At 35.5% G+C, this 72,089-nt stretch overlaps 1 protein-coding gene across 1 annotated transcript; it reads left to right on the forward strand.

Moving 5' to 3' along the window:
• The first annotated feature begins 27,371 nt into the window (after positions 1 to 27,371).
• Positions 27,372 to 35,518, forward strand: LOC113758066 (nitrate reductase [NADH] 2-like). Its single transcript, XM_027301099.1, has 4 exons — positions 27,372 to 28,431; positions 29,257 to 29,397; positions 32,045 to 32,277; positions 34,090 to 35,518. Exons 1-4 carry the CDS (start codon positions 27,420 to 27,422, stop codon positions 35,422 to 35,424), a joined length of 2,721 nt encoding a protein of 906 aa, XP_027156900.1. The 5' UTR covers positions 27,372 to 27,419; the 3' UTR covers positions 35,425 to 35,518.
• The last annotated feature ends 36,571 nt before the right edge of the window (positions 35,519 to 72,089 follow it).

Below are 72,089 nucleotides of genomic sequence, written 5' to 3' on the forward strand. Positions count from 1 at the left end.
AAATTTAGGCCATAGCTAGCTCGAATTCAAGCAACAAATCCCAGCACCTCATTGACTCTCTAGCAGAGTAACACAACAGGACAGGTAACTTTGAAGAACTGGTAAGGCTCACTCAAGTCGAATAAGGGGATACATATTACACCGTTAGAAAACTGGAAGTGTCTAGTTTCAAATGCCGTAAATGGTACTCGATTTTGACGTCGGAGCAAAGAGTTATGGTTGTTTAAATTTCGCTGCCAGAGTACCTCTGTACACATTTTCCAGGTTTGAAGAATTTTCGAAAATGCAACTTTTGGCCAACCAAATCAAGTGATTTTTGGTGGAAACTTTCCACACAACCTATACAACATATCTACATCAAAATCAAGGCAATTTAACCACCAAAAAAATTGAACCAAGGCCTCTGCACAAACAGGGCAGAATCAGCCCTTCTTAGCTTTTGGTTTCCTTTGATTTTCTTTCCACTTTTTCAACTTATATCCACTAATCTAACACTTAATCAACATAAATAATATCCAAAATCATCATATCAGCCCAACAAGTCCATTGTGGGATTTCATAGAGCCCACTCACATGATTTTCAACCAACCAAAGTTACCCACATGAAGCTACAAGCTTCCAAGTCCAATCTAACTCTCAAAAATCAAGTTTCAAAGGTTGGATGATTTGCTACCTTCTTGGGTGTTGAAGACCATAATTTCAGCCACTAAAAAGCTCCAGGAAACCGTGGATAAGTTGCTCCTCTCCTAGTCCAAGATAGTCTCCAACTTGTTTTGAGTTTGTGTGGCAAATTTGAAGTGAAATGGATGGATGATTTGAGTGAGATGATGAAGAAATTTTTGCTCCTTCTTGCCTTGAGAATTTCGGCTGCTTTGAGAGAGAAAGAGAGAGATGGTGCTGATGCAAAGCTTCTTGGAGAAGCTTGGTAGGTATAAGTTTTAAGTGCACAAAAGTCAACTCTCCAATAGTACGCGTACACGCGCGTTTCGTGCCCGTTTTCTCTCGGGTTTGTTTCACTTGTGTACTAAACCTCTAATGCACTTCTTTTAACACTATTATTATTCACTCTTATTAGTCTAACAATAAGTTCTAAAATTCTCCAATTAGTCGCGCGCGCGAAAACGCGAACTTCCGACTTGTGCGTGATAAACCGAAATTTTTAAGAAATTCTTGTAACGATGATATAACTAACTAATATTAGGGTAACTAAGCATAAAAATACCTATTTTAGAAATAAAACATGAGTCCTCACATGAGTCTAGTATTAATTTTTCAAATCTCCAATTAATTTATATCAGCGCGTCTTTCGGACAACTATTGACGCGCGAGCGGTAAACGCTTAATTTTAACTTACTCATATCTAATCTCTCAATTAACTTTTCTTAATCTACTATTGATCATTCTTAATTCTCCAAGATAATTGCACTCTCAGATAGAATATCACCTCGAAACACGTGTACTTATTATTCCTCACTTAAACAAACCTTCGAAAAATTAAATTTGCTAACGGGACGTTTTAAAAATATAAGGAAGACATTGTTCCATACAAATGGACTCAAAATGGTTGAAATAAATTATTCGGAGAAAACGGGTGAATAAATATTTAAATAAGCCAATAACACTCGATACAAATAAGAAAATTTTCGAGTCCTCACATTTATTCTTTTTCTTCTTCTTCTAATTTTCACGATTTTCAACTAGAATTGGACCCTCTACTTTTAAAACCAGAAGATGGGCTGGGCTTAAAGACACAAAGAATAAATACAAAAGAATGGGCCAAACTCTCTCTCTCTCTCTCTCTCTTTAAAAGTGACAAAACTAGTAATTTATCCAAAATTAGAAAAAAAAAAAAGCCAAGATGAAAATAAAAATGAAAACCTCCAAAATGTTAGAGATCGCAGACTTTACTCTACGAATAGAAAAGATCAAGGTATAGGTAAATTGCACTCAAAAAATTGGTGTCTAAAAGAACTACTAATTGGTGGCATTTGAAAGTGTCCTTAATGCGTATCCTGATGCTAGACTACACCACGTTGTCAATAGAGCATCATTATTAGAAAAGTCATTAAGTGGACCTATAATGCTGCTGTCAACTGTCATAAATTCGTCCAAAAGAGTTGTAAAGTAAATCTAGCTAAGGTTATTTTTATTTGTGAACTTAGTGTGTTTTTCTTCAAATTGTTGAGAGTGACCATAAAGTCATGAGAGCTTTCTTCGTAAGAGACTAAAAATCAAGTCTAGTTAGACTAGCAGCACTTAGTGCAAGCTAAATTAAGTCTCAAATGTACAAAGTCTTAAGAGTAGATGCAAGCACTAAGGATGATTGTGTGAGGACTCGTAAAAACTATTATTTTATGCCTAATTTATGGCTTAATAAATTATTTAATTGGATTTTCGCTTCGAGGAATATTTTCTAGTCTTATTAGACCTAAATACATGGTAATATAACTTCGTTATATTTTTAAAATGATTCGTTTCAAAAATTAATTTCCTGGAGTACGTCTAGTAAAAATAGTGAATAGTACTTGGAGATTTTATCCGCGTAGTAGCACAATAAGCTTGGAATATTGAAGACTTGTACTATGGTCCTAAAATAGGTAATCTTATGAGTAAATACTCAAGTGATAGTTAGTAGCGCAATCGTTATAAGAATTTATTGGAAGTTTCGCGTTATAGCATTAAAATTGACGGTACGCGTTTTCACACGCGCGACGTTATTTGAGGGACTTTAGACCCTTATATCGGGACAATTAAGAGTGAATAACACTTACATGAATATAAATGCATTGGAGGTTCAGTGCACTAGTGAACCAAACGCGCGAGAAAATCGAACCTAATCGCGCCAAACGCGCCCCTAATGAGAGTTGACTTTTGGGTGAATTTACACCACTTATTTCACCTTCTCTTGGAAGCTAAAGGAAATCAGATTTCTCTCCATCTTCTCTCTCCTCATAGCCGACCAAACACCCTCCTCTCTCTAACTCCATTGCTTCAAAATTTCTGCTCACTAATCTCACTCAAAACCACCCCAAATCATCTCCAAATTCAACCAAACTTGCACCACACCTAGCTTGACACTTGAGGAGCATTTTGAGCTGCAAACAAGGGCTGGAAATCACGGTTTTTCTGGGGTAATAGAGGGCCGAAAATTCTGCTGAACATCAACCCAAAGTAAGTGATGATCCACTCTTGGAAACTTGAAGTTTGGAAGCTATCTTACCTTGTTAAGTTCATGCATGCATTTGGTTAGCTTGATATGGATGTAAAATGTGATAGTGGGCTCTTTGTATTCCCACACTTGGGTTGTTGTTGCTGATTTGAGGATCAATGTTGGATTTAATGGTAGTTTAATGGTTATAATGATGAATTTATGGAGTGTTATTGTTGGGAACTCAAGTAGAGGTCATGACCAGAAATTGCCGAATCTGCCCCTGTTTTGTTCGACCATGATAAGGCCCATTTTTGGTGATTTATTGGCATGATCCTGATGTGTATATGTTATATTATGTGTGTAGAAATTTTCGTTGGAAAACATTAACGATTGGATGGGCAAATGAATTTATTCATGAACTAGGCATGCTGGAAAATTATTTTCGGGTAAAACTGTCCAGTGGTCGTATTTTGGCCATAACTCTGTCCTCGGGTGTCGAAATCAAGTGCCGTCAGTGGCGTTTGAAACTAGACATTCCTAGCTTTAATTTGAGATAAAATGCACGTTCTGATTCTTTGTGAGTGATCCGAACCAAACGTTTTAAGTTAGCTGTCCTGTCTCTCGGATTTGCTGGAATGGCTTGTTGAGGCAGCAACTTGAGGCTCAATTTTGAGCTGGTTGCTTGCCGAATTTCAGAACATTTCCTTCTGTGAACTTTTAGTCCCGTGAATTTATTTTCTAACGCCATAAACCATGCCTCATTCCGAGTTAAATTGATTGAGTTGTGACTAAAACAAGAGGACTGCCCTGTTTTGGAAAAACGTAGTATTTGGACTGATTTGGGGCAAAACTTGGGAATGATTTTATTAATTGAAGTTCTTGTTGGAATGTATGCCCTAAAACAATGTATTTGTTTTTATCTTATACATTCCTTATTATATGTTTTGTATTTTAATAACTTCTTATTTATCTGTTAAATATTAGATACAACCGATAAAGTCCTTATAATATTACTAATGTGATGATAGTCACAAGAGTTGGTGACTATGAGATATCAATCACATTTATAGTAATATTATTAAAATGCCCTAGTTTTTGTACTAATGAAATAGGACATCTTTAGTACGATAAAACTAGTACACAGTTAGCCTCTAATTAATGTAATTAGTGGTTGTTCTCATCAACTATGGTATGAAGATACTTAGGCTAATGTGTAGATGATTTGAAAAGTACAAATGCATTGGATGATCCGTTTAGAGATCCCGTTAGGATATCTATCTAGTGCCAATGGTGTATCTCTAGTGAAAATTGTGTAAGTGATCCTACGACTTGAGATCACCATAGTATCTTGAGTGTGAATCGCTACATTTTGACTCTATTTACTTGTTACTCTTCGTGAGTACCTTAAAATGTAGAAGTTGGATGTAGTGTGAAGCACGTAAAGAAAATGGGTGATCAAGACAGGATTTACCACTCTGATAGAAGGAGTTGATATCCGGATGGCCACTAGTGAGAAATTAACCCTAAAGTCGACTATTAGGTAAATTGAAAAATGTCTTCAATTTAACCTAATTAAGGGTAAATTTCGGGAACTAGAAAATTTAATTAGTCATCAGGGAATTGGCACTTATTCCTTATTCCTGACTAATTGGATATCTTTGGTGAAAGGATAATAATTACACGGTAATTTTTCACGGAAAGGTTAGGTCAAATTCCCTTGACTAATTCCGAATAATTGGGCAATCACGATGTGTTGCTAGACACCGCTCGTGATTTATAATTATGGGTTAATTATTTATTATAAGTTATGATAAAATAAAGTAGTTTATTTTATCTAATTATTAAACCATAATTATTACCAATACATTCGGGACCTATTGGGTCACACGCAATAGAGATTTAATCCTGGATTGAAACTATGTGAATTATCGGGGTTTAATTTTAAAAGAAAATTAATCCCAGGCCTATTTGAGCAGATAAGAGTAAATGGTTATCTCTTATCTATCAGATGATGATAGATAGAGTCTTGAGTGAAGAGAAGTCTTAGGCTTTTGATTTTGAATCAGACAAGGAGACTTATCATCATATATTATCAGGTATCCCTCTCTCTTTCTCCGTTAATAGTTTTTTGGCTGAGATACGAGAGGGTGAAGGTAACAAATAGAAAGGGAGAATCTGTGAGTGTCACATATTTTTCGAATAAGAGTAAGAAGGCTAGCACTTTTTTTGCTCTTCAATACATAGTTCGTGAGACGACCAGGGTTGTTCTAGCGTGGATATCAGTAGAGGCAGGACGATTGGACTGCTCAAGGGCTGACCATCCTCAAACAACGCTGCAGGGAGACGCCGCTTGGATTAAGGTAATCCTAAAACCCTACTTTTTATACATCATACGTAAAATCTAGGGTGATTCCTGGATGGTTTTAGGGAAAATTTTTTTATTTTTCCGCTGCGTAGTATCCCTAAAACCCAACAGTGGTATCAGAGCCATCCCTAAGAATTTTACGTATGATTTTAGGCAATTTTGGATTCATGGATTAATACTACTGATTGGATTTAATTAATATGCGAAATTATGGAAAAAATTAACTTTCGTTTTTCAAGAAAAAAAAAAAGGGTTTTCATGAAAGCTTTTGAAAACCTGGTTTTTGAAAGTTTTGAAAGCCGCGGCCGCAGCGCAAGTTTTCACAAGCACCTGGTTTTTTTCCTTTTTCCCCTTCTTTCGTGGATTTGGGTCACCCATGGTCATAGTTGATCATCTGCAAAAGTTGCAGGATGATCATTGGACCAAAAGAAAAAAAAAAAAACCGACATAGCAAGTTTGCGTTTGCAAACCTGCGGTTGCTGCGATGTTGCGGCTGCAAGGGCTGCCGCCAGCTGCTGCTGCCATGTGAGGCCATGGTGGTTTTCCTTGGTGGCAGTGGGAGGTTGTACGCCTGGTAGGAGTTGCTGGGTAGAAGAGCTATGAGCTCTGTGGGTTAAAAGAGCAGCGGCCAACATCTGCAAGGAAAATTGCAGCATGGTGAAGCAACCGTGAAGTTGCGTCCTGTGACCACTTGGTGATGCCGCTGGGAGTTGCTGCCATTGATGGTCAATGGAGACCTCAGTGGTGGTGGCTAAAACAGTGGTGGCTTGTGGTGGTTGCCGGTGCTGCTGGAAAAAGAAGTGCAGCAACAAGACAGGAGCAGCGGAAGCATGGTGTTGCAGCCGAATGGTTGCTTCCAGTGAACACCCTGGTGGCTGCCGCTGGGAGTTGCTGCCGTTGATGGTCAGTGGAGACCTCAGCGGTGGTGGCTGAAGTGGAGGTGTCCAGTGGTAGCTGCTGGTGATAATGGAAAACGATTGCAGGAGAGGTTTAAGAAAAAAAAAATTTTTTTTTTCTTCCCTGAAACTTGAAGTTTTGAACTTTTGGCAATCTTCTGAATTAAATCCCATTTTAATTGTTAAAATCTATTATGGAATCATTTATTTCATATATTATTAGGTTGGGAATTAATTTAGAACTAATTTGATTAATTTGAATTATTTTCCCATTATTTCCTCAAATTAGTTGAGGATAAAGTTGACCTAATAAAATTTAATTTTACCAATATTTCTTGCGTATGCATGGACCCAAAATTTGTTTGGGACCTTAGGAATTAAATCCAATTAATCCATGAATTGAGATTGCTTATTTTACATGCTTTTCTTTTATTTAAAGTTGTTTAAATCGTGAAAATGCATGGTGGATGGTTGTGGATATAGTACGCAATATGATTGTGGTATTTTGGATGGTTGCAATCATTCTAAGATTGAATGGTTGTAATTAATTTTAAAATAGGGCCTGCGTGTCCTGCCTTTCTTATTTTCTAATTGTAAATTCTTTTCTCATCTAAATTCCCCCCGAATGTAACTCGGGGTTTCTTCTATACTATTTGTAATGTACAATAGATAGGAATAGATGATAGAAATTTATATTATTTATATAGAAATTGTAACTTTGAAAAGAAGAAAGGAGGCATACTACAACGAAGGGGTTCGTCGCGGTATTAAAGATTTTAGTCTCATGCTAATTTTCCTAATGGCCGGGGAAATTAGTCTAGGAATATCCACAACCATCCACGATTTAAATTCATGTTTATAAGTTTGATATGGTTATATGCATGTTTATTGATGAGACCAAATGAGCAATTTTTCCAAAATTTAATTATAAAATATTTTTGGAAAAAAGGAGACAAATCCCTCAACAATAATATTAAATCAATAAAATGCCTTCCATCATTATAGTCTAAAACTAGAGTAGTTATTAAGTGCTAGTTTGTTGGGATTCACCCAAGGCTGCCTTACTTACTATGTGTTTTTGCTATGCGAAATGTTCTCAAGAATGATGGGTTTGATTTAACTAAAATTATGATTTGTTGGGATTCACTCAAAATCATTAATTTTAGAGGCAAGTGTTGGGTTGATTCATAGAGATTTAAAGTCAAGAGTTGACACCCAACTGATCTAGGAATTACAATAAGTTGTAATTGGTAAAAGTACCTACCTTTCATAATTATTTTCGATTTGTTGGGACACACTCAAGGTCGAAATAAATTAAGATAGGATTCTAGCCACTATGGAATTTTAGAAATTCCCGAATCAATTTTGGAGGGTAATTGATTTGAAAAAAAAAATAGTGGAAATAAAATCATAATTTTGAAGTTTTTATGATTTTATTAAACAAAACATTTTTCTAACAAATTCTATCCTTCATTTTGTTGTAGAATGAGTAACAATTTGAGCCTTCGTACTATTCTTACTGATTGCAAACTCAACGACACAAACTTTCTTGATTGGCATCGTAATGTCCTTATCGTTCTCACTCATGAGAAAATTGAGTATGTACTTGATGGTCCTATGCCTCAAGAGCCTGAACCTACTGCACCTGCTGCTGTTAGAAATGCTTATAAAAAACATAAGGATGACAATAGGGAAGCTTCATGTATCATGATAGCTTCTATGACTCCTCAGCTTCAACAGCAGCACATGAACATGGGGGCGTATGATATTATACAACACCTGAGAGAGTTGTTTGAACAACAATCGAGGACGGTTAGATATGATACCTCTAAAGAATTGTTCAGGTGCAAGATGACGGAGGGAGCACCTGTTGCTCCGCATGTCTTAAAATTAATTGGGCTAATTGAAAAACTGGCCGAATTAGGTTTTAAGATGGATCAGGAGTTGAATGTTGATTTAGTGCTCCAATCTCTGCCAGATTCTTTCTCACAGTTTGTTATGAACTATCAGATGAATAATCTGCAGCACACTTTGTCTCAATTGTTGAATGTGCTGAAAACTGCTGAGAAAGAAATCAAAAAGGGAAAAGGCTCTACTGGTGTGCTTGTTGTTACTTCCTCTAAGAAGAGGAAGAGGCAAGAAAAGGGATTTAAGAAATCCAAGAACAAGCCCACCCAAAAGCCCAAAAAGGCAAAGGCGGACCAGTCCAAAGCAACCTGCTTCCATTGTAATCAAACTGGACATTGGAAAAGGAACTGCAAGTCATACTTGGAAAGCCTGAAGCAAAAGAAGCTTGCTGAAGCTTCATCATCAGGTACATATATGATTGAGATTAATGTGTCTACTTCCAAATCAGACTCTTGGGTATTAGATACCGGATGTGGTTCTCATATTTGCACATCTATGCAGGGTCTAAGGGACAGTAGAAAGCTGGGAAAAGGAGAAGTCACCCTACGTGTGGGCAATGGAGCAAAAGTTGTTGCTTTAGCTGTAGGGACTTATTATATCACTTTACCCAGTGGATTGATTTTAGAATTATTAAATTGTTATTGTGTTCCAGCACTTACTACAAACATCATTTCTATTTCCTGTTTGGATTTAAATGGGTTTCGGATAACCCAGGAGAATAAATGTTGTTCTTTTTCTAAAAATGGTGTGTTTTATGGTTCTGGAAGTTGGAATAACGGTTTATATATTCTAGACCTTGATCATCAAATTCTCAATGTGAGTGAAAAAAGAATGAGAACAGATAAACTAAATAAAACCTACCTCTGGCACTGTAGGCTTGGTCATGTAAATGAAAAACGCATCTCCAAGTTATACCAACATGGATACTTGGATTCATTTGATTATGAATCGTATGATACATGCGAAGCTTGTTTACTTGGCAAAATGACCAAAATGCCCTTTACTGGAAAAGGGGAACGAGCCAGTGATTTACTTGGGCTAATACATACTGATGTATGCGGTCCAATGTCGATCACTGCTAGAGGTGGTTTTTCATACTTCATCACCTTCACAGATGACCATTCGAGATATGGTTACGTGTATTTAATGAAATACAAATCTGAATCCTTTGAAAAGTTTAAGGAATTCAAGAATGAAGTAGAAAAACAAACCAATAAAAGTATTAAGACACTACGATCTGATCGTGGTGGAGAATACTTAAATGACGAGTTTGGAGTTTATTTAAAGGATAATGGAATAGTTCCACAATGGACTCCTCCAGGTACACCACAGTTAAATGGTGTATCTGAAAGGAGAAACCGAACCTTATTGGATATGGTTCGTTCTATGATGAGCCACTCAAGTGCCCCAAAATCGTTTTGGGGATTTGCATTAGATGCAGCCTCTTATACTCTTAATAGAGTACCTACTAAAGTTGTCGACTCCACACCATATGAGATATGGAAAGGAAAAAAACCAAATCTGTCTTACATGAAGGTTTGGGGCTGCCCAGCTTATGTGAAGAGGGCAGAGTCAGACAAGCTTGAAGCTAGATCTGACAAATGTTTGTTTGTAGGGTATCCAAGAGAGTCTATAGGATACTATTTCTACAATCCAATTGAGCAAAAGGTGTTTGTCTCAAAACATGCTATTTTTCTAGAGAAAGAATATATTCTAGAAAGAAGCAGTGGGAGTAGAATAGATCTTGAAGAAATTCAGGATCATCCAACAAACATTGAGCGACCTGATGAAGAACAGCTTCAACCACATAATGATGGGGCAGATATTGAAGCTGTTGATACACAAGGGCTTCGTAGGTCAGTAAGAACACGCTCAACTCCCAAGAGATACCAATTTCTTGTGAGTCATAGCAATGATGTTCTAGTCATTCAAGATGACGAACCTACTACCTACCAAGAGGCAATAAGCAATCCAGACTCCTCTAAATGGTTAGAAGCCATGAATTCCGAAATGAATTCCATGTATGACAATAAGGTGTGGACCTTAGTTGATCCACCTGAAGGGATAAAACCTGTAGGGTGTAAATGGATCTTCAAGAAGAAGACTGACATGGATGGTAATGTGGTTACCTATAAAGCTAGACTGGTAGCCAAAGGCTACAAGCAGAAAGAGGGAATCGATTATGATGAGACTTTCTCACCAGTAGCTATGCTTAAATCCATTCGGATATTGCTTGCCATAGCAGCATATCATGACTATGAGATTTGGCAGATGGATGTAAAGACCGCGTTCCTTAACGGGACATTGCATGAGGATGTGTATATGACACAACCTGAAGGCTTTACATCTACAAATCCTAGTCAAATATGTAAGCTACAAAAGTCCATTTATGGACTTAAGCAGGCATCTAGGAGTTGGAACATCCGATTCGATGAGATGATCAAAGAGTTTGGATTTCTCAAGAATCCGGATGAATCTTGTGTGTATAAGAAAGTTAGTGGGAGTTCAATTGTTTTCCTTATTTTATATGTAGATGACATATTAATAATGGGAAACAATATACCGATGTTACAATCGGTAAAGGGTTGGTTGTCGAAGAACTTTTCCATGAAAGATTTAGGAGAAGCGGCCTATATATTAGGCATTAAGATCTATAGGGATAGATCTAAAAGGCTACTGGGTCTTTCACAATCTACATACATAGAGAAAGTGCTAAAAAGGTTTAGCATGGATCAGTCTAAGAGGGGTAATTTACCTATGACTCATGGTATAAGCCTTTCTAAAAACATGTGTCCAAAGACACAAGTTGAGACTGATAAGATGCACAATGTTCCATATGCTTCAGCAATTGGATCAATTATGTATGCTATGTTATGTACAAGACCTGATGTCTCCTATGCTCTGAGTGTCACAAGCAGATTTCAAGCTAATCCAGGTGAGGGTCATTGGATAGCCGTTAAGAACATTCTTAAGTACTTAAGAAGGACCAAAGATTTGTTCTTAATATATGGAAAGGGTGAGTTAGAGCTCAAAGGCTATACTGATGCGAGTTTTCAATCAGATAAGGATGATTGTAAATCACAGTCAGGCTTCATTTTTACTCTTAATGGAGGTGCTGTCTGTTGGAAGAGTTCCAAACAAGACACCACAGCAGATTCTACAACAGAGGCTGAATACATTGCGGCCGCGGAAGCAGCTAAGGAAGCAGTTTGGATCAAAAAGTTCGTAACTGAACTTGGTGTGGTTTCAACCATTGTTGATCCGGTCACTTTGTACTGTGATAACAATGGAGCTATAGCTCAAGCCAAGGAACCTAGGTCTCATCAGCGATCCAAACATGTGCTTAGGAGATTTCACTTGATTAGAGAAATTGTTGCTAGGAATGATGTAAAGATAGAGAGAGTCTCCACAGAGGATAACATAGCTGATCCTCTTACTAAAGTTCTTCCTCAAAAGAAGCATGATAGTCATGTATTATCTTATGGGATGAAAAACATGGATAATGTGTTTTAGTGCAAGTGGGAGATTGTTGGAATGTATGCCCTAAAACAATGTATTTGTTTTTATCTTATACATTCCTTATTATATGTTTTGTATTTTAATAACTTCTTATTTATCTGTTAAATATTAGATACAACCGATAAAGTCCTTATAATATTACTAATGTGATGATAGTCACAAGAGTTGGTGACTATGAGATATCAATCACATTTATAGTAATATTATTAAAATGCCCTAGTTTTTGTACTAATGAAATAGGACATCTTTAGTACGATAAAACTAGTACACAGTTAGCCTCTAATTAATGTAATTAGTGGTTGTTCTCATCAACTATGGTATGAAGATACTTAGGCTAATGTGTAGATGATTTGAAAAGTACAAATGCATTGGATGATCCGTTTAGAGATCCCGTTAGGATATCTATCTAGTGCCAATGGTGTATCTCTAGTGAAAATTGTGTAAGTGATCCTACGACTTGAGATCACCATAGTATCTTGAGTGTGAATCGCTACATTTTGACTCTATTTACTTGTTACTCTTCGTGAGTACCTTAAAATGTAGAAGTTGGATGTAGTGTGAAGCACGTAAAGAAAATGGGTGATCAAGACAGGATTTACCACTCTGATAGAAGGAGTTGATATCCGGATGGCCACTAGTGAGAAATTAACCCTAAAGTCGACTATTAGGTAAATTGAAAAATGTCTTCAATTTAACCTAATTAAGGGTAAATTTCGGGAACTAGAAAATTTAATTAGTCATCAGGGAATTGGCACTTATTCCTTATTCCTGACTAATTGGATATCTTTGGTGAAAGGATAATAATTACACGGTAATTTTTCACGGAAAGGTTAGGTCAAATTCCCTTGACTAATTCCGAATAATTGGGCAATCACGATGTGTTGCTAGACACCGCTCGTGATTTATAATTATGGGTTAATTATTTATTATAAGTTATGATAAAATAAAGTAGTTTATTTTATCTAATTATTAAACCATAATTATTACCAATACATTCGGGACCTATTGGGTCACACGCAATAGAGATTTAATCCTGGATTGAAACTATGTGAATTATCGGGGTTTAATTTTAAAAGAAAATTAATCCCAGGCCTATTTGAGCAAATAAGAGTAAATGGTTATCTCTTATCTATCAGATGATGATAGATAGAGTCTTGAGTGAAGAGAAGTCTTAGGCTTTTGATTTTGAATCAGACAAGGAGACTTATCATCATATATTATCAGGTATCCCTCTCTCTCTCCGTTAAATAGTTTTTTGGCTGAGATACGAGAGGGTGAAGGTAACAAATAGAAAAAGGGAGAATCTGTGAGTGTCACATATTTTTCGAATAAGAGTAAGAAGGGCTAGCAACTTTTTCTTGCTCTTCAATACATAGTTCGTGAGACGACTCAGGGTTGCTCTAGCGTGGATATCAGTAGAGGCAGGACGATTGGACTGCTCAAGGGCTGACCATCCTCAAACAACGCTGCAGGGAGACGCTGCTTGGATTAAGGTAATCCTATAACCCTACTTTTTATACATCATACGTAAAATCTAGGGTGATTCCTGGATGGTTTTAGGGAAAATTTTTTATTTTTCCGCTGCGTAGTGTCCCTAAAACCCAACAGTTCTTGATGCTCATCACTTACCAAAGGTATCATGGATGTGTCTTAGACCTTTGTTTCACAAATAAACCATGTTCGGATAGTTTTCTTGGTTAAACGATTTGAAATTGTGAAATGAAAGTCACAAGGCAGATTGCCTTAGAATTTTTCCTGAACTTTGGTTGACTAATTAACTACCTTCCCGAGGGTATTTTTCCCTGAAATTTGATAGAGGAATACCTTGCATATAGGAGTAAAATACTGCCAATTTTGGCACGAATTCAAGTTCGTTTCGATACCGAATTAAATTGCTAGTGTTGGAGGTTCAAAACTGGAAATTCTTCTTCAGTCTTGAATCTTCCTCAACTTTGAGCTACCGTATCTCGGTACTCGAAACTCCGATTCTTGATCCGCTTGTTTTGTTATAAACCTCACTTGTAACACTAATTGAGCTGTAAATTTTAGAGGCCGGTTTACAACATGTGATTCGTGCCGAATTTCCAAAGTTGGCCGAAATCCAACTTAATTCTGCCTTGTACGCCGAACCTGTACCTTCAAGCTCATTTTTGAATACCTTCCACTTAGATTCATGGAAAAGTGTCTTTTAAGAACTTTTAGTACTTTCTAAGAGGTTTCCAACGGTACCAAGTTTTATAATTTTGGACCTACTGAGTGCAAGATCTGATATTTCTAAATTTGACGCGCAAAGCTGAAATTTGCTGATTTCTTAGAAAATGAAAATTTGAAAACTTGTTACTCCTTCTTGATGATAATTGATCGCTTTAAACTTGATTTCATGAAGGAAATCAGTTTTTCTTGTGTTAATAAAACCTCACTTTTGAACCTTTATTTTGAGTGGCTAAGGTTCTTGGTTTGAGGTATTGACTAGTCCAAATAAGCGTAACTCCTTTCTTGATTAATACGTGATTGTGAGTGAAAAATACTTGTTAATTGCTTCAGGTGCTCAAGCGAGTCTTGAAAAGAATCCCGGAGGGGACAACTAAAGATTTTCTCGCTCAATTACTTTTGAATTGGTGAGTGTCAAGTGCATGACTTGTCGTGTTTACTTGATTTACCTGCTTATATACGTGAATATCACTTGATGAGACGAGTGTGTACTTTATCGCACTCGTTCTCCTTTACTTGAACTTTACTTGTATTAACTTGGTTTTCAAAGTCGATTGAGTGAATCTCGTCGACTAAAATATACCCGTTTTCGTGTGCGTGTCGTGTTGCCATGCATGTCGTGTATGTCGTGCGTGTCTTGTTGTCGGGTGGAGTGAACCTCCTCGACTTATGGGGACGCCCAATTCTCTTAACCAATCTTACAACTCGAGCCGGCATGGGCTTGGTCGAGAAGTTTGATAAACCAAGAGAGTAACAAAACACAACTTGATCTTTTGAGATCTTGTTCGGCATACTCGTGGAGTATCGCCCTTTCCGTGCGTGTTCAAAAATCAAAACTTGATCTCTTGAGATCTCGTGTGGCATACTCGACGAGTATCGCCTTTTTCGTGCGTGTTTGGTTTCGGATCCGAGAGGGTGGAATGTTGGTCGGAGGAAGTAATAAGTGAAGTTTCTACGGATAAAATACCCACCAGGATAACGGAGTGTCATCACGAGGGGGTATCGGATCGAGCCGTGGCGAAGCAAGAGGAAAATAGCTCCTGAGAGCTCCTATATCCTTGAATTGTTTCTGTTTATTTTTCTCGCTCGAATTGTAAATTACTTGAATATTGGGATTGTTATTTGGACAACGTGCTTGCATGTGTGTTTTCTTGGCCTCACGAGCGTTTCGCTCACCCCGTAGATTTGTTTTCCTTAACAGGAATGGATGGAGTAAAACTCGTTGGAACCCTTTGGATGTACTTTTGTATTAGGGTTTCAATTGTAATTGACTAGACATTTTGGCTATTGTATATATTTGGGAATTGATGTATCTTTTGGATCCTGACGTAAGAATTGGATAACGGATGTATTTTGAACACGTGGTACAAGACTTGGATATTCGTTTATGGAAGCGATTTTTCCTTATTAGACTGGTATAAATTGTTATATATTGTTAAGTTTGAATTGATTTGTCTCGAGTCCTGGCGAGAGCTAGGCAGGCGTTCCGCGGATACCCTTGGGTTCGCCCTTGGGAGAAATGGGGGCGTCACAGATTGACACTGTAAATATATTTAAATCTCTTTTATTTACCTTCCTCTTTTCATTTACTTGTCATACAGCTAATAACACCTTATCCTTTCTATATTATATCATTGTGCTCAATTTGAATTGATTTTTTCATATTTGTTTGAATCGTTTTAAACCGGTAAAAACATGGTTAATTTTCATCGCTTTTTTTGGATTACTCTGGTATAAGAAAAAGAGAAGTAGAAGAAGAAAAGAGTATCACGATTTTAGATGCACTTTCAATCATAGCCATCCATGATATTGGGTTGAATTAATCTTGACCACATGTGGCCCCCCATCTACTATCCACGTGTCCGCCATTTTATAATATTAAAACCGCTTATTGTGCTTGGAAATTGGTAATTAGCAAAAATCAGTGAATTGGGCTCATTGTGCTTAGAAATTGAAATATTTGAGGTAATATTTGCTTTCGTCTAAATTTTAGGGATTAGAACCGCTCATGTTCTAAATATTTGGAAGAAAAACTGCAATTCTCCCAACAAAGAATTATATAATAATTTCGATCCTACCACAAGAAGGAAGAAAAGAAAGACGGTTACACGTGCCCATTTGTTTTCGCTACGCTAGTGCTCCTTTCAGGTCCAGACACATTACAGTAGGACGCAAATGCAGATGAAACAATAAACCCCATACCCCATTAAGTTGAATATGTTCAAGAATTCTACTAGCCTGCCAAGGCCCACAACCAACCAAGACAATAGTGGAGATTAGTTTTCATTTTAGGTCCTGTCGGCACTAAGTTGTCTGCAAAAGTAAAATTTTATACGAAAGTTTATGCAATTCAAGGGGTGAATGATAATGTTTGAATTTTATGATGGGTCTATCTTTTATATTTTATCTAGTGCCAACCTAAAAAAAAACTTTATTTTCTTCATTTCATACTTTCCATAATTCTTATAATTGAGTGGGACAAGCTCCAATTTGCTTCCCTACACTTGTACTACTTTATCATTGTATATCTTAAACTTCAATTTTGAGCATTTTGAATACCAAGTTTTTAAATTTGTCTCATTTAAATTCAATCAATAGCATTGGTAGCAAAATTGGCAAAATGGATAGCCAAGTACATTAATGAACAGTCGGTGAAAGTAGTAAAAAAAAGTAAAGAGATAGTAGTTATAATAAAACGATGCATTGTCATTTATTTGAACCATCCTTTTATCTTGTCAATTTTATTAACAATATTAGCGATTGGATTTAGGTGGGTCAAATACGAGAATTTAGAAAGCAAAGTGTTCAGAAGCTCGTAGAATTAGTCCTAATTGAAAACCTGTTTCTTTAAAACTTTGTCTTCTAAACAGTGTTGACTTGAACATCAGAAATTCTCCCTGAGATTCCCTTGGAAGCTTACAGTCAGATGACAGACAGGCATGCAAGTGGAGTTATTTGGTTTCAGTGACCTTTTCTTTTTGACATTAAGTAGGCCGTACGTGAATCTGTAATTGTTGCATAGGCCAGGCAGAATCATGCTCCACAATCTTCCACTTTTGGGCGGCAATATTTTTCTAGGCTCATGCATTTTCCCCGAAATTCAGAAATCGCATGAATTGAACGTGATGTACCTTCCAAACAAATTTGTACACATTTATATTGAAAAAAAAAACTCGAAATGGTAAGAACATGAGGGTTTTGAATTAAGGATCGAGTATTTAACTTTTGAATGTTTAAAAAGCAAAAAAAATTCTAGTATATTCTTTTGAGAGAAAGTATTAATAGTTGATCAAACTCAAAGTGCTTGAAGTCAGCATTTGGCAAACCATATGATTCGGAGTCTGTTTGGTACCCCTGTTTTGGGAGTGTTTGATAAAATACCATCTACAATAAACTATAAAATATTCACAAGTTAAAAAAAAGAAATAAAATATACTAAATATGATACCAGCAGCGGAGGTGGATAGTGGTGGTGGACGGTGGATGGTAGAGAAAGGCAAATGTTTCGAGAAAATAAGATATTCAGGACAAATACCAATATATTTTCTATAATAATTATTGTAAGTGATAGTAAAGTTTTAGACAAATAATCAAAAAAATATGCTAGCCTTTTCTTTTCTTTTTGTTTTTTAATTGATAATCGAGTAGTATTTTTGGGTCAATATTTGACATGCACCGCTATTTAGATAAGTAATAGAAACTTTATGTGCCTAAATAAAATTTAAAAAAGGCACAGCTAGACACCACAATACATCGTGGCCTAATCGCGTTAGCAAATAATTTGATGGACCAATAATTTTTTGAAACTTTATTTACCTAAATGAAAATTATAAAAGGCTCAGATATACACTATAATACCTTGTGACAAAATAGTATTGTTAAATAATGTGATGGACCAATTATTTTCTATCAATCAAGATCTAGAAAGTTTCTTTTGTCAAAAGAAAATTCACCTAGAAAATTCGAATTCACCCTTAGTAAGTTAGAAAAGTATTGGATCCGTTTGGTTAGCATAATTTGCAAAAAAAAAAAAAAAAAATCAAGTACATGCAACTTACATCATAAATACTATTTCTAACTACTTTATTATTTTGCATATATTACACTATAAAAAATATTGTCGTATTATTTCAAAATTTATTCCAAATAATTTCGTATCCAAATTGCTTCTCTCGTTATACCAATCAAAAACTTGTTTGTTTGTTTTTACTTTTAGAACAATATAAAGTCATATAACAGCAATTTGACTTTTCTTACTCATTTGTGGGCAGGAAATGTAGTAAAAAACTAGAAGCCCTTATGCGCACCGCAATAGCCAACGACGGAAAGCGCGAAGGGTCAAGTTATGATGAGGTTCCGTTAAAAGCCATGCCTTTTTGCCACAACAAAAGATGCAACTGAAATTTTGGCGTCTGCGCTCTGCACTTTATCGATGGCTAAGCGAAAAGGCAGAGTTCAGACGAAACGTAGCACATATTGTCCTCAGAAAATTAATCTTATTACCTCAATATTCTACATTTGTGATGAAAGTCTAACTTGGCACAATTGTGTGGTGGACACTGTACTAGTTTGCCAAGCGCTAGTTAGAAACTCTACTAGTTAGAAACGGCCCGAGTTCTCTCTCTCTATAAATATATATATATATATATATATATATATATATATATATATATAGGGAGATAAATTTCACTATCAAGCGCTAGTTAGATAACCACTAGTTTGCCGAGCGCTAGTGAGGTTTCTGATAATTTCACTATCCTCCTCTGAAATTTTAAAATATCACTTATCTCCCCTATAAGTTATTTAGGATTCAATATTTATCTCATGGATTGTTAAATGACTTTATTATCCTTATAACTTAACAAAAATTATGTTTTTATAGGGAGATAAACAATTGAGTCATTTGTACTAAATTAACCATGATTTGGAAAATAAAAAATTTAAAAATCTTGAATACTAAATTTTATAACGGTAATTGTTAACATTTTAAAATTCTTTTTCTGTATTTTAGTAGTTCTTGTAATTTCTTTCTCCTAAAAAGGATTAAAATTCATATTAAAATATTATTGTTTCATAAATTTTTTATAAGAATAACAAGTTGTATATGTAAATTTACAAAAATAGGGTAAAGTATTAAAATATGTTTACAATTAGATTTTATTAAGTTATAGATAAAATGCAACTGCACATAATCTATTCTTTCCTTTCTTTTTCAAAATATTTGGTGTTTTTTTTCTTTTGTTGGTATACATCCAAACAAGATGGTTAGAAAAAAATTTTCCCATTGATTTATTTGCTTTTCCATTAAAATCATACCCTTTCTATTAATCCAAGCATTGCTTGAGAGTTGTTATTTTTTTTAACTACAAATGATGGAAAATTCTTGTTAATCATGTGAAATAATGGACCTTATAATTTAAAGAAATAAATCAAAAAATATAACACATTTTTAGCATATTATATATATATATATATTATCATTAGCAATCTATTGTAATTTTTTTTCTTGAAAAGGCCATACTTTGTTTTGTTCAATTCTTGTTCAAAGTCTTTCAAATTCTAATACCAAGAGTTTAGGAATTTTATGTGTAAATCTTGACTCCAAATTAACAAGTTTTTCTCTCGAATTTGATTTTTACTATTTTATGCAGTTCTATGGAAAATAGTCATTATTACTAAACTTTATTGTGCTCATGCTAGAGTTTAGTCTTTATTTTCTATTTGTGACTAATATTTCATTTTGATTCTAAATCAACCAACTAGTAATACGTTGAGCGGTACTTTTAGTATAAAATATTCTTCTCACTCTTGAAATCGTTTTTTATTGTTGATTGTTTTGAATTGGACTAAATTGTTACAAGAACATTAGTTTTAAGAGAGGTTAATGATATTTTTAAAACGTTAGAGGAGGGCAGTGAAACTGTCAGAAATCTCAGGGGAGATTTCTGAAATTATCCCTATATATAGTTAGAAACTGTACTCGTCAGAAACGGCCCAAGGTCTACATATATTCCATTTTTGGAATGGTTGTCTTTTCCATTTTCAAGATGGACCCAATATATCAATGCACCATCTCAAGTACACAATGTTTATCGAATTTGAAATAGAATTAAAGGAAAAATGGCTCGATCCTTTTATTTTAATTTGTGGAACTGAAAGATTTATGAATCCAAATCTTGATGCACATAACTGGTCCAGCGGGAAATGTCCTACGTACGTAGGGTTCACTTATCTGTAAGATGGTGTATTGACAATTTGACACATCATAACAAACCATCTCCTTCAAATATGGAATATTCTTACTCTATATTTAGTTCCTTTTCCAAATACTAATAATTGCTTTCTTCAAAAGAAAATTATTATAGAGATTATTTGAAATAATTACTGTAACATTTTTTATAATGTGATGTTGTGAAATAAAAAAGTGATTAAAAAGATAAAAAAAATGTGTTAAAAATTATGTTTGTGATGCAAGTAAATAAATTTTGATCAAATAATATCTATTCAAACACACTCACAGCATTAATTACTTCCTTTCAAGAACTTTATATCTAAGAAAAGAGAAAGAACGATTGCGTTATCCTTTTCTACACCAAATGCTTGACTTTACTTAGTATGTCTTTTCACATTTCAGGAAACAATTACGTGTCCTAAAAGTGTTTCCTAGACAATGTCAATCACAAACTAAAACATAATCAAACAACACATAGATTGATTAATTCAGTATTCATATTGATTGATACTTCGTTCGTCCTTGTGCTCTTACCATGGCTTTGGCAAGCTTTTACTAATTAAATCTAACCTATATCACATATAGAACCTAAAAATAAAAAAGATGAATTTGTACCTTTAATGTCATTGAATTGAGAAATTGTACGAGAAATCATTGTGAATATTTGCATCGATGATTATTTGGAAAATTTTTTAAATAATATTATTGTAATTTTTTTGTGATATGCTGTATATAAAATAAAAAGGTGATTAAAAATATTAAAAATTATGTTTATGATGTAATAAAAGTTTTTTCTCAAATAACTTCCTTTTTAATTGTGACTCTCTCAGTTCCATTTGTGATTTTAATTTCTATATTTTAGGATATTTCTCTATTTTAATTTCTCAGTTCCATGTATACATCAAAGACTAGCAATTCTATTTATGTCACATCATATCTTTTCTTTGATTCAACAGTTGTCCTATAAAAATTTTGTAATCTAGCGCTCATTCCAAGCTACATTGGCGAATGAGTGATTCTCTGCGCAAGTGTATGAACATGTGATCCGAGAGACAATTCGATGAGCTACAACCAGATATGGAAGTGACTCCAGGCACCACCAAAAGGCCAAAACCATGGCTTCTTTAACCCTCTTCGTTTCCTATTAGCCGCCCCGAGTTGAGAATTGTGACCCTTTTCATTTTAGTTACCTGGGGGCAGTGGGTAGTTTCGTAGAGGGAAGTTTTATGTCAGCGTGGAGAAAAGTTTTATGTCAGTCCGACATAATTATTTGAAAGATCTAATAATTATTTTAAGACCACTAAAAAATTTGTATATAAACATACAAAGAATTCACTTGATTTTGCTTAATGTGCCAAATGAAACTCATTTAGTATATGAATTAATAAGTGAGAATTTTATATACATACGTAAAATTTTTCTATTAATCTTAAACCAATTATTATTAGAAATGTTAAGTAATTACTGCCTATGGACATAAAATTTCTTGTTCTAGGAAGTTTGTCGAAATGGCGCATGGAATTCCGGCCCATTGTTTCGAACATTGGCCATTGGGTATCCCATGCGCCGCTTAACATACGCGGAACATGTGGCCTTCAGTTAGCCTGCCTGTTTGCCTCAAACAAGCTTCCAACGATTTGCCTCGAACGAGGGTTAGGTTACCCTTTACTGTTTGTTGAAAGTTGGCAATTTGTTCAAAGATATTTTTGCCCTCTTATTGGTTGGCGATAATTAAGTCTGCATTCAGACCAAACTTATAATTGATTACTACCAAATTACAGATGGGAATCTGATCAACAGTAATGGATTAGTCTATGCATGTGCCGATTCCTTTGCGGTTTACTTTAGCTGTTATTTATTGTTTGTTAAAAATTTACTAAGGATGCCTAGTAGACTCACATTTACTTCACCGTCTAGTGTTTAGAAAGTTTTGTAAATTAATACTTCCTCCATCTTATTTTGATTAGTTTTGTTTTTCATTTTTATTTTTCTCAAATTATAGTTTACTTTTCAACTGAAAAATATAGCTAACTTTGAATTTCTTTAAAATACTCTTATTTAATATACTATATTATTAGTAAATATAACCTACTTTATTTAATAATTATTTTAATGATTATTATCGGTGAATATAACATACCTTATTTTATGTAGCTTTTTATTACCATTATTGTTGTAATTAATGTAAAGATTTAATGATTAGTCGTACTTCTAATATTAATGTAATTATATTTTAGGAAAATATTAGACTAAATTTACTCTTTCAATAAAGTTAATTAATTTTTTTCAAAATATATTAAAATATCTAAAACTATAAAAAAAGGATGGAAGGAGAAATTGATTACTATGATAATAACATGGGTACCTGATCAACATTAATGATTAGTCTATATATGTGTCGAGTCCTTTGCGGTTTACTTTAGCTGTTATTTATTGTTTGTTAAAAACTTTATTAGGATGCCCTGTAGACTCACATTTACTTCACCAACCAGTGTTTAGACAGTTTTTTAAATTAATAATACTTTTATATAAGAAAAAAAGTAGCACCCCCATTTAGGCATGGCCATGGTTCCACTTGGAACCGGGAACCGGACCGGAACCGAACCGTTTGGAACCGGACCAGAACCGGAACCAGAACCGTGGAACCAGAACCGTAGTAGAACCTTGGATAAAGGTTCCGGTTCTGGTTCTCTAAAAAATAGAACCAGAACCAGAACCGCCGGTTCCAGAACCGTTAAAAAATTTAAAAATAATTAATATAAAAAATAATAAAAGTAAAGACATCATGATGACCTTGGTCACCATGATGCCACCACAATTTTTGCTCTCGGGGGCTCCTCCTGACTTGCACAAAGGTCCTCAGGCTCTCAACGGAAGAAAGAAACAAAGCAAAGGATAGAAAAAAAACAAGAAAGGTGGCTGCCTGCTAAATTTGACAAATTGGGGGTTAGGGTGAATTACAAGTTTACAATGTTACAATTCAACGTTGTAATTTTGTCCAAATTTTCAATACAACGTTACAAATTTGGAACGTTACAATACAACGTTCCAAATTTTTAATTTCATTTTGTCCTATAAATAAGACTTGAAATTTTATTTTCTACTACACCAAAATCAATCTTCTCTCTTCCATCTCTAAACTACTCTCAATTTCTTCATCTATTATCTATTTATTATTTCGTACTTTGTAGAATAATAATAAAATTAAAATATGATATTTATTTTGTATTTATTTTTTTACATTTTATTTAAATTTTTAAATATATTGTTATATTCGTATTAAAATTGGTAAGGATAAGAAATCAAATAAAATTGTATATATAACCATACGGAACCGGAACCAGAACCAGAACCATAAGGAATCGAAATCAGAACTATGCGGTTCTGGTTCTACCTTTTTGAAGAACCAGAACCGCCGGTTCTGGAACCAGAACCAGAACCATCTTATATGGTGCGGTTCTGGTTCTACCTCTTTGAAGAACCAGAACCGGCGGTTCTGGAACCAGAACCGGCGGTTCTGGAACCGTGGCCATGCCTACCCCCATTAGCCAAATACATTTATAATCATCTTAATGTTCACTCAAGAAGTGTGTTTGGATGGAAGATTACTACCAAGTAGGTGAGTTTTGATATGAAATTATTTGAAAATGTTTTTTGAAATAACCTTTTAACACTTTTTGTTATTTGATGTATTTAAATGAAAAGTCATTCAATAAAAATATAATTAAAAAATGTATTTATAATGCAATCATAATTTTTTCTTCTAATAATAGCCTATACCGACAAATCTTGTGATATCTTTTTCTACTGCATGTCTACATGATTTTCAGATGATGACTTGTAATCCTATTAATCTTGGGGAGTGTAACGATTTCTTTTTCTAAATAGAAATATACATGATTAATCGTCGAAATGAGTACTTTTTAAAATGTCATTTTGAATAACTGTTGTAGGACTTCTATAAGGTGTGTTCCTACATTGGGTAGATTGGAATTTCATATTACAGGTCCAAATTTTATTGGCAATTTGGACAGAATTTTATTTACTTTGGATTTCAAATTCATATTAAAAGCCAAGTTTTTAACTTATAAAATTAGGTGATATGAAGTCACCAATTTAGTTTTTATTCAAAGTCCACTCCAGCAGTGCATCATCCAGACTTCCAGTAGCTTATTCTTAATCTCTCAGTCCAACCTGTATTCCAATTCCTTTGTTAAAAATTCATTTGTTTCCTCAATACGAAATTTGATTTAGGAGGGATTGGAAACTAACCACAGAATCCAATTGAAATGCTTCCGAAAATCAAGTCGATATTTATACTCTTAACCATTATGCTTGTACTTTTCTTCCCCCAAGAATTTTACTCTTGTGTTTCATCATCATGATAAACAATTTAAATTTTAATTATAATTCTTGGATATGTTTACACTTGAATAGTTGTTTCAATTTCCTTTTCTTAATAAAAAAGGATAATTTCATTCTAATATTTTGCAATAATGGCAGGATGTACGTCAAAAACTGACATAGATACATAAAGATCTGAAATCAATCCATACAGCATATTTAAAAAACAATAAACATGATGATGACATTATAACTCTAAAAGTATCTCCATCAAATGAATATGGCTACAATCCAATAAATTAGTGTGCATGTCTTCTAATAATCAAATATGATAAAAACTACTTCAACGCCAAAGGGAATTTAGATATGACATAGTATATGTAAGAAATTTCAAATTTGATTTCTCAAATTTACCAAATCTCTCAGATCTCACATAAGAAAAGATATGGAAAAAAAAACTCTCGCTAGAATATTCAAGGAGAGAACAAAACTAGGAGAGAACAAATTATCATCAGAAAACTTTAGAAGAGCTCTTAATAAAACACCTTAGAAAAATACTTATTCAAACAAATGAAATAAAACTGGAGAGACGGTTCCTTTCATGAAGAAAGACCAAATTGTCTAGCCTCTTTCCCATGAGAGAGTTGAATGAGATTTTGGCTAGAGAAATTTTAAAGAGAAGGAAGAACGAATAAGCTTTAGCGAGAGATAAAGAAAAAGCAACTGTTTCAATTTCGTCTAACGTCATCTTTAGATTAAATTATTGTCTTTGGCAAAATATCTATAAACTGCGATGTCACGATACTCATTGGAAGTTGAAGATGATTCGTCATACATGCGGTGCCTTTTTTTTTTTTTTTGGGTATATCATATTATGGATATCCAATGCAACAAATGGAAGGGATCTCCCATCAAACTAAAAAATCAACACAGAACCATTGGATAGCCAAATCTTCATTTTCAATTTTAAATAATCTTTGTAGCAAAACAGATGTGTGCCTTCAATAGCCATATCCAAATTGATGTTACTCGAAATCAGATAACAGGAATTTAGATGTGACAAACAAAAGCACCAATTTTGAGAGAGAGAGAAGAGAGGAACGTCTTAGCCAAATGAATTTGTTATATCATTGAAGTAATGCATTAACTTCAGTACAAAATTCATTACCCTTCCATGGTAACATGATAGTAGAATGGCTACGAACAATTAATATTAGGGCATCATATAGATAAAAGAAATATTGAATCTCTCCTGCTTTATATCCGTTGAAGGGATAATAGAAGTAAATGCACATACAAGTTGAAAAATAATTTGCACAAGTTTGGAAATTGATTATATAGTGTGCGCAATGTTTTGGACGGTATCTACATATTCATCCCTCTAAGTTTAGTTTGTACTTGAGCTGTTATGATAATTGACACTAGTATTTAAGGCAGAAAAATAAAGAGTAGTATGATTTTAAATTGAAAATTTGTGAATTTAGCTCCTTTACTGATATTTCAACATATGGCTCGAATCTTACGTATAAAAATTTTTAGGGTTAGATTCAAGAAGACACTATATGTACATGGAATGATGACAATTGAACCCTGTTACTTTTAGTAACTTCTACATTGTTATTTTTTTTTACCTAATTTTTCATCTTCAAGTACAAACTAAAGTTCAAACTTACTAAAATTTTTCATGTTCAAGTACAAACTTCTTCAAGTATAATCAAGTACAAACTTACACAAGTAATGACTATGTTTTGGTTGGATTTTCTCTGATGGGTGCAGACACTGATTAGTAAATTACACTAAAGCTGCTATGTGAATGCACATATATACAATTATTTGCACCACTGTATTTAAATGATGTCCAAAATTAATGTTATTTTTGTGAAAGATTAACGTCTGATACTCCCTTTTAATGGGTGCTTGGGGCATCCATTAGCTAAATCCTTTTTAATTAAGACTTGAGAATATGCAGTACACATCTGATATAATCTGAATTACGAATAACACAAAACTATTAGAATCTTAATTAAAAGTGTCAAATGCCCGGTCTATTATTCCTACATAAAAAGTCTTAAATCTCGTTAAAAAAAAAAAAAGAAAATTAGGTCCGAGTAACTATCGACTTCTTAAAATAAGTATACGTGTGCGCTAGCTGGAACATAGACTGCATCAACCTATGGACGGGGTATCTTTGTAACAAATGCAAAAAATTTCAAAATGATTTAATGTAAAATTTTAGTTGCAATTTCTACATAAATTATTAACTTTTGTAGCAGGTGTATTAGTGCCAATTGACGGTTACAAATGAATCTATGTTTTGTAACAAGTATATAAAAAAAATAGAGTTATTTCTCGTCCTGATTTTCACATAATTTCGTAAAGATTAGAATTCTAAATAATATGAATAATGATTGAGAGCAGATTTTATATATGTCTTTATATATGTCTGTGACAAAGTTACAACGTCTATCATGCTACAGAAATCCTTACGCTTAATAGGACTGAATTGTTGCAAACTCAAATCCTCCGTCTAAAAATATGAGTCACAAAAAATGCCTTGGGAGAAAAGTAAATGACAAAGGAGACAAAAAAGCGTAATTTACATTAATAGATTAATTTCCTATGGCTTTTGTTCAATACAGATGGGGTCCTAGTTTGGACTAAGGCAGACAAAGAGAGTCCCCGGCGTCTCTATATAATGGATTGGCCATTCTTCAACTTTGCTTGCTCAAGCAAGTTACAGAGAAAGAGAACGAAACAAAACTCTCTTCTTTATTTCTCTTTTACCAGTCACCAATGGCGGCCTCTGTCGAAAACCGGCAGTTTCATCACCTTGAACCCGCATTGCCACGATTCAGAGCCGGTCCAAACCACCGGTCTGATTCTCCTGTTGGAACCTTCAACATCCATCCTAACAAACCTACTGTTAATACTGTCACTTCCAATGTTCACGGTAATTACCCCACCAGCGACGACGAGGAAGAGAATGATGAGAACGGGTACGAGGATGCAATCAAGAAGGGAAAAGCCGAGTTGGAAAACTCGGTTTTGGATGCAAGAGATGAAGGAACGGCTGATAATTGGATCGAACGCAATCCATCCATGGTTAGGCTGACCGGAAAACACCCGTTCAACGCCGAGCCACCGCTAACGAGGCTGATGCACCACGGTTTCATAACTCCGGTGCCATTGCATTACGTCCGGAACCACGGTCCAGTCCCTACGGCCACCTGGGATGGCTGGACTGTGGAGGTCTGTGGGCTGGTGAAACGGCCAATGAAATTTTCAATGGAACAGTTGGTTAACGAGTTCCCATACAGGGAGTTTCCGGCTACACTCGTCTGCGCCGGAAACAGGCGGAAAGAGCAAAACATGACGAAGCAGACGATTGGCTTCAACTGGGGTGCTGCTGCGGTTTCTACATCCGTCTGGCGGGGAGTGCCTCTTCGTGCAATTCTGAAGCGTTGCGGCATTTTGAGCCGCAAGAATGGAGCGCTGAATGTTTGTTTTGTGGGCGCTGAGAACTTGCCCGGCGGAGGAGGATCGAAGTATGGAACCTGCGTCAAGAAGGGAGTTGCCATGGATGCATCCAGGGATATTATTCTGGCGTACATGCAAAATGGGGAGCTCTTGACTCCTGACCATGGATTTCCTGTTAGGATGATAATTCCAGGCTTCATTGGTGGGAGAATGGTGAAATGGCTTTCTAGGATCATTGTGACTACTCAAGAGTCTGATAGTTACTACCATTTCAAGGATAACAGGGTCCTCCCTTCCCATGTTGATGCAGAACTTGCCAACTCCGAAGGTACAATCTACAGCGTAACTACTTCCACTTTGGTCTTTATGGTCTATGCTTTTCTTCCTTATTGTCTTTCTTTTCTATAAATCTTTTATGCAACGGTTGTATATGATAGTACATGAGTTAAACGATATAGATATATATCATATATGTAAATTTAGTGTTTAAATTCAAATTAAGATGATGTGACATAAGTCTAAATCTGTTAGTATATATATTGACAATGTACAAAATATTACTCCATTTTTTTGTGGATCCAAAGTTGTATAACCAATTTAAAACTTTATTATAATGCTGAATAGTTATTTTTGTTTGGATGGAAGATTATGTGCGAAAATTTTTGGAATATTCCCTTAGTACAGATCTTTTGATTATTCAAAAATTGTGTAAATTTAACTAGATTTAAGCAACTGATAACAGAACTTACGGCATGCAGCAACAATTTGGGTAGATCTAGTCTTGTAAATTATATGGTCTAAAATTTATCATATCTTCAATTTTGAGTTGATGAAATAGCGTAATAGAATTTGGATCACATGATCTATATAAATCGGTCTATTCAAGTGTTACCCAAGTGTTTGTCATATCATGCAAGGGTTGACATTTCAGTTTTTGCAAACCAAGAGAAATTTTTCCTCTTCTTAGATTGACTGGTATGAATTTTCACGGACAATAATATCTTACGAGGATGGTTCAAAGTTCAAGTCACATTAAATAAGTTGTCTTTTCGATGCTTCGATGGTGGTTAATCATTGTCAGAACTGTAATAATATCTTGGTTGATGATGTTTAACATAAGCTGAAATTTTATTGCGTATGGTGATGCATACAGCGTGGTGGTATAAGCCTGAATTCATCATCAATGAGCTAAACATCAATTCGATGATCACAACACCATGCCACGACGAGATTTTGCCTATCAATTCGTGGACGACTCAGAGGCCTTACACGTTGAGGGGCTACGCTTATTCTGGTGAGCTTTCATTGCAAATTGCAAATAATACTACGGTTGCTGAATTCTTTGCTGTGTTTTTATTTTAAAAAAATATATTTCAAGTATAAAAGTAATTCTAAAGTTTTTTGATGGCTATTATTCGTTAAATTTAGGATTGTTTTTGTGTTTTAAAAAATGAAAAATAACTTTAACCATATATCATAAATTTTAAGTAATGAAAAGACAAATATGTTTTAGAAGTTTTGAAGGATATATAAGAATGTGCTGAGTACTTAATAAATATTTTTATTAAAAAAAACATCTACCAATTAAAGTGCTTTTTTGATAAGTTAACACGATTCCATACAAACACTACTGTGCGGATAAATAAAAGTACTTCAATAGTAACAAAATTAATAAGGTAATTATGCATTATGTGCAGAAGACAAATAAGTTGTTGAGTTATAATTTCAACAATAGGGGATGGCAACTTTAAACATGGGATGAATCAAGAAAGAAATACGACATCGAATGTGAGAATGAGATGAAAAGGAAAGTAATGTTATAAATCGTTTAAGTTTATAATTAAGTTGATATTTTACTTTTTCCATGTACTTTGGGGGACTGATTTGTCTGAGGTTAGAACTTAGACGTATAATTGTTTGAAAAAAAAAAACTTAGATGTATAATGGCGTTTAGTAATTACTGGCTCAGTTGTAACCCTCCCCGGTTGATGGGCCACTGTTGGGCTGTGGAAACTTCTCCAATCGCTCCGAATCCACGACTTTTGTTGCATTGTTGTCGGATTCCCCCAATTCCCATGGTTTATTCTATTGATATTTGGTGCTGGAAAGTACATCGTACCTCTAAACCGGGTGTATTTTAATTGACCCTACAGGAACTGCACAAACGATAGAAGAAGATAAATAAACTATATAGAAGGATATGATTGGCCTAAGGGCATATGTAATCACTGGTATTGGTCAATACTTAGAGGAGAGCTATTAGAATTCCAAGGATGTAGGAGAGAGGTGAATGGATAAAAAAAAGATTAAAAACTAAACATTCATTTTTTAAGAATTGATAATATTTACACTATTTTTAGTTCTAAAATAAAGCCATACATCATTACACACCTTTTAGATTTTACTGAATGTACGAGAATTTAAAATTCTAAGTTATAATCAAACATGTATCTAATGTTTTGCTCGTTGACTGGCTTGCCTAAACGAGTTAGGTGGATAAAGGGTAAGGTACACTAAAAAATATCCTCGAAAAAAGAAAAAGAAAAAGAAAGAGGTGCAGTAAAAGAATAGGTGAGTATCGGGCTTAGGATGGACAACTACGACAATCGTTTCGTCTAGATAGCTAAATCTTCACAATTGATGGCCCATAGATTGGGTATTACCAATGCAAAAAATTTAAAATTTGATTTGGTTCCACCTAATTTGGACATAACTAACATGTATAAATTCACGTAAAAATAATTAATTAAATCAACGTGATAAAAATATACAGATACTTTGTGATAAATTATACACATATAAAAGTTTGGATAATCTTTTTTACAATATCAATATATATACTAATAGATCTGGATATATATTATATTATTTTAATTTAAATTTGAATTTGAACACTAAACTTTATACAAAAAATTTACTTTCTAAAATTTTTACATCAACCTGAGAGAATTATACTTACAAGTGTTATTGTCCCTTCTCCCGATATGACTTCTCATGGACTAGCAGAAGGCAGAGCTTTTCTCATTCTGAAGAGCCGTTCTAAGTGAAAAGACTAATTTATCCTTTTGTCGTGTATGACGTCATAATGTCGCCCACTTGAAGGCAGTGCGTGCTCACCACTCTCTTACGAAGTTGCTTGGTTTCTTCCTCAACAAACAAGTTGTATTGGATTCGTCTTCTACTATTTGTTAATTATTCACGAAAAGTTGAGATCGCTAAAAGTGACATAATTTAGCAACAAACATTTCAGAACAGAAGGAGTATTGAATTAAACGACAAAAGAATCACTAGTGGTGATGGCGACAAGTTTTAACTCTTAGTTCCAGCAATCATATGGTTTCTTGTTCCTCCATCCACAAATAAAATTATGCCACAATATTTTATTTTACCAATTAAATTGCTTTAACATCAATTGGGTTTGATCCAGTCAAAATATTGTGGCCGTTATGTATCCCATAATCTTTTTCTTGAGAGTGATGTTTCAGTCCCATGATAAGGAGCATAAGATGTTTATACTTGCATCATATTATATGCATTTTCTTGGATTCTATGGAAAAGGATTTAAATGACAAGCAACTTAACCTCCTTTAAAGATAAGCAAGCAACTCTTTTGTATGATCAGATGTGAACTGCAGATTAACGGTCCTTATTTCGCATTCTTATTTGATAGAGTAATCCTCCTCCCTCTCACTTCTTCATCATCTGTTCGCCTTTCAAAAATTATCAAAAAGAAAATGTATTGAAAGGAAGAGGGAAAAAATGACTAGTTAACTAGAACTTCGTTTTTTTAACCAAAAAAAAAAAAGAAGTTATTCTTTTGAAAAGAAAATGCTTATCATTCTCTTTGTACGTTTTTTAAATCACCTGTTTATTTTATCTTATGTATTACATTAGAAACTCATTTTGGTTCTAGCTCTTGACTATATGTGTATCATGAACAGGTGGAGGAAAGAAGGTGACACGTGTGGAAGTGACAATGGACGGCGGAGACACGTGGCACGTTTGTGCTGTGGACCACCCTGAGAAGCCTACCAAGTATGGCAAGTACTGGTGCTGGTGTTTCTGGTCTCTGGATGTTGAAGTCCTGGATCTGCTTGGTGCTAAAGAAATTGCAGTTCGAGCTTGGGATGAGAGCACGAACACGCAACCCGAAAAGCTCATTTGGAATGTCATGGTACGTTTTTTTCTGAAAAACACTTGTTTGTTTTTTATTCTTTATGGACCGGGATTTTTTACTTGCAAAGTTTTGATGAATTAATTTCGATACACATAATTAAGGTGCATTGCATGTATTGCTCGAATTCGGATATGAGAAACTCGTAAACACAAGTACTGTAGTGCGAAAACAAGAGTCATGCGCAGACACGACAGAATAAAATGAAAAGTGGAGTAATACAACATCGACTCTTGCAATAAATATACAATTTGTGGTAAACAATAAATCTTAGGATTAGTTGCACTTTACCTCCTTAAACTTGGATTGAAGTGGCACAACTTATATTCTAGGTCCAAAAACATGACTAAATCACGTTATTGGCCGTAGGAAAAGGCTTTATGTCTATAAAAGAGGGAAAATGGTCATAATATTTTAACATAGGGTATCTGGAGATTTCCATTTCACATGAATTTTCATTGAATTATGTAAAAGAAAGTAATTTACAATAAATGAATTGTTTAAAGCGGATGACTACATTCAAAAGAATGCCATATTGTAGTAGACACAAAAATTGTAAATAAATATGAAAGTCTCTAAAAATTACCAAAATAGATATTTTTATAGCCACACAATGTGAGAACTAAAATTATTTAAGAATTGGATATTCATATAAAACGCAATTATACTCTACTCCTATAAAAGCTCTGCATAGGCAAGTATACCGGTGTAATGGGTTGGAAATTTGGTAGTATATTGTTGTATCTAATTTCAAGAACATATAAAAGATCCTCCTTGGAAGTATCTTGTACTGACAAATTTTGACGTGTACACTTCACGTGAATGTCCCGTGGTTGCGGGCTCCTTTGCTACGTCATGATGAAAATGTCATCGTAAGGTCATTCTTTGTTTTTGATTGGGGTGCGGTCGGGTTGGAAAAGTGAAAGCATTTCTTGGAAGAGGTAGAACGTGGAAATATAAGGTTGTGTTTGGATTGCATTTTTCGTTATTTTTCATGAAAAAATTACTGTAGCGATTTGATATATGTGAAAGAAAAAGGTAATAAAGAAATGTGATCACGGAAAATGATAATATTTTCAGACGAAAACAAGCAATCCAAACAAGGCGAAATTTAAAAAGAAGGTGAAATTTAAAAAGTGCAGACGAAGAGAAGGATTTGAATTTAGCATCTCTCCGTTTTCAAACAAGGCGAAATTTAAAAAGAAGGTGAAATTTAAAAAGTGCAGACGAAGAGAAGGATTTGAATTTAGCATCTCTCCGTTTTCAAACTGTAACCGTAGTTACTAGTTCAACACTTCTATGACGAATTAATATCAGTGTGTTTCTATCAAAAACAAGGCATTTAGACTAAAATATTTATTGCTTCCTCCATTGTTAATCTTATATTTTTTTTATTTTTTTTATTTTAAAAAAATAAAAGTTACTCTTTATTTAAAGTCAAGAAAAGATAAAAATTTCTTTTTAATTTTATCATTTAAGAGAGAAACTTTATACCAATCTCAGTACACTCTTAATATACCCCTAAAACCATTTCATGAAGACATAGTGATTGAAAGAATTTCATGAAAAGTTAGATCCCAATAAACAATTATAAATATGTGGTCGATGGAGTATTTCATTGGTTTTGCTAAGAATTGCGATACTCAAATGAAGATGGGGCCTTTTAGTTGCTCATATTCCTGGGGTTTGAGACCTGAAATCTTGAGTAGAATAAGACTATGCACGTTGCTAAAATTGGTAAATGATTAATGTGTACGAATTAAGCTAGAATTCAGAGCATCTTTGTTCTCATGATTTCATTGCAATGTGCAGGGAATGATGAACAATTGTTGGTTCAGGGTGAAAACCAATGTGTGCAAACCACACAAAGGAGAAATCGGAATTGTATTTGAGCACCCAACGCAGCCTGGAAACCAATCTGGTGGATGGATGGCCAAGGAGAAACACCTCGAAAAATCTTCCGACTCGAATCAAACCCTGAAGAAAAGTGTCTCATCACCATTCATGAACACAAGTTCAAAAATGTTCTCAATGTCTGAGGTTAAGAAGCACAACTCAGCAGACTCTGCATGGATAATTGTTCATGGCCATGTTTATGACACTACTCGTTTCCTCAAAGACCATCCTGGAGGTTCCGATAGTATTCTTATCAATGCTGGCACAGATTGTACCGAAGAATTTGAAGCCATCCACTCTGATAAGGCTAAGAAACTCTTGGAAGATTTCAGGATTGGCGAGTTAATAACCTCAGGTTACACCTCAGATTCGTCGACTTCATCACCTAACAACACAGTCCATGGAGCTTCAAACGCCAGTCACTTAGCCCCGATCACTGAAATTGCCCCTGCAAGAAGCATTGCGCTAATTTCAGGCCAGAGAATCCCATGTAAACTTGTGTCCAAGACCTCAATCTCCCATGATGTGAGAAAGTTTCGATTTGCATTGCCCTCAGAAGAGCAAGTCCTAGGATTACCAATTGGGAAGCACATATTTGTATGTGCTACGGTTGATGAAAAGCTATGTATGCGAGCCTATACGCCTACAAGCGGGGTAGAAGAAGTCGGGTATTTTGAGCTAGTGGTGAAGATATACTTCAAAGGGGTACACCCTAGATTTCCAAACGGAGGGGTTATGTCACAATACTTGGATTCACTTTCTCTGGGGTCATTTCTTGAAATTAAGGGTCCACTGGGTCACATTGAATACAAAGGGAAAGGCAACTTTTTGGTGCATGGCAAACACAAGTTTGCCAAAAAGTTGGCCATGCTTGCTGGTGGAACAGGAATGACACCTATATATCAAGTAATGCAAGCAATTTTGAAGGATTCTGAAGATGATACCCAGATGTTTGTTGTCTATGCCAATCGGACTGAGGATGATATCTTGCTTAGAGATGAGCTTGATGCATGGGCTGAAAAGTATCCTGAAAGAGTTAAAGTGTGGTATGTAGTGGAAAAATCCATCAAGGAAGGGTGGAACTACGGTCTAGGGTTTGTTACCGAGAGCATTTTAAGAGAACATGTTCCTCTAGCGTCAGAGACAACCCTAGCACTGGCTTGTGGCCCTCCTCCCATGATCCAGTTTGCAATAAATCCAAACTTGGAGAAAATGGGATATGATATAAAGGACTCTTTATTGATCTTTTGAAGAAAGCAACGGGATAATAATGTAGATGTCAGGTTTTGTACATAACTTTTAGTTGCCCATATTATGTTTATCATAAAAACTAAATAGTCTTGTACTTCTTCTTCTTCATTGATTTTCTTTCTTTTTTCAATCTTAATATTCGTGAATTGGTCCTTAAATCTTTCGGAAAGAGAGAAAATGTTGTATTGCTTAATCCTAACAAATTTGCTTTATAAATTTTAATTGAAAGGAAAATTTTGCAACATGGCATATAGGACATGCAATCAGACTTGAGCCACTATTCAGTTGGAAGTAAAGATAACCCCACTAAAGCCCAGGGGAACATTTTTTGCAACAAAATTTCATCTAAAAGAAGTCAACTGAAAACTATAGAATATGAGTTTGTTTGGTAGATCGTAAAACCCTATTTTTTCTGAAGAGAAAGCGATACTAACAATTACTATTGTCACTTTTATACTGATTAGTGAAATTGATAATAAAAGTATTTTTATCTTATTACTCTTGGTATTATCTTAAAGCTAGTAGAATCCTGGGGAAAGATACACAGAACCTGCACAGCCAAATATTCGATTTCTTTATACGAAGCATTTTTGGTTAATTCCATGGATATTCAAATAAACTTCACGAAGAATCCCTCTAAGAAGTTGTAAAACTCCACGAATATAATACCAAGTGCCTCCTAGCATGTAACATTTACGTAGTATCAAGGGATACTCCAAGGGATTGAATAAAGCAAATTTGATGAGTGCTAACTCTTTTGCATTTGTTTAACCAAATTAATTTAGAAATTTATACACGAAAAACCCTAGGGTAACCTAGAAAACTCACGATCAAGAGGAAGATTAAAGTCAGATGTTTTTCATTCTTTTTGGTCAATTTTGATTCTTTAAGGCAAATATATGCAATTCATTTCCAAGGTAAAACAACATATGTAACTATTAGCTCAATCATTTAAAGTTTCGTATGACAAATATAGTTACTAATGGTTTGTTGGGTGTTGACAGTGTGCTTATGAATTGACAAAGCGGCAGATTGCTCACTGCTAAACCAAAGATAATCTGAAGGTCATGTGGTGAAACAAATGGATAACAAGGTTATTAGGTTAAGAGACATCGAAGTAGTTAAGTAAGCTTGAACTTAATAAAAAAGAATAAAAAAAGCTTTCAATTTTTATTTTCGTCTGTTTTCATCATTCTAAAGAGAATTTCTTGTTGGATTCTTTGTTAGCTTTGAACATACTTGAAATTTCTAACTATATAGGTTGACCTCTGCCTGTTAGTACGGGTGGTAATTTTTAGTACGACGCGATAACTTGACTCGAATACGACTTGAAATTAATAGGTTTTAGCACTATCCAGACTTAAGTGGATCAGTATTGGATTAACTTGTTGGTGACACGAATATAAGTGGGTTGGGTTGGTCAACCTGTGGGTTAACATGCTGACTCGATAAAGTGCTTACTTTATGATAATAATTAATTACTACAGATGCCATATTTGAGTATTTAGCAAAAACTAACAATCATTAAATTTGGCTTGAATATTTCAATTAGAAGTTTAAAAACTCACATATTTTGTATCTTATCACATATGGAACTATCTGATTGTGTTTCTAAAAAGTTAATTGGATCTCATTTTTTATAGAGTTTTTGGAGAAAACTTACTTTAGCACTTTTTAAGATGTGATATATATGAAATAAAAGGTAAAAAGAAAAATGTGCAAAATGAATATTCACAGAAAACATAGAAAATTTTCAAAAAAATAACACTACAAACAAGCCTGACTTTGATATTATGTTGGGAAAGCTTAATCATCTATTTTTAAAAATATTTGAAAACTTTAAATTTATGATAACTATGTATTTTAAAAAATTTATTGTGTTCTAACAACAGCAATATTGAGTCAATTACATGATCAAATGGGTTAAAAATAAGTGATTAAATGCTAAAGTGTTTCTAGCAAAGGTCAATAGTTCGATTTGGCAAAATAATGCATCATATCAAAACTATTTTAATCGTATAGAATATTTACCGGGTTACATGAGTTGGATTGAATTAACCAGTTAACAAATGGATCATGACACGACATGACACAAAAGTCTAATGGGTTGAGTTAGGGTTGAGGTTTTCATACACGAACATGATAATAACACGACAAGCTAAGTACAAGATAGGACCCATTGCAATGCCTACCTATTAGAATGAATCTAGATTGTTTTATTTACGGTAAGTTTTGAGTCTTCGTCAAGTTAGTCCAAAATAAATTTTCAAATATCTTTTTATTCCTTCTATATGTTCTAAGTCTTTTTTTTGGAGTCAAAAATAAAATTTGAAATCGGGAAGGTCAAGTTGTGACCAAAATATGATTTATCTGATTTCCTACCATATTTAACTTGATGCTCTTTTATTTCTAAGATCTTTTTTTTTTATTATTTTGGAATGATTTTAAATCTGTTTCTTTGTCTGAATTTTAAAGTCATCTCCTTAGTCTTATTGAAGGACTAGACTCGTATTGTGTTTTCGAACTCCAACAATAACTTACCATAACTATTCTTCAAATCAAGTATTTTGTATCCAACAAACACATTCTTTCTTGAGTTAAACGCACACTTTTCTTAGGTTGTTGATCATCTCTATATATTTGTCGTCCATGTCTTTCAAGTGAGACTTTTCCAGTGAAAGGAAATCTCAGAACTTAACTAGAAAACCTCGCTACTAAATTCGTTGGATTTCCTGTAAAATACAATTAAGAGTTAGTTGGAGTCATCTTGTTTTATGAGGAATTTAGGCAAGCTGGTTGACTGGTAACTATAATAGACTAGGCTTGTGTGAGATCCTATGAGTCCTCTATGTAGAGCACCATAGAAGCAAGAAGTGGATTGGTTGTATATGAGCCACTATAATATTGAAGGCGCAGGTGGAGTGAGATGGGCATTTGAGAAAAAAATGTAAAGAAAATCTCAGTAAAGTGGTTGTGCTTGATCCACTCTAAAAGCATAAGCACTAGTGATTGTACTAGAGGTGCTGGAGAAAGAAGAACAGTACACTACCAATCTTATTGAATGCGGGTTTCAAAGTTCAAACGGGGAGAAAGACTTTTAGCAGTGGATGTAGGCCTTCAAGTGTCTTGCCACTAATCATTTGGCCCTCTCTATTTTGTTTATTTGCAATTTGATTATTCTACTGCTATCTATTTGATTGTAATTCAAGTTTTTTTTTTTTTGGCTTCTATTGCGCTTACTTTAATTTTATATATCTTATTTGACATATTGGAAGGGGTTATACTTGAAATTTTGGAATTGTTTTGATTCAGCTTATTATGCTAGAAAATTTTCATGTCCAAATACCCTCAAAACTTAGAAAAAAGTCGCATATCAAGCTCTTCATACCTCTCTAGGTTAGCATACTTGGGACACCAAGTGGCATCAGAAAAGTTTCTCTTATCATTTGTAGGTTATACTACCTAGAGTACGATCTGTTATGGACAATCATTCCAAATTTGATATGTCTTATTTAGAGAATAGTTCCTCAAACTGTCCTTCTTTGTTCACTAGTTCAAATTATTCATCTTGAAAAAATTGTATGAAACTCTATTTTGGGTTTCTAAGATATGACCTACGACAAATAGTGGAAAATGGTAATTATATTCTCACGAAGACTAATGATAAAGGTAAATATGTTCCTAAAGAGTTGGATGAATATACTAATGGGAATGGTATATTGATCACTATAAATATGGCTGCTTTAAATTTATTCCACTATGTACTAACTCAAGATGAGTGCAATCGTATTTCTCAGTGTAGATTTGTCAGGGACTTACAGAGAACACTCGAAGTAATCACATGAAGGAACCAATGATGTGAAAACCTCAAAGAGGATATTATTGGTCCATGATTACACGGTGTTCGCTATGGAGTCAAAAGAAACCATCATAAAGATGATGAAGAGATTCATAGGCTTCATCAACTCTTTGGTAAATACCAGCAAAGAATGTTCACAAATTGAACTCCATATAAAAATATTGGGTGCACTACTAAAGGCGTAGAAACCGAAGGTTATTACAATATAAAGGTCAAAAATCTCAGTACCATGCCATTAGAAGAATTTGTTGGTTCTTTAATGGTTGAAGAGATTGAACTGTAGAAAGAAAAAGTGAAAGAAGAGAAGGAAAACAAAAGGAAAAAATTGTTAGCCTTCAATACATTTACATATGATCATAAGTCTGATATCAACACCAATGACGACAAGGAATTCACTACGATTACTAGTGTGAATTTAGTTTTATTACTCAAATTCTTTAGTTGAAAGTGCACAGGTCATATACAAATGTACATGAGGATTAGAAGATTTGAGTGTCAATCTCACAAGAAAGGTATAATCAATTACCAAAGTTGTTCAAGCCACTCTTTTATCTAGTCAATCCTATATTGTAAAAAGACTACAAATTACTAGTAACAAGTTCACAAAATTAATCAAGAAGAATATAGTAATTTTGAGAAACAAAAAAAATAAAAATAAAAGACAGTTTTGATTTCCCCACTTGACCAAGATTAGAGTTTTAATCCAATTCATTGAATTTCTTCAAGTTATGTCAAATTATAGTGTAATTTCCAAATACATGCAATATCCACTCTGGCCGGTATACTTAATATACCAATAGTTAGTTCATAATTACTTTCGTGATTAAAGACTATGTACAAAGTTCATGACGATTTGTGAAATTGCTTAGTGTAAAGCACAAAGACGTAACTCTATTTTTGTGAGTTTACAACTTTTGGTTCATGCTTTTACAAACTAATATTGAAGTTCAAATTTATTCTAATCATTCAATTTTTTTGATGGTTTACAATTAGTGTCTGGTTGATTGAAAACATGAAACACAAAAGTATGAACTAGTAAGTATGTAATATAGCATCAATCAACTATATTCAGTCATATATCATGTTGCAGGTGATTCCATCTCCCCCTAGGAAATAAAAGTTTATCTAGACATAAAAAGATTGAGAGATAAAAGGACAAAAATTCTCTTATTCCACAAGTGAAGGTTAAGCTCGTTGTCCGCCTTCCTCAAGCTTGTTCTCAAATTCAAATGTCAAAAGAGTACTTTTGTCAAACCCCAAATTTTAAAACCTAAACATCCTGAATTCATGGTTGACTAGCAAATCCAGTTACAACCAACAAGACTTAATGAATGCATCTTCAATAAATCCGTAACCTAATAATCAAGTTACAAGAGGTTATTAAACAAAAGATTTTACATCTGAATCACGGATGCAAATATTTCATTACTTAATAAACCTAGAAATTCAAACTAAAGGTCTTTAATAATACCTGGCACCCAATTGCATAGCTTCATTCAATTCTTTAATATTTTAAACAACAATAATAACAGCAACAATAACAACAACAACAACAATAACAAGAACAACAAAAATAATAATAGTAATAATAATAATGAGGTGACCTTAATAGTCAAATAAGTGGCTAAATTACTAAGCAGTTGGATCAAGAAGCAAAATCAAACAATATGTCAATGACTATTGAAGTTTATACTATCAAGTAGCCAAGTTTTCAGCAATTAGACCTTGTTTATAAATATCCTGTTAAACACTCCAAACAACTCTTACTTAACAACGCAAGGAAACCTGGGTCACAAGTCTGGCTTAACCCCCTAGACTTGATTCTAGTGCTATTAAATGAAATAGGAAACTCGCGAGCTCGACTTGACTTGAATCTTAAAGGCTTAATCTTAGCTCATTTATTTGAGAAAACAAATCGAGTTCGAACTTGGTAAAAACTCGATCAATAAACAAGCTAAGTCGAGCTCGGCTCATCAGCTACTTGAATGGACTCGTAAAGAAGGGCATAATTGTCAGTACCAATCCAACCCTATGTTAGGTCTCCAATCTCCATTTCTATTTTCTCACCAAAATCACCGCTCATTCTTTCCTCTCATCCTTTGAATCTTCTAGTCATCTTCTTTAGTAATAAGCAGCCACCACCACTCAACCACCCAACCATCATCACATCCCACCTTTTTACCACTGCCACTAACTCATAACCCAGTGATGGCTAATAGCTAGTCACCTTCTTCGACTGACTAAGCATTGAGTAGCCACCACCATTCAACCAACCAACTACTATCACAACCCACCTCTTCACCACTACCACTGACTCACAATCTACCTAATCCGCTTCAGTACCTACCACAAATTTATTCCTATTATTGCGGATATGTGGCCACGACCATAATCTTCACTACCCACCCATCACTTGGTAGCAGCTAGTGGTTGGCATCACCATTCCTGAACTACCTAATATTGTAAGAAATTATTACTTTGTTAGGTTCTTTTTCTTTCTCTTTTTTTTTTTGTTTTCTATTGTGCTGCTTCTGCAATTTTCTTTCTATCTAAAGCTAATGTTTGCAAGAGATATTGCAATAAAAACAAATGCACTCTCAAAAGAAAACCTTCAAACATTAACCAACCAAGAAGGAAAATGTCGATAGTTAAAGAAAATAAAATGAACCGCTTATCAGATTAGGTTGCAATAGTAATCCTAAGACTACCATGATAGACCTTGGAAGTTAATCAATATATGTAGAACTGAGAATAACTTAATGTGTAACTTGAAATTTGATCAATCAAAACATCAGCTTAATTTGGGATAGATATTGATCAAGTGTTACATAATATTTTATTCTGCATTAACGAAGCAAAATAATCTCTTCTTAGGGATATCTTTTGTTCCCTAGTTTTCTTTCTTAATTCATGTATTAATTCTGTAAAATTTAAGTTGGTAATGGCTAATCTTGTGTGATGCCCCAAAAGAAGAAGGGTTGTATTCTATATATATGAACGTGTGATTGTGTATATCAAGTGTAATTGTGTGAAATTATATATCTCTATATATATATACCTTTGTTGGAAGAGCGGATGAGAACAACGTTTGAACTTGGAAAGTAAAATTTTTGGTGGAAAGGTTTTGGACCAAATCCGGCCGCAAATCCGGCCAAGAACTGGCCGGATTGCTTGAGGGATTTGAAAAAAATTGGTCAGCCACTGCCTTGAATCCGGCCTGGAATCCGGCCAGATTCCAGCCGGATTGTGACGTCACCTCCGGCGGTCAACTTTGACTGGCTGCTTTTCTTCATTCTTATCTTGTTTTTGGCTGAAATATCTTCACTTTTTGCTCCTTGCTTGGCCGGCTGTTTGGGAGAGAAATAAGAGAGAAAAGTTCTTCATTTTCTAGTTTTACTTTCTTGCTCAAATCTTGAGATTTCACCGTTAGTTTTTCAATCTACTCCGTACAAGTGCTAGCTAAAGAGGATTAAAGGTGGTAGTGGAGTGATTTTTGAGGGGGAAGTACTAAGCTATCATTTTTCTAGTGTTTCTAAGGTAACTTGTCAAGAACCCCTCTTTTACTTCTAATAATTGTATAGTAGTGGGTTATAGTTGTTAACTGCGTAGTTTTGTGAGAGATTTCTTGATTTAAAGTAGTATTATGGTAATTTCCTGATTTTTGGGGAATTTTTCTGTTTTCACATGATGGTTATGATTGGCCTTGGATTGATAGCTCTAAATTGTGTTAACTGGAGCTTTTGTACGTTCATTGCGGTTATTTGCGTGAAATTTCAGATTTGTGCGGAAAATTTCAGATTTAGGGTTTTGATTTGGGGCTTTCTTATGATTGGTTCTTGTGCTCTTAATTGGTTAAGATTTAAGGATATTGTGGCCCTAATTAGGTGTATTTTATAGGCTATGGTTTGTATGTGAAAATGTGGTTGAATTGAGGTATATTTGGTATTGTATTGTAATATGGAAAACAAGAAAATTAAGGGGAAATGCTGTCCAATCTTTGAGAGTATTCGATTGTTTTGAATTTGAGTTGATCTTGATTAATTTTTATGGAAATTCTTATGATTTGGAAGTTAGGAGGAGAAGTTCCATATTAGTGATATTTCTAGACTTGATCTAAGTTATTTCCTCTTTGATTTTGGCATGTGTATGATTAGTGAAATTTATTCTAGTGTTAAGGTGGAATTTCTAGCCTTAATTGCTATTAGTAGTGGTTATATGCAAAGGTTGGTTTAGAAGTGTACTTTCAGTCTTACCTTGTTTCTGGACCTAACGTGGACTGCCAATTTCTCTATATTTTAGACCGAACCAACTTTTGCTCAAAACATGGAAGTTGTAGACATTTGAGTTAACTACCTACCTACAAAATTTCAGATTGATCGGAGTACTGTAGCTTGTGAATTGACCGAAATACCCTTGACTGTTCATAGACCCTATTTTGCAGACAGTTTTCAGTCCTCTTCGAGATTTCGATATTTGACCCTAAAAATGTATGATTTGGCCTTGGAGGTCTTCATAAGAAATGTTGGTATATATCTCAACTTCATAACGCCATAAGATTTGTTTCAATCCGATAAGTGTAGCTTCAATTGTGATTAAAGTGCCAAGGTGATAGAAGCTTGATAATGTTAGAATTCCTTTGCTTGACCTAATATTTGTAATCTAGGGTTTCGACTTGAGCAAGGCAATGATGTATGATGGATAAGGTTCGTGAGTCGTGGTTGGTGAGTGATCCCTCAACTATTTCCAAAAGTTACTTTTGAAATAATTCTTGCATTGGTTACTCGATTGCATATCATTGTGTTCGTGTGTGTGCCATGACATTTTGGCTCCGATGAGTTCTTGGGAAAATCTTGTGCTTAGAACCAACGTCTCCACTACTGTTTACACATTCTTTGGAGCACGATGGCTCCTTATTCCTGTTTATCTGTTACCTGATCTAATGGAGCGTTGGATATTTAAGTACAAGGATTTCACTGGCTCAAAAGAGCAATATACGCATATTTGATCACTGATTCTTGATATCATTTAAATACACTATTGTAAAGCTTATTCGATTTTTGATGTTACTGGTCACTCGCTGAGCTTCTAGCTTATCCCAAATGTTTTCTTCTCCCACAGGGATCGAGGCAAAGGAAACGCTTGTATTACGTTATTCGTGTGACTGGATGGTATATATCTTGTATAGCTTAGATTTGGATTCATTTTGTGTAATAGTTGGGCTAGTGTGACTGTTTGGAATTGAAATGGATGTTTGGATTTGAATCGGATGTATGTGTACGTTCCACGCTTGGGAATTAGTTTCCGCTTCGCTTATGATATGTAATTCTTGGAGAATTTGATGTAATATTTGAGTTGTGCCTTGTAATTTATTTGAGGACTATAGTGAGTGAGTGAATCCCGGCGAGAGTTGGGCAGGCGGTCCGCTGAACCCTTTGGTTCGCCTTAGGGAGAGGTGGGGCTATCACATCTTGTCTTCGCAAATTTGTTAGAGAAATTGAATACTTGTAGTAGTTGAGCCCTATAATTGTCTCTTGGATTTGGAAAAGTTGTAGACTTTAGGAAGGTTTGATTTTGGTTAAGTGCAAAGAGCTATCTTTTTGCTTTGAAAAAGATTTAAATGGGTACATAAGATTGCATAGAGTAGAGGTTGGCCCTTTTAGATACTCTAGTTTAGTTATTAGTAGTTGCTTTAGATTATTTGCTATTGTTATTTCAAGTAGAGGTTGGCCAAACTGAAATTCTCATAAGTCATTTTGCATCTATTGGAATTGGAATTTTCAGCTTTAATATTATAGTCAATTCTAAGTTAAATTTTGCAGTACATTGTCATTAATTCTATTTTTATTGTATGAAAACTAGAAATGAATTTCATCTTTAGGTTGTTAGAAACTAATCCCTATTTCTTTTCTTGAAAAATAGTATGTATAGCCCTCTATTTCATTCACACTAAAGTTCATCCTCAAGTCCTTTTATGGAGAAAAACAATGAAGGTGTACATTAAGAAGTTGACATTTAAGAAAATGCAAATGAGATGAGTGAAGAAGAGTTGAGGAAGAGAAGGGCGAAAAGGTGATGATGAAGGAGCATGGCCTTCGATATAAAGCAACAGAAAAGAAATCAAGCATATGGGATTGACATGACACCTGTGAAGTTGGACAATGAAACATTTAAAATCCAATACAATCATTGCATGAAGTTGTTTGCCAAAAGTATACCTGAAACTATATCTCAACACAAGCACCACTTAAATTTTTGTCTACAAAGAAAGCTGGCCATTGGGGAGCAGAATAGAAAGAAGGAGCAAGTCTTGTCCTTTCTAGAAAGACCATCAAATGGTATTACTCTATAATTAACTTTTCCTATTATCATACCAAGGAACGACAATTTGCATGTCATATATTTCTTGTACATGAGTATCCATTTTCTATGATGGACCATGTTATTTTCAATAAATTCATGAAAGCTACATCCCCATTTTTTAAACAGATCAATCGGCAAACTGTTTAGAAAGATTGTATCACTACTTATACACTTGAAAAAAGTCAAAAAATTGAATATATAGTTGTGATAGGATATTTTGTTGATTTTGATTGGGTGTTGCGAAAACCTATGTTGAATTTTTGTAATGTCCTACCTCTTCATACAGGAATAATTATTGCAAATGCTTTTTATTGATTGGGGGTTGAAAATAAGATTTCTAATATAACTGCAGATAATGCTTCTTATAATGATGTACACATTAGGAGCCTTATAGAGGATATTTCTCTGAGAAAAAAGCTAAGAAATAGAGAAAAAAATTTCATGTCAGGTGTTATGCACATATACTTAATTTTTTAGTGCAAGATGGTCTTAATCAACTTGGTGATGTGATTGATATTGTTAGAAAATGGATCAAGTACTTAAATAATTCAGAGTCTTGACTCATTCAATTTGTCAAGATTAGAATAACAACTTTAGTTGTCTCTAGAAAACTAATGTTAGCTTCAGTAGTAGGGTTCAAGGATGCCTTTTCAAGATATAAGGACATTGATCCTAGGTTTCACTATGTTCCGAATAAATATGAGTGGGTAAAAGTGGAAGAGGTGTACTGACATGGTTTAGACTTTCAAATTATAAATTCCTAATTATCAATTCAATTAAACCCAATTACCTCAATTTTTCACAAGGGTCAATCGAGCATAGTGATAATTACGGTCGATCTTATAAGGAAAATTGTCAACTATCGGTGGTTTTCAAATTCCTTTATTATTTAGACTATAACAAGTGAAGCAAGTGAATCTACACAACTAAAATATGATAAAAGTAGTAAAATTAACAAGAAAATGCATCTAAGGTGATGGAATTTCATGCAAATGAAATAATTGATCAAATGAGTTCATTATCTTAGTTAGTTATGGCATAATTTCCAAATATATGTGATACATGCTTTTGCCGATGTACCAACATACCTATAACTATTTCACACCTGCTAACATGATATAAAACTAGTTAAAGATTCATTCAATTTGTGAGAACCCGTAACTTTTCCATTTTCTAGGTTTTATTATCTTTCTAGGTTTTCTTATCTTCAATGGCTTGTTTTCTGCACTTTCTGTATCCGGAAAATTTTCTAGATAATTTTTATGAGTAAATATAGTTTTTAGATGATTTTTCTAGTATCGAATAGATTTTGAGAAATTACGAGCGTATACCGGACGTGGGACCCACTGGTGCGAAAAGTTCGGAAAAATTCGGCCAACTAGGTTAAGTTTCGAATACTGGGTTTAATTTACCGGGTGTTAAGAGATAATTAGAGGAAGCTATTTGGATTTGGTGTGAGAGGGAACAAAGTGATAGACTTGCATTAAATAAGTGACAAGTGTCACCATTTGACTGGAGGAACTTGTAAGACCACTATTCATTTTCTTACCATTGACCAAATAAATCAAAAATTCACCAAAAATTCCTCATTTTTGTCTTCCTCTTGGCCGAACCTCTTCCTACAAGAAAAGAAAGAAAAGCTTCCAAGTTTCTTGCTCCAATCTTGCCCAATCTCACAAACTAACCGTTTCATCTTGAATTCCTTCCATAAAACCTCTTCAATTAGTGTTAGTGAGTTGATTTGTGGAGTTATTTGGAAAGCTAAGAGGACCTATTGCTCTCTCTCTCTTGTTTCTAAGGTGAGTTGTGAAGAACCACCCTCCTCCCTTAATTGATGCTTAAATCATGATTAGTGGTAGTATGAGATGCAATATTATGGATTATTTCTTGATTTGTGGTTGAAGTGATGAAGTTTTATTATTTTTGGGGATTTTTCTGTTTTAATATAAGCATGATTGTGTGGCTATCTGTGATGATTGGAAATGGTATATAATGATTCTAGAAGGTGGAAAAAGTGATTAATTGCAACCAATTTCTGGTTTGGAAGAAATTTCAGAAAATTAGGGTTCGAGTGGGAGCATTCTACCCGAATTTTTAGCTCCGAGTTAGAGGCCGAATTTGTGAGAACCCGTATTTTCCCTAATAATTTTCCAAGGGTTTTTCCCCTTTAATGGCATGTTTTCTGCATTTTCTGGCTTAGGAAATTTTCCTGGTGAATTTTATGAGTAATTATAGTTTTTAGATGATTTTTCTAGCATTGGATAGTTTTTGAAAAATTACGGATATATAATGGACGTGGGCCCCACTAGTGCGAAAAGTTCGGAAAAATTCGGCCAATAAGGTTAAGTTTCGGATACTGGTTGAAATTTATCGGGTGTTAAGAGATAAGTAGAGGATGAGATGTGATTGATGTGAGAGGAAACAAAAGGATAGAAATGCTTTAAATGAAGTGACAAGTGTCACCTTAAGAGTGGTTGACAACTATTCACCTTTTGACCTATTTGACCAATTGAGTAAATATCTAAAAAAAAATTACCACAAAAATCACCATTTCTTACCTTCATTGTGGCCGGCCACCTTGAGCAAGGAAGAAAGAAAAACTCTTCAAAGTTTGGCATCCATCTAGTGCAAATCATCCAAAGCAATCACCTAGACTTGTTTCTACTCCATAAAATCTCTTCTTTAGGTGTTAGTAAGTGGTTTGGTGAAGTGTTTTAGGAAGCTAAGAGGACAAGCAACTCTTCCTCTCTTGTTTACTAGGTGAGTGGTGATTGAACCTTCTCTTTCACTTAATGATGCTTAATTTGTGCCTAGTGGTGGCTAAAGTGATGAATTTTGTGGTTTATTTCTTGGTTTGAGATGAATTGGTGAAGTTTTCAATTTATTGATGAATTTTCTGGTTTAATGTGATCATGATGTTGTGGCTATCTATGATGGTTGGAAATGATGGTTAATGACTATAGTAGGTGTACATGATTGGTAATTGCAAGCAATTTTGGGTTTGGAAGGAAATGTGGAAAGTTAGGGTTTTATATCCCCAATTCTGGCCGGTTTTGTATCTCATGGTTAGAGGCCGAATTGGCCTTGGCTTAAAACATGAAAGTTGTAGGTATTGATGTGTTAGAGGTGGCTGTAAAATTTCAGATCAATCGGAGTAGTGTAGAATGAGATAAGCCGAAATTACTATTGCTGTTCTGGATTCTTCCGAATGTGAGAACTGCGTCTGAACTTGGTTGTTTTGACTGGAATTGTTTTGGATTTGGTTGTTGAGGTATTCTGATGAAATGTAGCTTGATGTCCTAGCTATCATATGCCTTTGGAATTTCTGAATTTGGACCTGTATAGACGGAGTTGTACTGATTACAGCAGAATGTAGTTTGTGAACCTGTTATTGTGGTCCTGGTTTGGTATCTTGCATATTTGACCTAGTTGTACTGGGAATTGGACTGAGTGACCTTCTACATTGTTGTAGCCCTGTTTCTTAGCTTCGAAACGGTGGATCTTACACCCTCATCCGATAAGCATAGTGCAATTTGTGCCATTACCGCAAACTGAGGACAAAACTGTTTTTTTTTTCAGGGCCAAGTTAGTTACATTTCTGAAATTTCTGGTTACCTATGATGCTTGTATATGCTTATGAAACCCTATTGGGGTTGTGATTGGCATTGCTTTATGACTCGTTATCGAGTCTCATTGTATTTGTTTGTATGTTTTAGGACGTGACGGGGGTTCACGACGTCCTTTTAACGACGGTGCATGAAACATCACCTACTTGATTGGTGAGTATACTACTCACTTGAATGTTTATAATGTGGCTTTGCTATATGTGATTGTGAAGCCTTGAAGGCTTGTTTGGCTATTGGAAATGACTAAGGTGAGGGTGTACTTGACCGCCCTCATCCTTTTTATCTTGGGAATGACATTTTAGAGGTGCCTACAAAATTTCAGGTCAATCGGAGCAGTGTAGAATGAGAAAAGTCGAAATTACTATTGCTGTTCTGGTTTTACCCGAATGTAAGAATTGCGCCTGTAATTGGTTGTTTTAGCTGGAATTGCTTCCGAATTGGTTGTTGAGGCCTTCTGATGAAATTTATCCCTATTTCTTAGCTTTTATCTGGTTTTGGAATTTCTGGATTTGGACTTGGAGAGCCTGAGTTATGATGTTTCCGCTAGAATACGTTCTGTGAATCTATTTTTGTGATTCTGGTATAGTATCTTGCATTTTTGACCTAGTTACACTCGAAACTGGGTTGAGTGACCTTCTGTAATATTGTAGCCCTATCTCTTAGCTTCGAAACGGTGGGTCTTGCACCTTCATCCGATAATCGTAGTGCCTTTGGCACCATTACCGTAAAATGAGGACAAAAACTATTTTTTCAGGGCTAAAGCTAAATCATTTCCGGATTTTTTTTGATTTCCTCTATTGTTTGTGTATGCTTAGGGAACCCTGTTTTGGTAATATGTAGAATTGGTTTATGACTTGTAATCGAGTCTTATTGTGTTTTATTTGTATAGTTTAGGGCTTGACTTTCATATCCGGTTATTTCCTAGCTAAATTTTGTACTTGAACGCCATTAAGCCTAGTGAATGGCTTTTGGGAATGAGATTATTTTTGTACGAGATGTTGGGACTGATTTGAGGAAATAATGAAGCCATGATGGCCAGAAAATAGGTAAACACAAGGGATATGCTGCCGAAATTTTACTTGAAGGCTAGTTGGATTTACTTGTGATTTGAGCGAAGGACTTTTGGGTTGTTTAAGCCTAGGTCTTCATTTTACCTTTTCGTTTCAAAAAATTCATGTTTTGCACCCTCGCTTTAATCATTATTTGGCGAGGCATACGACTGGTAGTCGAGCCTCACATGTGCATTCTGTATACTCGATTTTGAAAGTGGAACCTTCAATTGTTTTCCTTGGATTATTTTAGGGTTTCTTGGTGATTAAAGCTCTCTTTTGGGAGATATCTGTACTGACCCCGGTGAGTGTTCCACTACCTGCTACCCGTTATATGAAATATCTGAATATCTGAATACTTGATTTATGACTGTTTGAGCCAAATACTGTTTTGATAAAAGGGAGGCGAGGGTGTACTTTATCACACTCGTTCTCTGGTCTGTTCATATGCCAATTTTGAACGCGTATCTGAATCTGCTATCTGTATCTGTATCTGTATCTGTTATCTGTATCTGGATCTGAATCTGTTCTGACGTCGTTTGGAAGCCTGTGTCCAACGACCTTTCTGTGACCTCTGAGCTCAACACCTGTGGCCAGTTACTCGAGTCGGGCCGGCAAGGGCCTGGTCGATTAGATAACGAACCACGGTAGTCTGTTTTGGGATCTTTGGGTATTGAGACCCTTGATTCCAGGTATACTCGAGTATTACCATTTCTGATCTGATTGGATTTCGGGCCCGGTGGGGTATGTGAGGTGGAAGGAATCGAAGAAAGTGGAGTCTACGGTATTGGTTACTCCTTTAGCGTTGACGGAGTGTCAACTATTATTTCGATCAAGCTTCGATGATGCTAATGGGAATTTGGCTCCTGAGAGCCATCTGTATCCTTCTGATTTGAATCATTGGTTCCTTTACTTTACATCTGGCATGTGTACCTGATTTGTTAAATGTGAAATGTCATGATTTTACTGCTATATGTTTGGTACCTCATTGAGCGCAAGCTCACCCCTTTCTGTTTCTTTTGTTTTCCTTACAGGAAAATAAATACTTTTGGACTGCAATTGATAAATGGTTGCCGAATTGAGATAGTTGAACATATCTTTTGTATAGCTCATATATTGAATCCCTAAATGTACTTTTGGGACCGTTTCCCTTTTGACTTGGCAAACCAGACATGTATCCACTTTTGAATACTTTTGTATGCCACTTTGGCTTGTAAATGCTAAGTTTCAAGATGTGAATGTTTGCTTGATATTTGGTTGGGTTCTGACGGGTCGGTTACTATTCATAGCCGACTTCGGTTTCATTTTTTTTTATTTTGACATTTTGATTTGTTTACCCGCGTTGGTAAGTTCCGGAATGTATTAGCTCGTTCTATCCCGAACCGTTAGTCCTGGCGAGAGCTGGGCAGGCAGTCCGCTAACCCCTTTGGTTCGCCTTAAGGGAAGGTGGGGCTGTCACAGGTGGTATCAGAGCCACTTCGCGTGGTCTCTGCACGGAGTGAGATTGGGGCCAAGTGGTGTTATGGTCCTGCTTTCGTGAATGCGTCGAAAGGTATAAGTGCTCTTTTGAGCGTAAGCTATGAATTGTGCATGTTATAAGTGTAAGGATCATTATCATGGGACTTGAGGAAGTTAGGTATGTATGCCGGGTAGGAATCTTTAATATGGATGATTTACGCTTGGGACCGGTCGGCTCGAGTTGTGAATTATCTTAGATGGGATTCTTACGCCCGGATACAAAAGAAATGAGAGCCTAGGTTAGAAAGGATTGGGCGAACTAGAAAGGCGATTCTATGGAACTTCGTGTGGTTTGTTCGGGTATGGTTAAGCGTGATCAACCTTGATTAAGATATAAATGGTGTTGTTGTCGTGGATTATGGATGTAGCTCTAGAGGGGAAAAGCTCTTGGTGAGTTAATTTGTACTCGTGACCTAGTCTGTCTATAGTACTTTCGAATAATCCCGCTACTTTCATGGATCTCTCACATTTGTCTTTAATTGACTGCTACTGTGTAACTGGTTTGGTCCAGTTGTGTGTGTATATGTTTTTGATCTGTGTGTACCTCATGCTTATAATTATCTTTACTATTATCTTTGCACCCCTAGATTGACTAAGATTAATGGAAGGCACACGTAGTGGACGGAGGCGTGGGCGCGGGAATAGGCAACCTACGCCTGAAAGGGGCACTTGGGAAACCTCCTCTGGACCTAACCCTGAACCGAAAGTTGACCCCAACGTGCAGATAGCTGCCGCTATGCTGCAAATGACCAACCTGCTGGCACAAGTGGTGCAGCAACAAGGCCAAAACCCAAACCCTAATCCTGGAAACCCGGGCAATCATGTCGAAAGTGACGATAGGGCACTTGAGAGGTTCCAGAAGTTCGCACCACCGAAATTTATTGGGGAACCCGATCCGGATGTCGCCGAAAGGTGGCTCGAGAAAATGGTAGACATTTTCGCTGCCCTGCACTACACCGAAGAACGGCAGGTGACTTTCGCCATTTTCCAGTTGGAAGAGGCGGCCCGTTCCTGGTGGAACGTCATACGGTAAAAATGGGAACGGGAACAGACGCCCAGGACTTGGGTGAATTTTATGCGGGAGTTCAACGCCAAATTCTTCCCTCCTCTAGTTCAGGAGCGGAAGGAAGATGAATTTATTCAGCTTCGTCAGGGGGCCAAATCTGTAGCGGAATACGAGAGCCAGTTCACCCGCCTATCCAAATTTGCCCCTGAATTGATCATGACCGAGCAGCGACGAATAAGGCGTTTTATCCAGGGCTTGAACGTAGAGATTCAGAAGGACCTCGCGGTGGCCCAGATTAATGCTTTTAGCGAGGTCGTAGAAAAGGCGCAACGAGTAGAAAATGCTAGGCTGCAGGTGAAAAACTTTCAAGCCAAGAAAAGGGGCTTTCCTGGGAGTAGCTCTGAGCAAGAAGGTACAAGTACGCCCCCTAAGATGGGAAAGGGAAACGGAGGAGTACGACAACCAGGGGTGTCGCGTGATGTCCCTCAGGGAGGACCGGTCTCTGCTACTCGTGGTCCCTGTGGATATTGCGGAGGGCCAAATCATACGGAGGCAAATTGTTGGAAGAAAGAGGGAAAATGTCTGTGCTGCGGAAGTGCCGATCATCGGATTGCTGACTGCCTAATTCGATTGCGAAAAGGAAAATGGACCCCGCAACCAACTAAGACTAACCCTGGACAGTCGGAAGAGTAAGGGACTGGATCCAAGGCACCGGCTCAGGTGTATTCTTTAGAACACCATTAGGATCTTGACTCGTCTGAGAATGGAGAAGGTATGGTCCGTTGGGTACCTTAGATTTGATGGATTCCGTTAATAAGAAAATTTCGAGGGCGAAATTTCTTTAAGGGGGAGAGAGTGTGAGAACCCGTAACTTTTCCATTTTCTAGGTTTTATTATCTTTCTAGGTTTTCTTATCTTCAATGGCTTGTTTTCTGCACTTTCTATATCCGGAAAATTTTTTAGATAATTTTTATGAGTAAATATAGTTTTTAGATGATTTTTCTAGTATCGAATAGATTTTGAGAAATTACGAGCGTATACCGGACGTGGGACCCACTGGTGCGAAAAGTTCAGAAAAATTCGGCCAACTAGGTTAAGTTTCGGATACTGGGTTTAATTTACCGGGTGTTAAGAGATAATTAGAGGAAGCTGTTTGGATTGGTGTGAGAGGGAACAAAGTGATAGACTTGCATTAAATAAGTGACAAGTGTCACCATTTGATTGGAGGAACTTGTAAGACCACTATTCATTTTCTTACCATTGACCAAATAAATCAAAAATTCACCAAAAATTCCTCATTTTTGTCTTCCTCTTGGCCGAACCTCTTCCTACAAGAAAAGAAAGAAAAGCTTCCAAGTTTCTTGCTCCAATCTTGCCCAATCTCACAAACTAACCGTTTCATCTTGAATTCCTTCCATAAAACCTCTTCAATTAGTGTTAGTGAGTTGATTTGTGGATTTATTTGGAAAGCTAAGAGGACCTATTGCTCTCTCTCTCTTGTTTCTAAGGTGAGTTGTGAAGAACCACCCTCCTCCCTTAATTGATGCTTAAATCATGATTAGTGGTAGTATGAGATGCAATATTATGGATTATTTCTTGATTTGTGGTTGAAGTGATGAAGTTTTATTATTTTTGGGGATTTTTCTGTTTTAATATAAGCATGATTGTGTGGCTATCTGTAATGATTGGAAATGGTATATAATGATTCTAGAAGGTGGAAAAAGTGATTAATTGCAACCAATTTCTGGTTTGGAAGAAATTTCTGTGAATCTAGAATACGTTCTATGAATCTATTTTTGTGATTCTGGTATAGTATCTTGCATTTTTGACCTGGTTACACTCGAAACTGGGTTGAGTGACCTTCTGTAATATTGTAGCCCTATCTCTTAGCTTCGAAACGGTGGGTCTTACACCTTCATCCGATAATCGTAGTGCTTTTGGCACCATTACCGTAAAATGAAGACAAAAACTGTTTTTTCAGGGCTAAAGCTAAATCATTTCCGGATTTTTTTTGGTTTCCTCTATGGTTTGTGTATGCTTAGGGAACCCTGTTTTGGTAATATGTAGAATTGGTTTATGACTTGTAATCGAGTCTTATTGTGTTTTATTTGAATAGTTTAGGGTTTGACTTTCATAACCGGTTATTTCCTAGCTAAATTTTGTACTTGAATGCCATTAAGCCTAGTGAATGGCTTTTGGGAATGAGATTATTTTTGTACGAGATATTGGGACTGATTTGAGGAAATAATGAAGCCATGATGGCTGGAAAATAGGTAAACACAAGGGATATGCTGCCGAAATTTTACTTGAAGGCTAGTTGGATTTACTTGTGATTTGAGCGAAGGACTTTTGGGTTGTTTGAGCCTAGGTCTTCATTTTACCTTTTCGTTTCCAAAAATTCATGTTTTACACCCTTGCTTTAATCATTATTTGGCGAGGCATACGACTGGTAGTCGAGCCTCACATGTGCATTCTGTATACTCGATTTTGAAAGTGGAACCTTCAATTGTTTTCCTTGGATTATTTTAGGATTTCTTGGTGATTAAAGCTCTCTTTTGGGAGATATCTGTACTGACCCCGGTGAGTGTTCCACTACCTGCTACCTGTTATGTGAAATATCTGAATATCTGAATACTTGATTTATGACTGTTTGAGCCAAATACTGTTTTGATAAAAGGGAGGCGAGGGTGTACTTTATCACACTCGTTCTCTGGTCTGTTCATATGCCAATTTTGAACGCGTATCTGAATCTGCTATCTGTATCTGCATCTGTATCTGTTATCTGTATCTGGATCTGTATCTGTTCTGACGTCGTTTGGAAGCCTGTGTCCAACGACCTTTCTGTGACCTCTGAGCTCAACACCTGTGGCCAGTTACTCAAGTCGGGCCGGCAAGGGCCTGGTCGATTAGATAACGAACCACGGTATTCTGTTTTGGGATTTTTGGGTCTTGATACCCTTGATTCCGGGTATACTCGAGTATTACCATTTCTGATCTGATTGGATTTCGGGCCCGGTGGGGTATGTGAGGTGGAATGAATCGAAGAAAGTGGAGTCTACGGTATTGGTTACTCCTTTAGCGTTGACGGAGTGTCAACTATTATTTCGATCAAGCTTCGATGATGCTAATGGGAATTTGGCTCCTGAGAGCCACCTGTATCCTTCTGATTTGAATCATTGGTTCCTTTACTTTACATCTGGCATGTGTACCTGATTTGTTAAATGTGAAATGCCATGATTTTACTGCTATATGTTTGGTACCTCATTGAGCGCAAGCTCACCCCTTTCTGTTTCTTTTTTTTTCCTTACAGGAAAATAAATACTTTTGGACTGCAATTGATAAATGGTTGCCGAATTGAGCTAGTTGAACATATCTTTTGTATAGCTCATATATTGAAACCCTAAATGTACTTTTGAGACCGTTTCCCTTTTGATTTGGCAAACCAGACATGTATCCACTTTTGAATACTTTTGTATGCCACTTTGGCTTGTAAATGCTAAGTTTCAAGATGTGAATGTTTGCTTGATATTTGGTTGGGTTCTGACGGGTCGGTTACTATTCATAGCCGACTTCGGTTTCATTTTTTTTTATTTTTATTTTGACATTTTGATTTGTTTACCCGCATTGGTAAGTTCCGGAATGTATTAGCTCGTTCTATCCCGAACCGTTAGTCCTGGCGAGACTTGGGCAGGCAGTCTGCTAACCCCTTTGGTTCGCCTTAAGGGAAGGTGGGGCTATCACACAATTCTATGAAATTACATGGAACAAGTCACTAAAGCTATAAAGGTGTAACCCCACAATAGTGATTTAACTCTCTAGGTTTAACAATTTCAGGAACTAGTTTTAGATCACAATGGTTATTGATGAAAGAACACTTTTGGATAATTACAACTAATGGTACTAAGTTAATCATGATTGTAATAATAAAAGTGTTAAATAACTTGATCAAGAAATAAATTCAAACAACCATGAAAACTTCACTTAACAATCATAGAAGTTCATCCATTCCCTAGGTTTACAAACTAGCAAGACATAAAGGTAACACAAACAAGAACTAAACTTGTATTTTTCACTAAACATGAGAATCAATACATGAAATAAAGTTATAGAAGAGATGTTAGCCATGTCACTTGAGCTCCAAACTCTCCATCTTCATCCTCATTGTTGATCTTGGTCCTTATCTTTTGATGTTTACAAAACAATTGGATGATACTAATATCTCTTCAAAAAGAAATCCTTTCAGATATGAAGCAACCTGACTCGAAGAGCAAGAGCAATTGAATGAGATAAAGGAAGTTGAAAGCTGTCGGATGGTCGTGAAGACAACACCGGACGTTCGATAATCAATGCAGCACTTCGGACGCATGAAGAACTCTATCACCAGATGTCCGAAAGAATTAAGATATTCCTTCTAACTCACTGTCTGCTTTCGGACGCAAGCATTAGAGGTACCGGACGTCCGAAAGAATTGAAGAAGATTTTGCAAACTCACTGTCTGCTTTCAGACGCAAACATTAGAGGTACCGGACATCCGAAAGAATTGAAGAAGATTTTCAAACTTTCTACCTGCTTTCGGATGCATGTTTCGGAAGTACCGGACGTTCGATACTCCCAACGGCTAGTTGACTCTTCAACTGCCTTCTATCCGTTGGAAGCATTAATGAATCTTTTTTTGGCCTCATATAAATAGTACATGGTCAGAAACTTGAGAAGAACTTTTACACACTAAGAATACAAAAGATTAAGAGTAGTTTTAGTGAAAAAACACTCTACAAGGAAGAATTGTACTCTTTGTGGTGTAAGATTCGTGTGAGCTTTTTCTTGTGTGAGAAAAATACTTCAATAGTGTAGATTTATGAGGGTTATCCTGAGTGATTGTAAAATTTTCTGGCTTGACCGAGTGTAGCTTGGGGCAAGGAGGAAGTGAGCCTTCCTTTGTACACAAAGATTGATTGTATTTCATCAACTTGAAGAAGTTTGTTCCATAAAGTGATCTACAAGCTCAAGAGGAGTTTGGTGGTCAAATTGATTTGCAATTTCTCTCTTTATTTTATTATCTTGTGAATCTTAATTGTTTATCTCTTCTACTCCCTAGTGATATTGCTCTCTTATTAATTGATTCATTGAGTAATCACCTAGAAAAGAAGGTAAATTTCATATTGAACAAAAAAGTGTCACATAACTTGATTAGCTTTTAAATAACCTAATTCATCCCCCTCTTAGGTTGTCTTCGATCCTAACAATTGGTATCAGAGTTTGGTCTCCTAGAGATTAAGCTCAATCGGCTTAGAAGTAAAAATGACAACCAACAATGCCATATTTTTTAAAGGACAATCTCTCACTAGACCTCTAATATTTAATGGGTCGAATTACGTGAGTTGGAAAGAAAGAATGATTATCTTCTTGCAATCGATTGATATTGAAATATGGTTCATTGTTGATGAAGGTCCATACGATGTCTCGATAATTGATGAGGATACTCATAGACCAAGACCAAAAATCAGAAAATGAATTGACTGGTGATGATAGAGCTCACCTCACCTTGAATGCAAAAGTTATGAATGTGTTATATAGCGCTTTAGACTTAAATGAATCTATTAGGGTCAAAGGCTGCAAGTCAGCTATGGAAATTTGGGATTAATTGAGAGAAATTCATGAAGGTAATGAAAATATTAGAGAACAAAAGAAGTCTATCTTGGTTACTAAGTATGAGTCATTTAAGATGGAACCTCATGAAAAAATTGATAATATGTATTGTAGGTTCAATAATCTTATTAAGGATTTAGAGGTTCTAGAAAAGGAATACTCCTTAAGAGAGAAAAACAGAAAAATTTTGAATGCTTTGTCCAAAGATTGGGAGAGTAAGGTGACTACTATTGAGGAGGTTAGAGATTTGAATTCTATGTTTATTGAATCTCTTATTAATTCTCTAACCTCTTATGAGCTGAAACTTAAGACTAAGGTATAAGAAGAAGAAGATGCAAAGGTAAGAAGGAGCGTTGCTCTAACAACATCTCAAGATGAGGATGACTTGGCTTCCTAGGATAGAGAAGATATGGATGTTGATAACAATGATCTTGCTCTCATTACAAAAAGTTTTAAGAGAATTCTCAACAAAAGGAGATTCAAAAAAGGAGGACCTAGCAATTCATTTCCAAATCAATTCAATAATGCAAGAAATAAAGGAAAGCAAGAGGCAAATAAAAAATAAGCTGACAAATGCTATGAATGTGGCCAACTTGGACATTACATGAATGAGTGTCCAATGAAGAAGAAAAAAGAAGGAAAAGCTGAACGAAAATCAAAATTCAACAACTTTCAAATCACATAGAATGAATGTAACTCAGATGGTGACATTGAAGAGGAAGAAGAATCTGCTCAAATGGCCTTTATGGCCATTGGCGATATGAGATAACAAACTACAACTCTCAACTTGTTAGTGATGATGAAAGTGATGATGATATTGATTACTTCATTGAGAGACTACATAATAGCTTGAAAGAATCTTATGTTAGAAACAAGGAATTAAAACAAAAAATCAGCTTTCTTATTCAGGATAATGCAAACCTTTTTCAATAAAATAAAAAGTTGAAAACTAAAAATGGCTACTTTAAAAGGAGTGAGACTGATCTACACATTGAACTTGATAGAAAAACAAAGTTTTGTGAAATGTTAAAAAAGGAACAAGGTGATTTGGAAAGAAGGATGGACAATCTAAATGAGTTACTCTAACACAAAAAGTAAAACTGTTTTCAAGGCAATAAATAAAAGCCTTATCTTGGAACTATTGAAAAAAAGTTAAATTCTAATGTAAATGAGTTTACTATTTATAAGAGAAGACAAATAACATTTGTTAAACCAGTCCATACAAATAACTCCTTGACTATGTGTAGTTTTTGTTGTCAAAAAGGTCACATGAAAAGTAATTGTTATGTGAAAAAAAACATGAGAAAAGGCATGAAATGCATGTGGATAGTTAGACATGATACTAACTCACGTGGACTCAAAAATTAAAAGGGTATCAAATATTATTTTGTGAACTTGTGTGTAGGTGAACTTGGTGAACATCATGAACGAATCAAAATGGTTCATAGATAGTAGATGTTCAAAATACATGACCGGTGATCCATCACAATTCATCAAATTCAAGCCAAAATCAAGTGAGAAAGTAACATTTGGAGATGACAACAAAACCAAAATAATTGGAATAGGAGATGTTGGTAAGAATGGTCAGACTTTTGTTCATAATGTTCTTTTAGTTGATAATTTGGGTTATAACTTGCTAAATGTTAGTCAATTATGTGATAGAAATTTGTTTGTCCTGTTGAAAAAGCACGAGTGTCTTGTTCTTGATTCAAAGTTTAATATCATTTTCAAAGGAAAAAGAATCAATGACATCTATGTAGTTATTCTTGAAAATGTCGATTCCTCTAACTTTAAATGCTTTAAAGTTTCAAATGAAGATCCTTGGTTACGGCATAAAAGACTTTGTCATTTCAACATGGACTTGTTAAAAGAAATTTCAAAAAAGGATCTTGTTAGAGGTTTGTCAAAAATTAAGTTTGAGAACGACAAAATTTGTGATGCATGTCAATTTGGAAAACAAATCAAAGTCTCTTTAAACCCAAAAAGTGTGTTTCTACTTCAAGACCATTGAAACTTTTACATCTTGATTTGTTCGGTCCTACACAGATTACTAGCTTGGGTGCTAAGAGATATTGTCTAGTCATTGTTGATGATTATTCTAGATACACTTGGATGATTTTTCTTGCTCACAAAGATGATACCTTCAAAAATTTTGTTTCCCTATTTGCCAAAGTTCAAAATCTGCTTGGTTTGAATATTGTTAAAATAAGGAGTGACAATGGTTTGGAACTTAAATTTTGTGGCTTTCCGGAATTTTGTGATCACAATGGTATTACATATGAATTTTCAATTGCAAGAACCCTTCAAAAAAATGGTGTTGTTGAAAGAAAGAATAGAACTCTTCAAGAGGCCGCAAGAACCATGTTAAGTGAATGCAATTTACCAAAATACTTTCGGGCCGAAGCCGTAAATACGGCTTTGTGACGACTGAAAAATTCGGTCATATTTTCTTAAAATTTCCTTTTATTTTGAATCAATTACTTTATGATAGTTTTACAACTCCTTTACTCCCTCAATAGTTGGAATAAAGAATAGAATTAAGAGTTTTCCCTTTACTTTTATAGTTAGGGTAAACTAGGCTTTTTGTGTGAGAACCCGAAATTTTCTAATTTTCTAGGCTTTATTTTATTTAATTGCACGCCTTTTCTACATTTTCGTTATTAGAAAAATTTTCTAGATAATTTTTATGAATAAATATAGTTTTTAAATTATTTTTCTAGTATCAGTTAGTTTTGAGGAATTAAGAGTGTATACCGGATGTGGGACCCGCAAGGGGCGGTAAGTGCGGTAAAATTTGGCCAATTAGGTTAAGTTTGGTATACTGGGATTAAGTTTGGTATACTGGGATTAATTTTTCAGGTGTTAAGAGATAATTAGAGGTTATCAAATGGATTGGTGTTGGAGAGACAAAAGGATAGCTTTGCATTAAAAAGGGTGACAAGTGTCACTTTGTGATTTAAGTTGGACTTTGACCTTTGTACCAACTTTACTAATTAATCAAAAATTGACCCAAAATCGCCTTCATACATCTCTCTCTTGGCCGACTCTCTCAAAGGGAAAGAAAAGAAAAACCTTCAACTCTCATCTTCTCCAACTAGCTCAATCTAGCAAATCAACCGTTTAAATTTCCGATTTCTCCATAAAAACCCTTAGTTTAGTAGTAGTGAGGTTGTTGGTGAAGTGGTTTGGAAGAAAGTGGTGCTAATTTGTGTCTTTTCTTGAGGTTGCAAGGTGAGTAGTTAAGGAATCCCTTCTTTGGTTTTGATAATGTGAAATTAATGACTTGTGTTAGGCATAGAGTTGGTTTTGTGAAAGATTTTGTGACTTTTGGTTGAGATTAATGAATTTTATTTTATTCATGTTTTTTTTCTGTTTTTATATATTTAATGTTGGTTGGCCATGGATGATGACTTGGTTTGGTTTAGAATGAACTTATGGAGTGTTAATTGTAGCTATTTGCGGAAAATTTCGGTTTTGTACGGAAATTTCAGCTTTAGGGTTCCAATTTTCCCTGTTCTGTCCGATTTTATTTGAGCATGTTAAAGGCCGAATCAGGCTTAGGTTAAAACATGAAAGTTGTATAAAATGATGTTAACTAGCTGCTTACAAAATTTAAACTCAATCGGATCAGGGTATCTTGTGAAATGACAAAATTACCCCTGCTGCCCTGTTTCTATCAAAAATGATAATCAGCCTCTGTAAGTGGTTAGTTTGACTAGGAATATTACCGAATTGGTTGTCAATGTTTTCTTAAGAATTATAGCCTTGTATCTTAGCTTTCAAATGGCTTTGGAATTACCTGAATCGGAGTTGTGTGTGCTAAGATATGATTGAATGAATCAGGACTGTTAGTTGAATTTCACAGTGAGCTTTGAACTGGAAAATCTGGGGCTGTTTTGGTAAATTTGACCTAGTTAGGGTGAGAACTGGACTAAGTAGTCTTCATCAAAGTTATAGCCCTCTGTCTTAGCTTCGAAACAGTATAACTTACAGTTCAATCCAATAAGCGTAGTTTCGGTTATGTCCGATACGCTAAGTAGCGGTGAATCTGCCTTTTTGGTTTCTTAGCTTAAAGTTCATTTCCGGTCATTTTCCTAGCTAAATCTTGTACTTGAATGACTTTGAGCCTATTGAACGGCTGTTGTGATGAATTTATATTATGTATGACTTTGGGATTGATTGAGGAATGTTGGCCTTGGTCCCTTGCTTTTTGATGTTTACAAAACAATGGATAATACTAATATCTCTTCAAAGAAATACTTTCAGCTATGAAGCAAATCAGATTCAAAGATTAATCACATTTGAAAGGGACAAAGTATGCTGAAACTGTCGGACGCTCAAGAAGTCAGATCGGACGTCCGATAATCATTGCGACACTTCGGACGCAGAAAACCAGCCTACTGGACGTCCGAAAGAATTAAAGAAAAATTCCCAATTTTACATCATACCTTCGGACGCAGAAAACCAACCTACCGAAAGTCCGAAAGAATTAAAGAAAATCTCTTTTCCTCATTGCTTGCTGTCGGACGCAAGAAACAAGACTACCGGACGTCCGATACTCCAACGGTTAGCTGACTCTTCAGCTACTTTCTATCCGTTGGAAGCATTAATGAGGCACTATTTTGATCCTATATAAATAGTGGTTGGTCAGATACTTCAAACAACTTTTGCACACTGAAGATACAAAAGATCTAGAGTGATTTTAGTGAGAAAATACTCTTCAAAGAAGATTTGTAGTCTTAGTGGTGTGAGGTTCATTGTAAGCTTTTCATTTGTGAGTGAATACTTCATGAGTGTAGCTCTGTGAGGGTTGTCCTGAGGGATAGTAAAACTTTCTGGCTTGACCGAGGGGTGTTCGGGGTAAGGAGGAGGTGAACCTTCCTTTGTATGCAAGAGTGATTGTAATTTATCAACTTGAAGAAGCTTATTTGAATTAATCTACAAGCTCAGGAGGAGTTGGGTAGTTAATTGGTTTGCAATTCTTTCCTTTCTATTTATTTATTGTTACGTTTGTGATCTGTACATTGTTTATCTCTTCCACTTGGTTGTCTTCGATCTTTACAATTGGTATCAGAGCTTGGTCTCCTTGAGATTAAGCTCAATCAGTTTTGGAGTAAAAATGACAACCAATAATGCCATATTTTTTGAAGGACATTCTGTCATTAGACCACCGATGTTTAATGGGTCAAATTATGTGAGTTGGAAAGAAAGAATGATTATATTTTTGCAATCAATTGATATTGAATTGTGATTTATTATTAGTGAAGGTCCATATGATGCCTCTCTTATAGATGAAAATACTCATAGATCTAGACCAAAAACAAGAAGTGAACTGACTGTTATGGATAGAGCTCATCTCACCTTAAATGCAAAAGCCATGAATGTGTTATATTGTACTTTAGACTCAAATGAATCTATTAGAGTCAAGGGTTGCATGTCAGTTAAAGAAATTCGGGACAAATTGAAAGAAATTCATGAAGGTAGTGAGAATGTTAGAGAACAAAAGAAATCTATTCTAGTTACCAAGTATAAATCGTTCAAGATGGAACCTCATGAAAATATTGATAAGATGTATTGTAGATTCAATGATCTCATTAAAGATTTGGAGGTACTGGAAAAGGAATACTCTTTAGGTGAGAAAAACAGAAAAATTCTGAATGCCTTATCCAATGATTGGGAAAATAAAGTGACTACTATTGAAGAGGCTAAAAATTTAAATACTATGCCTATTGAACCACTTATTAATTCTCTAACCTCTTGTGAGCTGAAACTTAAGTCCAAAGTGCAAGAGGAATAGAATGCAAAGGTGAGAAAGAGTATTGCTCTAAAAGCCTCACAAGATGAAGATGATTCAGTCTCCTTAGATGAAGATGACATGGAAGGTGATGACAGTGATATTGCACTCATCAGAAAAAGTTTCAAGAGAATTCTCAACAAGAGGAGATTCAGAAAAGGAGGATCTAGCAATTCATTCCCAAATCAGTTCAACAACTCAAGAAACAAAGGGAAGCAAGAGTTCAATAAGAAGCAAACTGGCAAATGCTTTGAATGCGGCCAACCTGGACACTACGCAAGTGAGTGTCCAATGAATAAGAGGAAAGGTGAAAGAAAATCCAGATTCAATAACTTCCAGTTCACATGGAATGAATGCAACTCCGATGGTGAAATTGAAGAGGAAGAAGAATCTGCTCAATTGGCTTTCATGGCCATTGGAGATGATGAGGTAACATCTTCTAACTCTCAATTTGAAAGCGATGATGAAACTAATGATGATCTTGAATATTTTATTATAAAATTGCATGATAGTTTGAAAGAATCTTGTGTTAGAAATAAGGAATTGAAACACAAAATTAGTTTTCTTTTTCAGGACAATACACGCATTTTTCAAGAAAATAAGAAGCCGAAAACTGAAAATGATTTCTTGAAAAAGAATGAGATTGATTTACAAAATAAACTTGATGGAAAAACAAGGTTTTGTGAAATGTTCAAAGAGGAACAAGGTGATCTGAAAAGAAAAATGGATAATTTAAATAAGTTACTCCAATGTAAGAAACAAAACTACTTTCAAGAAAATGGAGCAAAACCTCATTTTGACACTTATCAGAAGAAGATAAATTCTGTTGCAAATGATTTTGTCATTTACAAAAGAAGGCAAGTTAGATTTGTTAAACCTATTCATATAAATAATCCTTCGGTTATGTGTAATTTTTGTTGTTAAAAAGGTCACATGAAAAGTGATTGTTACGTAAGAAAAAACATGAGAAGAGGCATGAAATGCATGTGGATAGTTAGACATGATGCTAACTCTAACAAGTAGGAGATATTGGTAAGATTGGTGAAATTCTTGTTCATAATGCTTTTCTGTAATTTTTTTTAAGTTTCTGATGCTTAGAACTGAGTTTTCCTTGATTTTTTGAATATTACTGAATTTATATGATGTCAAAAGGGAGAGAAAAGAACAATTCTGATCTAATGATGATTTATTTTTGTTAAATTCTCTGTGATATATTGGTATGTTGGTGATTGCTGAATTCTGGTATCATTTCTCTGTCTTTGTTTGAAATATTGGATTTTCTATTATTATTGCTGGATTATGGTATGATATTTTTACTCTCATCTTATGATGACAAAAAGGGGGAGAAATGTGGATGCTATGTGTAAGGGGGAGTTATTTTGAGATTATAAATTTGGATGCAACGAGTGAGGGGGAGCTTATGCTCATATGCTCAATCTTTTTCTTTCTTCCATCCATTGTTTAGTCATCATCAAAAAGGGGGAGAATGTTGGCCTTGGTCCCTTGCTTTTGATGTTTACAAAACAATGGATAATACTAATATCTCTTCAAAGAAATACTTTCAGCTATGAAGCAAATCAGATTCAAAGATTAATCACATTTGAAAGGGACAAAGTATGCTGAAGCTGTCGGACGCTCAAGAAGTCAGGATCGGACGTCCGATAATCATTACGACACTTCGGACGCAGAAAACCAGCCTACCGAACGTCTGAAAGAATTGAAGAAAAATTTTCAGTTTTACATCATACCTTCGGACGCAGAAAACCAACCTACCGGACGTCCGAAAGAATTAAAGAAAATCTCTTTTCCTCACTGCCTGCTGTCGGACGCAAGAAACAAGACTACCGGACGTCCGATACTCCAACGGTTAGCTGACTCTTCAGCTACTTTCTATCCGTTGGAAGCATTAATGAGGCACTCTCTTGATCCTATATAAATAGTGGTTGGTCAGATACTTCAAACAACTTTTGCACACTGAAGATACAAAAGATCTAGAGTAATTTTAGTGAGAAAATACTCTTCAAAGAAGATTTGTAGTCTTAATGGTGTGAGGTTCATTGTAAGCTTTTCATTTGTGAGTGAATACTTCATGAGTGTAGCTCTGTGAGGGTTGTCCTGAGAGATAGTAAAACTTTCTGGCTTGACCGAGGGGTGTTCGGGGTAAGGAGGAGGTGAACCTTCCTTTGTACGCAAGAGTGATTGTAATTCATCAACTTGAAGAAACTTATTTGAATTAATCTACAAGCTCAGGAGGAGTTGGGTAGTTAATTGGTTTGCAATTCTTTCCTTTCTATTTATTTATTGTTACGTTTGTGATTTGTACATTGTTTATCTCTTCCACTTGGTTGTCTTCGATCTTTACAAGGAAAATAATGAAGCCATAAGTGGCTGGAAATAGGTAAATACAAAGGGCGTGCTGTCCAAATTTACACTCGAGAATTAGGTAACGATTTGAGAGCGAATACCATATGAACCATCTAGGATATTTGCGTCCTCTTTTGTCGAGGTATATAAGTTCGAATCTGGCCGAAATTTGTACACTTGGAAAAAATGAAATTTACGACTAATAGAAATACGTTTTCTTCATTCCTTCGACTCAAATGGATATTTCAAAGTTTTACGAGCGAGCATAAGTTTTTCAAAAATTTTACTCATGTCCTTTGGTTTAAATGTACTCTTTTCACTTCCAAAATCATATTGATACTTTGTACTAGTAGTATTTGAATTGTCTTCAATTCACCTAACTTTTGCTGGAGAAACTGTAATATTTTCTCTTGATTAACCTTAGGGTTCATCGGTGATTAATAGGTGAGTGTACGACTCCCCTGAATTGTTGTTTAATTGGTTCATCTATACTTGAAATGTGTGACATGGATAACTATGAACTCTGTTATTCTGAATGAGACGAGGGTGTACTTTATCACACTCGTTCTCTTGCCTGTACTGAATGAACTGGAATTCATTACTTGTACTTGTTATGTACTTGAACTTGTTACTTGCGCTTGTTATGAGATCGTTTGGAAGCGTGTTCAACGACCTTCCTGTTAAACTTGAGATCAACCTCATGGGGAGTTAATTAAATCGAGCCAGCAAGGGTTTGGTCGAGGTAATTGACAATCCATGGGTACCTCTTCCTGGGGAATCTTTGGGTATTGAGACTCTTGATTCCGGTATACTCGAGTGTTACCAATACTGTTCCTGTTCGGTGTTCGAGTCTAGTAAGGGGTATGTTTGGTAAACGGGATTTTAGTGTAAGAGGGGTCTACGGACATGAGTGTGTTATTAAACGTTGACGGAGAGTCAACGAGGCTGGATCAAGTATTGCAACGGGGATTTGGCTCCTGAGGGCCACCTGTATCCTTTAAATTATGGTGTTCGTTTATTTCTCTTACTTGATGTGTATATGTGCCCTAAAAGTGTTTTCTCATGATTTCCACTGTTATACTTTTGGTACCTCATTGAGCTTCTAGCTCACCCCGTTCCGTTATCCTTGTTTTCCTTACAGGGAACCACTTTTGGAACTGTGATTTTGAAGCATGAGTTGAGCTAGTTTAGATATCTTGTATAGCTCTTCAATGGTTGGAAACCCTAATTGTACTTGGATTCAAATGTTCCCTTTTGATATGTAAAAATACAAATGTGGTTTATAAAAGTGTGTACTCATGTTCATGTGTTATGTTTGGTTTGTATATGTCCATTTCAAGGATTATATGAAGTTACTTGTATTCGATTGGGTTCCGGTCGAATTGTGACGTGGCAGGCACTATTCACTTTCCGTTTCGATTTTATTTTATTTTCTGTTTCGTGAATTTTTCTTTGTTTACGCGCGCTACTGTATCCCGGCACGTTTGAGTTGTGTATAACCGCCTTAGTAGTCCTAGCGAGACTTGGGCAGGCAGTCTGCTAACCTCTTTGGTACGCCTTAGGGGAAGGTGGGGCTGTCACATTTTGCGTATTTTGGTAGTGTGATTAATTGTGGAGGTGTGTGTACTAAATTTGGTAGTTAAGAGTGAGTTTTATATAAGAAAAAGTGTGTAATTAGAAGTACTAATAATAAGTTAGTAAATCATAAGTGAAAACCCTAGTACGTGCGAGTTAAGGAAAAACGGCTCGAACCGACGTGCACCGTTTGCTATCGATTGAGGGTACCACTTGAACCCTACTTTATTAACTTAATCTCCTTGTTTTTCATGGAATTAATTAGCCCTAAATATCTCCTCCAAACAGCCGAAATTATCGACTAAATAAAAGAGAGAAAAGAAAAAAATTTGAGACATAATTTTGCAGCGACACTTGGCGGCAATCCATCCAACTTTGACCAAACCAATTTCCTATCTTCTTATTTTTCTCTTGGCTTCATTTCTTCTTCATTTTCATCATGTCAGCTGAGCTCTAGGGAGAGGAGAAGAGAGAAAAAATTTCCAATTTTTCTAACTTGATATCTTGCTTGATTGTTGAGAAAATTAACGTGAAACTTGAATTCACTCCGATCAATCTTTGGAAAAGCTTGGAGGTGAGCTTGGTGGAACTTTTGGGAGGAAGAAAGTTCTTGTATCACAACTTATTTTGGGGGTTTTGAGGTATTATACTAGAAACCTCTCTTTTTCTTTCTTATTTTGCAATTTAAACAACACATGGCTTGATTGTGATGGATTTTATGGAAGGTTTCATGGTCTTGCTTATTAGCTTATAATTTTTAGCTAGGGTTTGTAATTTTCAGTTTTGAGTAATGTTTTTTATCTAGTATATGATGTTTATGAGTTTGGATAGGGACTTGGGGTAGTGATTAAAGACATGAATGTTACTTTTAAGCATTGAAGCATCAAATTCCAGCAATTGTAGCTTCTGCCCTATTTTAGAACCAAACTGACCTATACATTCGCCTGTGATAAAGGCCAAATCAGGTCTTGTTCAAAACATAAAAGTTGTAGAGAATGGAGTTATCTATCTAACTGGAAAATTTTAGCTCAATTGGAGTACTGTAGCATGTGAAATGATGAAAATACCCTTAATTGCCCAAATGCCCTATTTCACTGGCAGCTTTCTATTTTCTCTGATATTTCAAATTTTGACCTTGAAAATGCAAGAAACTGGATGTCGATGTCTTCATAGGAAATGTAGGTCTCTGTCTTAGTTTTGAAACGCCATAAAATTTACCCCAATCCGATAAGCGTAGCTTTAGTTGTGACCGAAACGCCGGGAGATGTCAAACTTGTTACTTAGCTATTTGCCTTTAAAACTAGTTTCCCACTTTGGTCTTGGTGGTTTCATTGTTAGAATTGACTTGTATTTGGATGATATTGAGCCTATTTGAAGTACTATTGTGTTAAGTTTCCTTTATATGTTGGATTTGGGCTGAGTTGAGGGAAAAAAATGAAGCCATATATGGCTGGAAAATAGCTAAATACAAAGGACGTGCTGCCCGAATATTCACTAGAGGGTTAGGCGTGTATACTCGTGACTCGAGCGAAGATTTGAGGTCGAATTGAACTTGGATTGTCTATGGTATTTGAGTTTTCTTTTGTAGAGTTATATAAGCTGAAATTTTATCGAAACTTGTACCCTCAAAAGGTGAAAGTAGCGACCACTCGGAGTATGTTTTCCTCATCTTTTAGCCCACTTTACAAACTTAAACCCTTTAACCGCTTCCTTACCAAAACTAAAAGAGCGAGCATGAGTTTTCTAGGGTGTGATAAGCAAACTGAATACTACTTAAATGATTTTCATTTATTTGATTTTTTTGAAGTAAAACTCCTATGTTTCGAACTCTAGAGAGTATTATTTTCTTAAATGATATTTTATCGCAGATTTGGATTCCAACCAAGGAGTTTGACCTGAACGTGATTTTGAAAAGTACTAGACCTTCGGTGAGTGCTTCCAAATACATGATTGAACTTGATACTTGATTTAAATCCTTTACCAACATGATCGGATAAGATTTGCTTGGTTTGGTCGGGCAAGTGTGTACTTGACCTAATTCAACTAAACACTTGATATCCCATTCATGCTTGTACAAGTAACTTGATATGCATTGACCTGTACTTGTATTTGTACTTGTGTTTGACTAGTAAGTACTGAGTGGCAGTATGTACCGCACTCTATCCGGGTGGGAGGTGCCTCTCATTCCCGTCTCCGTACTTTTTCTCTTGACTAAGTCGATTGGTCATCGATTATGTTGACCATTTGGGAACCCAAACCCCACTGGCTAGTTAATCGAGTCGAGCCGACAAGGCCTTGGTCGATTAGATAATGAACCATGGGTCTCTTGTTTTGTCGAGTGAGTGATACCTCCTCGACTAATCGGTATGCTCGAGTATTACCACCAGTGTTTAGTTGATGTTCGGGCCTGGTAAGGGGGTTGAATGGTGGACGAGTTGGTGTTAAGCGAAGGACTACTAGATTGGTTACTTTACTCAAAAGTTGACGAAGTGTCAACTACTACTTGAACAAGCACTGGTGAAGCAACGGAAAATTGGCTCCTGAGAGCCATCTATATCCTTATACTTTGATTGTTACTTGTAGTGTTATTGTTTCTTTTAGAAAAAAGAATTTTACACTCGCTCATTTTAAGATTTACTATTTGAAGTATTATTGCTCACTTTTATGGACTTGTTATGCTCGCTACTTTGCCACTTTGATACTTTCACTTTTAATTAATGGTCAACTTGCTATTTGGGATCTCACTGAGCTTTACCTCACTCTATTAGTTTTGTATTCCTTACAGGGGGTACGAGCGAGGTGTGAGACTGGTACAGACTAGCGTAGTCTAGTTTTTAGAAATTTTATAATTGTACTCACACTAGTCGCTCGATTAGGGTTGAATGTATTTCGAACTCCAATCTTTTGATGTATTTGGGATTGTATGGAAATTTGAGACAGAAATGAATGTATTTGTACGTTCCAAACTTGAAAACTGTTGTTCCATTTACGTTCGAGGTTCTGACTTATTTTATCCTAAATAAGTGAGCGGGTCCTGACGAGAGTTGGGCAGGTGGTCCGCTAAACCCTGGGGTACGCCCTAGGGGGAGGTGGGGTCGTCACAGATGGTATCAGAGCTTTTATCAAGCTCATGCTGGGCGAGGGTTCTCGGACTGTGGGGATTGGCTTGTTAAGTGTGGAACAATTGTCTATTGTTGGGAACATTAGATAGGTATGTTGGGTAGGAATCTCAAAAGTGGTTGATTTCCTCTTGAGACTAGCTAGCTCGAGTGGTGAATTATCATATTTTCGGATTCTTGTACCCGGGTACCAAAGTGTGATACTTTTATGATATTAGGATAAGTTGGATGGCGAAAGCCAAGGCACAGGAAATGCAAATAGTTCGGACTTGGGAGATATTGAAGATATTAGTGAGATTTGGGACCCTTATTGTTCAAGTGTACATACCTGGTTGTACTTTTTCGAGTTCTGATTAAGTGTAGTGTTTAAGCAATGCTTGGGGTTAATGTCCCATAGGATATGTGAATTGCTATGATATGTATATAAAGAAAGTATGTTATTTTCAATGTGTTTTATTATTTATTATTTTATGTTTTGAAAATGCTTTTATCGAACTTTATAGCTACTTTGTTTTTGCTTGTACTTATATAGGCTATTGTCCAAAAGAAGTATGGAGGGTAGGTAAAGTCAAGAACGTGGAACCACTCGAGGACGTGGTTCTAACCGTGGCCGTGGGACGAGACAGGCATAAGAACCAGTACGGGAATCGAGAGAGGAGAGAGGTGAAACGGTTGAACCCCAACCTGGATCCCGAGCTGAAGGGGGGGACCAGGTAGCAATGGCAATTTAGCAACTGACCAATATACTT

Source organism: Coffea eugenioides, unplaced genomic scaffold (assembly GCF_003713205.1).
Source record: "Coffea eugenioides isolate CCC68of unplaced genomic scaffold, Ceug_1.0 ScVebR1_3594;HRSCAF=4952, whole genome shotgun sequence".
Classification (NCBI taxonomy): domain Eukaryota; kingdom Viridiplantae; phylum Streptophyta; class Magnoliopsida; order Gentianales; family Rubiaceae; genus Coffea; species Coffea eugenioides.

Excerpts from the sequence above, each read along its gene's own strand:
- LOC113758066 (XM_027301099.1), top strand. The coding sequence starts at position 27,420 with ATGGCGGCCTCTGTCGAAAACCGGCAGTTTCATCACCTTGAACCCGCA. Across the intron at positions 28,432-29,256 it reads AGAACTTGCCAACTCCGAAG|CGTGGTGGTATAAGCCTGAA; the intron begins GTACAATCTACA and ends TGATGCATACAG. Across the intron at positions 32,278-34,089 it reads AGCTCATTTGGAATGTCATG|GGAATGATGAACAATTGTTG; the intron begins GTACGTTTTTTT and ends TGCAATGTGCAG.